Source organism: Rhinatrema bivittatum, chromosome 17 (assembly GCF_901001135.1).
Source record: "Rhinatrema bivittatum chromosome 17, aRhiBiv1.1, whole genome shotgun sequence".
NCBI classification, from domain to species: Eukaryota; Metazoa; Chordata; class Amphibia; order Gymnophiona; family Rhinatrematidae; genus Rhinatrema; species Rhinatrema bivittatum.
This window is the reverse complement of record NC_042631.1, coordinates 7,218,395-7,283,030: the sequence shown is the minus strand read 5'-3', so window position 1 is coordinate 7,283,030 and position 64,636 is coordinate 7,218,395. Positions and strand designations below refer to the sequence as shown.

Sequence of the window (64,636 nt, the reverse complement as noted above, 5' to 3'; positions counted from 1 at the left end):
GACTTGGAAAAACAGAGAGAATGCTAAGAGGACTCTTTGTCCGCCATGAGTGTGGACTTACAGTCCGTTCTCCAGGATGCACCCCCATAGTATAAAGGGGGGAGTGAGAGAGAGCTGCTACCTTGAGCCATTGGCATTAATGAAAGAGGTTACTCTACCAGCTCCAAGCACATAAAACAAGAACCAGTACAGAGGGTCTAAAAATCCATTGGTCAAGTGAACATGATAAATTTATGACACGCTTTAATACAAGGAACACCGTGTCGTGCATGAAATTACAGACTGGAGTACTGCCTCCTAGAAAGAATTTACCTGTTTCAGTTGATGGTCTTTACTCAGCAAACACTGGATTATAACAAACAATGAAATCTTAACTTGGTTGCAGCCGAGAAAGTAAAAATTAATTCCCTGTTACATTAGCCAATCCAGTGGCTTTGTGTGCGTGTGTGTTTCTTTATTTACAATTGTTAAGTTGCATTACCATGCCTGACAGGACAGGCGTCTCTTCCAAATGGTGCTCATTACTCTAGGGAGATGCCAGCTTTCCAACAAATATCTTAAAGTACGCACAGTACACTTAAATCCAATGGCAGAGTTCCAGATTGTTTTTTCCATCGTGCTTGTTCCTGTTTCTTTATGTAAATGGAGGTCTCTTGGCAATTTGTTGCTAGCAACCGATTAGCCAATTGTACCACAGGGTGGGCTGGCTTAGGAGCTGGAGCCCAGTGCTACCAACCTGGCACATGGTGATTCAGTTCTGCTCTTCTATGTAGGGGATGCGTGAGTCAGGCAGCCGTGCCACACTCTCTGACTCAGCCTGCAGGGAGTGTGCAGGCTGGGGGCAAGTCTCAAATTGTCCATGGCTACTTTTTTAGCCCTGAAGGATGCAATTGCTTTCTCCTTGAAACCTGTGCAGGTAGAGTTTTCATGGGAAATAACCCAGATGTAGATTGGGGAAGGTAATGGACCCTGTGAACACCTCTCCCCAGAGGTGGCTGAAAGTTCATGGGTTGTGGAACGCTCCATGTACTATTAGATGGCTTGAGGGAGGGCATTTTCAAACGGACCATTTACAAGGGTCAATCACTATTAATACTCATAAATGGCTTGGAAGATTGCCCTCTATATGCTGCTGTGTATGCTCATACAAATAATAAATATTACTACTACTATGGGCTGATCCTTCTTTCAAACAGACCAATTGCTGCATCTATGCATTGAGCTTACTGCTCAGGGTCAGGTTCCCTAACGCTTTCTTCTTCTTTCTTAACTTGTTTGTTGTTTATGATGATTGTTTTATTGTAATTTGCTAAGGATAGGATGCAGGATAAAGGGGCATGTAAGTAGCTTTCAAATAAATAAATAAATAGAATGTAGTAAATCCAGTCCTTTATTGAAAATACCTTTCTACTATAATGAGGAACTTGGAGTTAAGGTCAGTGAAACCATCACAGAACATGCAGACAATTCTGCAGCAGACTTGTTGACTTTAGCCCTATCTTCCAAATCTCCTTATATTAAGCATTTATTTATTATTTCTGACTTTTTGTCCTAAATTGAAAATTAATGCTGCAAGCTATGCCCAAGACGTACACAAGCCTAAGAACATATAGTAGCATGGAGATAGAATTGCATGCACATAAAATCAGGATAACATAATAAAAGTACACATAACATATAATAAAATACAATCTACACCATCAGGACTGCCATCTAATAAAACATAATAAATCACTAAGAACATGCCATGTTTCCAGGATACCCCATTATTTCAGCCCTATAAATAACAAAATATAAATACCTAAAACAAATATTAGCCATCAGAAAGGTCACACACCAGAACACACATTATTGATTTCTGTTATTGAGAATGAACTAATGGCATTAGAAAGACTGTGCTGTCTGTTGCATGCTGCAGTGATCAGGTCACTGCAGTGCCACTGAGAAGGGTGCGTGTCACCATCAACCTGTAACCTGATTCCTTCCGCTCCTGACTCTGAACCTGAGCAGCAGACAGACACAGCTTTTCCTATTCTTCCCAATAATATGCCACAAAGTCACAGGTCAGCAGTTCCATACCAGGAGACGCAGAGGGATATAGTCAAATACCTTGAGATATCCAATTACAAAGTGACCAGTCATGGAATCCAACCCCTTTTCCTTCAAAATTTTGCAACAAAAATGCTCCCAAATGGGAGCTAGCTGAGAAATTTTGCTTTGGTGAGGATTCTAATGTTTTATTTCACATTGTAAGTGATTGCATTGCTGACTAATTCTCCAAATGCCGTGACTCTGTGAAAAATCCTTAAAGGATGGAAGCCTAAATATGTCATTAGAAGTTATCAGACACACCTCTAATAATGATTGATAGTAGGACTGTGTGCCAGCTTCACCCTTTGGCACAAGGAACAGATCAAACCAGCTAGACCAGTACAAAATGCTTGGTCCTACTCCTAACCATAGGTGAACATCAATGACTAGAGCACCAAATCACCATGCCCTTGTTGTTAATAATGCGGTAACTTCATCCAGAAGAAAGCTACAAACTGTGTACAATTGGGTGGAGCAGTGCCATTATTATCTCTAAGATAAGTGCTTTTGATATGACCTTTTATGAAAATTTGTTGCATGTGTAAGTGTTAGACCTAAATTTCCAAAATCAAGAAGAAAATGTAGTGGAAGCATAACTGATGAAAGGATAATAAGTGTTGCTGATGGGTCTGTGGTTTAATGCATGCTATGTTCTATGTCTGAGAAGAGGATGCCCCAACGATGACCCTTGTTTCAAGCTGTAATCTGTCGCCTTGTCTGCGATAGGGTGCAATATAAACATATATAATTAAATCCTAATTTTTTTAAAACTGCGTCAAAGCTTTGAGCACTATTTGCTCCAAAGGAAATGTCTAATGTTATTACAACATGTCACAGAGGAAACCTTGGTTGACATGGACAAAAAAATGTTAGTCATGAAGCCCAAAATTAAAATATTCTTTAGATACTCATCAGGCAATATGCAACCTACAAATATTTTATGTTTTGCAAGCGTTGATCAGGGTTTATTCTAACAAACAAAAACAGAGAACTTCAGTGGAAAAAGTCTTTTTTTTCCACTAATTATTCATTATAATAAATGCTTCTAAATGCCAGTGAAATATAAAAGCTGAAGCTGAAGGTCCCTTCCTATAAACAAAACTTCTATCCTGTTGGTTGATGACAGGAAGATTATGAAATCTATTTCTAAGTAAAATGTCCTTATATTACTTTCAATTTTTTAGATGAAGATGAGCTAATAAATGTAATGTATTTGGATTTTCAGAAGGCATTTGACAAAGTTCCTCAGCAGAGCCTCCTAAGAAAATTATAAAGTCATGAGACAGGAGGTAATCTCCTTTTGTGGACTGCAAACTGATTAAAAGACAGGAAACAGAGTAGGATTAAATGGTCAATTTTTTTCAATGGAAAGAGGTAATACAGAGCGATACAGAGGCATTATGACATTTTCCATTTTATTCACCATTCCCTTCCTAATAATTCCTAACATTGGGGGTCATTTTCAAAAGGGATCGGGGTGGGTTCTGGGGGCATCTGCTCCAGAAGGGGAGGAGTCAGGGTGGATGCTGCCCAGAACCCACCCCGATCCCTTTTGAAAATGACCCCCAATATTAGGAATTATTAGAAAGGGAATGGTGAATAAAACGGAAAATGTCATAATGCCTCTGTATCGCTCCATGGTGAGACCGCACCTTGAATACTGTGTACAATTCTGGTCGCCGCATCTCAAAAAAGATATAATTGTGATGGAGAAGGTACAGAGAAGGGCGACCAAAATGATAAAGGGGATGGAACTGCTCCCCTATGAGGAAAGGTTAGAAGAGGTTAGGATAGTTCAGCCTGGAGAAGAGATGACTCAGGTGGGTATGACAGAGGTTTATAAAATCTTCTTTTTTTTCATTTCCATATTCTGCTTTTTAGCACGTCAAAGTGGATTACTTGCAGGTATTTCCCTGTCCACACAGGGCTTACAATCTAAGGCCTAGATTCATCATTTCACTATAATTATAGCAAAATGATTTCCCACGATAGGAAAAGGGGCATGGACAGGCAAATGAGCAGCCAGCCAATCGCAGCGTACGGTAATGCACGTGGCATTATGTTATCAAATGCAGAGATATCGGCCGCGCTAGTCATTTTCGCCCCCGTAGCGCTCCGGGAGAAGCTGTAGCTATTTCCCACAAAATTGCCTGCATTAGTGTGTTCTAGTTTATCGCAGACAGTGCTGGCAGCACCTAATTTCCAAAACCCCTGCCCAAACTCCTCCTGCAATTTGTGATAGGCTGTTAGAGAGTGCATTGCGGCGTTATGGTAGGCAATAACAGCCTATGTTTGAAGCTAAGGCAACAGAAGCCCATGCTCGCAAGGAGTGGCAGTGGGCTATGACTCCTGGTCTCCCTGCTTCATAGCCCATTGCTCTACCCACTAGTCTACTTCTCCATTCTTAGAGAGTTAGAACGGGTCGATGTGAATCGGTTATTTACTCTTTCAGATAATAGAAGGACTAGGGGCCACTCAATGAAGTTAGCAAGTGGCACATGTAAAACAAATTGGAGAAAATTTGTTTTCACTCAATGATAAGCTCTGGAATTCATTGCCAAAGGATGTGGTAAAGGCAGTTAGCATAGCTGGGTTTAGCAATGTTTGGGACAAGTTCTTGGAGGTGAAGTCCATAAATTGCTATTAAGCAGGGAACATTCACTGCTTATTACTAGCATTAGTAGCATGGGATTTATTTAATGTTTGGGTACTTACCAGGTACTTGTAACCTATATTAACCACTGTTGGAAAGGGGATAGTGGCCTTGATGTACCCTTGATCTGATCCAGTATAGCAATGTCTTATGTTCTTAATGATAGAATTGAAATTTGTCACAAAAATCTATTTCTAAACATAAAATCATCAAAAAATACTGTATGTTAATGCCTGTGAGCCATATAAATCTGCATTTGTCTAATACTCAATTCATCCTGAATAAAAAAAAAAAAAAAGTAAAAGGGCGTAATTAATGATTAACTTTGATACCTTAATACCTATAACAGGTGTGACATCACTTGCAATCTGTCACTGACAAATCCCGAGGGGCAGGTTATAGCTGTCCTCCTGTCCCTCCTTCCCACCCCCTTTGAACATGACCTGACCCTGACTGCATATAAGGCTCCTTTACTGAGCCACGGAAAAATCTGCAAATGGCACTTTCTCTGATAGTGGCAATAATGTGCACCATTTTGCCATTTGGCACATGAATCACTATTTGTGAAATTTTGCACATTTCCACCCAGTCCACTATATGCAAACTTGTGTTAAAATTCAAAATTAAGGAGCTGCTTCTCTGCAGTAAGCAGCCGATTACCTATGAATTTATGAAGACTTGCATGTGAAAAAGGTGAGAAACTTTCCTGTGAAATGTTTGCTGTGGGGCTCACTGGCATAGGAGGCAAAACTGTGTGTGAAACTGCGGTTCCTGCCCCCAGGGGCGAAATAGCACTCAGGAAGAAATCATGGGACACATTGAGGAAAAGGGATTTTATATATATAGATATATATATATATATATATATATATATATATATATATATATATATATTTTTTTTTTTCTGCTTTTTAGCCCTTCAACGCATATTACAGTCAGGTATTTCCCTATCCCCAGAGGGTGCACAAACTAAAAGGATTATTTATTTACTAAGCAATTTCCCCATAGTCACAAAATGGGAGAAAAGCCTTAGTAAATCGCACCCCAAGTTTGCGCATAGCCAAGACCTGCTTTAAAAGACTGTCGTATCCCCAGCTAAAGGACTAGGGCAGGCTCCCCCCTCCGCCCCGAATTTGCCACCCTGGGCAGGTGCCCCGTGCCGCCTCTGCCTGGAGCCGGCCCTCCCCCTTCCTGCAGCTGCTCAGGCGCCAGGCAGCGCTGCTCTTTTCCCTTCTCTCCCCCCCCCCCCCCCTGCCGTGTGGGTGGGACTTGGCTGCAGCCTCCCTCCCTGCTCTGTCAGAATAAAAAGTCCGGCGAAGTTGCGCGCTCAGTGCCGTCTCTGTCTGCGCTCGCCCGGGGAGGGATGGCTCGCGGCTCCTGCGCTCTCGTCCTGGGACTCTGCCTGCTCCAGCTGGCCCGGGCACAGATGGGTGAGTTTCCCCCCGGACGGCTCCAGCCCTCGTTCCGTTCGGTGCATGAAAGGTGCTCGGGTTTGGAGAGCGTGGGCTGTGCCGGGCTGCAGTCGGAGAAACTTTGCTTTCGGTGCATTGGACTTAAACGTACTGCTTTGGCGGTAATCGGGTCGCGGTGCCCCAAAAGTTTAAAAAGTTACTTGCAGGATGGATTTATTGGCCGTGAGAGGGTATAGGAAGCGTTTGCTAACCGGCAGATAGGACCCCGGTGCTCGGTGGCTGACGGAGCTCTGGCTGTGCCTCTATGCCCCTCCCCCACCTCTCCAGTATAGAGCCTGACTGTATGTGATACCGTATATAGACGTATATGTGCATTCTCTAGCGTTTAGGGCTCGGAAACCTTTGATGGACTGCTGAATCTAGAGTAAACCTAACAAATGTGCTGAGGCGCCTGGCAGAGGGAAACTTGATCCCTTCCTTAAGGCAATCGATCACATCTGGAAAGAAGCCCCCAGCCTTTCTAGGGCAGCTGTTTTGTAGGAAAGGCCAAGCCCAGCTGCTTGGGTAGGAGCTCCCATGCAGACGCCTGCACCCTGGGCATGCACGGAGGTGCAAGGCAGCGCTCGCTCGCTCCAACAGAGCCAAAATGCCTAGAGGTGAGCTTAGGCGGGTTTCGGTTAAATCGCCCCAGCCTTCCACCCTCTTCTCAGTCAGTTCCTGGGAACCTTTCAGCTCAGCTGGCTCCTTCCACTGGAGGTGTGTGCCTGGGCTTGGCTGGCTCCTCCTGAAGAGGTGCTGCTGTTCCAGATTTGATTCCAGATGTGCCCTGATAATGCCATCCTAGCCCTGGCTAGATCAGGGCAGGCTAAGTAGGCTTACTTAGTTTTTATTTGCATAAGCGATTTTCAAGCAGCTCACTGGTTAGTATCTAAGTTACCAGCCTAGAAATTGGGATGGATAGATAAAGAGTGCAGAACACAGTTAGGGCCTCCCCTTAGATACAAAAAGGGGGAGAAAGGTTTAGTGTGTAGGCTCCTCAGGCTGTCCCTTCACAAATACTGGGGCCCCTGCCACACCGCTCAACCTTCACATTCCCAAGGTTAAGGAGTCTCTTGTCTTGTGCCCTCCCGCCTCAGCAGGACCTTTCTGTTACTCCCGTATCTGCCCCCTCCAGTCTCATAGCAGGACCCTGATCTAGATCTCACTATTGAAGCATTTAAATGTTTGTTTTAATATCCTACCCTTTCTCCCTTTCCTTCAGGCTATACATATTCCTCTCCCTCCTTAAATCTAAGTGGATGGCACCCCCAATACTCTCCCCTAATCTAATCCCCTGGCTTCTAGTGAACTGAAAGAATCGGACTCATTAGAAACCATCGCTGAATTCAAAATATTTCAGGCTCCCCCTTTATTTTCCAAACATTTCACTACCACTGAGGCCAGCTCCTGTTTTGCCCCGGTGCAGTCTTCTGGAAACCCGCCTTTCTTCAGCAAGTGATGGGTAGAGCTGACCGAATCTCTCCCAGCTTCCTGACTCCCAGCCCACTGCCTTGTCCAGTTTCAGTTTCGGTAATTCCAGCTGGATTCCCTTTTCCATAAATGGACTGGGACTGCTTCCTATCGCTTAATTCAGTGCTCCCCGAACCTTGTTTTCCAAATGACTCTGTTTTACCTGCTGCGCTCCCCTATCCTCCTCCTCCTGTAATCTCTTGTAACTGCTAAATGCTAATCTTTTTGCCTTTTCTATTTCAGAAAACTACTGGCTTCTTTTCCCTTTGTCCCTTTTCCTAGAGTAAAGGTCACTTACACCTACAATGGCTCCTTTTAGTTTAGAGTGTGGTAGTCTTCTCAGCAGGCATGCTTGAAACCCAGCGTGCTTGCAGTTTGAAATCCTGACAGGTAACAATTGATTTACAAAGGCTCAGGCTCTAGAAAAATCTTAAACCTTCTTGTGGACTCTGTTTGGCTTCCATTCATAGTTGGCTGTTGTTTGTTCTTTTGGAAACAAAAACAGTAGTTAATTAAGTCTTCCAAATTTTATCCCAACAATCCACAAAGGTGAAGAGAGCTCAGAACTGCCGTATTTGACTTTTGGTCTATATCAAGGACATTTTCCGCTTTTAGAATTACCCATGAAGAGTTTACTGTTCTTTAAATGGTACCGCCTGTGCCGTATCACCATTGCAAAATGTCTCTTGCTGTGTCCAGTAGGTTCACAAATTTCTATTCAGGCTGCCAGCAAAGTGGCACAAGGAGTGGATTTTTGGGACAAATTTGGATCCTGGTTTTACTTACGTAATGTATTTCTTTATTTCATCAAAATGGTTATTAGATGCCTTTCCAGTGGTTCCCCAAGGCAAGTTAGAAGAATCCATAGATAATTAAGTGCTAAAACTGATATAATTTTTCCATTTAGTTTGGTCCTTGTTCTCTATTTCATCCACATTATTCTTCCTCCTTTCACTCTCCCATCGTAATGAAGTTGGCAGTCCTGAAGTTAAGAGCCTCCACTTTTTGGTGGCTCACCCCTGCTTTTATTCTGATATTAAACCTCTTCTGTCTAGTTGGCACTTGAACACAAATGGCAGCAGCATCTTCCCAGTTTTTGAGTTTCAAATCAAGAATTGGCTCCCATGCCAGGGTTGTGCTACTATTTGCTAGAGGAATGTCCAAAAGGAATCCAGAATCTGTCTGCTCCTAACACTAGCTGCCTTTAGGATGCCCACTTGTCATCCAGAATATAGGGGTGGCCCTTGAGAGCCAAACAGGCCAGGTTTTCCTGGATATCCACCATGAGAATGCATGGAATAGATTTGGGTGCACTGCCTCCATAATATGCAAATCTATGCCATGCATATTCATGGTGGGATATCCTGAAAAACCTGGCCTGTTTGTGGCTCTCAGGGACTGATGTTGGCTACCCCTGTCTTAGGTGCTATCCTATGGCTCATTTGCACTAAATCTCTATGCAGCTTTTCTTCCAGTGCATCACAACAATATGTGAGAAGTTTCCTGTTTCTAGAGTAACCTGCGGGGCTGCCTCCCTTCTCTCTACGTGCTCTATTTCTGCTTTTGTTGTCTTTCCTGTAGGGTGTCACTCCTACTCCTCCCTTCCGTCCTATGCTATTCTTTCTGCACAAAATCTAGCCTGGTACAGCTATATCGAAGACACAGGTTCTCATTGTACCTGTCTCTGTAATAGCAACAATATCCAGCACAGTATCGTCTATGAAGGACCACAACAACTACTACTACTACCACTTAATATTTCTCTAGAACTACACAACGTACGCAGCACTGTACAACACACTAAAAAGATAGTCCCTGCTCAATAGAGCTTCAGTCTAATAAGACAGACATACAGCACAAGAGACCAGGTGTGTCTTACCCAAACCTTAAGTATTCATATAAAGAGCCTTAAAATAATTGGTCAAAGTAAAACTTAAAGCATCCATACCGCAATACCTGACCTCTGCTTCAGGCAGGGACAAAAGCAGTATATTCCTCTAATCTAATTCTGTCTATAACTAGAAAACATTGCATCAGACGTTGTTAAATCCCCATTGGTATCGTGCAATATGTTTCCCATAAAGATAAGTGATATACAATTCCACAGCATTTTATTAGATACGCTATGATCTTTATTCAATACAGATTTTTTCCATAGGGTCAGAAAGCAGGGAGCGGGCAGGGAGTCCTATGCATTTTAGCCAGGTTGATGTCATTCTTGTTAACAGTTGTGATATCTTTTGCTATCTCTTTCCTGAAGATCTAGGAAAAAACATGTTTTACACAAGTTCCACTAGTGTACATTTTTAAAGTGTGCACATAGTCTATTAACTTTTCACTATTGATGATAAATCTAGGCCAGGAGCAAATATGAGACATTTGTGTTTTGCCGTTCCTTGTCCCACTGGCGTGCTCTCTGATTAACTGGTCACTATGTAAACGTGATTGCATGGGATACCCCTTTATACTGGTAGGATATCTCATAGATACAGTTATTCTGTGGAAGGAATAGGACTGTTGTAAGGAAGCTCATGTGTCACGAGCTTTGCAAGGTACATTACGCATGGACAAATGGTTACGTAGAAGGACTAATATCTGTAATCATAAGCATTTTATATAATTTAGAGGCAAGCAGGGCTTATGCATATCCAGACAGACAAAAGTCCTGTTTTCTGGCTATTGCAACATCACAGTAGAAGTTAGCATGTATCATCTTGTTCATTTACCAAGGAACTGTGATTTTGAAAAAAGATCAAGGTGGAGTTGTCAGTCTTTGATTGCATGTTAATGCAAAGCAGCTACATTTTTATTATTATTATTATTTTTTATTTTTTTTTAACAAATCATCAACTTCTGGTTTACAGCATATTTTCATCTTGCAATATGGACCATTAAATTTCAGATTAGCCCAACTATTCAAAATACAGCTTCTTCATAGCCATGGGCCCTGCTGATACTATCAAGAAGTAGCATATATTACGATGCAAGTAACTTGATGTAATAATTTGCTGCAGAAAGAATGTGTCTGTTTTAATAACCTTATAAAGCCCTAACATAGTGCAGGCCTTGCACATCAAAGGTAACTCGGGGACAAGTTACAAGATCAAATTTAAGTTGATTTTAGTTTCCCTGCTCTCAGTGTCAATGGAACAGTTGTTATGACTCTCATCTAAAACCCCTGAAAAGAAAAGTTTAGCAACATTGATCATTACCAGAGTGAGGGTAGGGAAGGCAGGATGGGCTTGGTTATAAGATATATATTTTTTTCATATCAATTAAATTGCCCAATGGAAAACTTGAAAGAATCACCACAGAATGAATGTAGAAGGCCATTCCACTTGTCAGAATATTTGTGTAGGGGCGGGATATCCAGGTCTAGGAAGGCAGAAGACATTCTTTGCCCTGTGACGTAAGAAAGTTAATGGTTTTTACTGTGTCGTACCATTGCTGTCTGATGCACGTGCTCCCTTTGACAGCCCTCCTTACCCTGCGTTGTGGCAGAGAAGGGAACCCCACGTCGGTTTCAGCAGCTAGAAAGGTCCCACCTAAGGATATATCGGCTGCAACTCCAGTAGCAGCTGGCAAGACGTTCCCAACCCCACCCAAAACATGACTGAGAAACTGGGAAGTGTAGAGTCATTAAAAAAAAAAAACCAACCCAAGAACTAACAGATGCCAGCTGCAGCAGGATTGCATTTCATGAGGATATTTTGTCATCCTGAACTTTTCCACAGAAGCGCATATATCCCCTGATAGTGCCAACTTTTGGTAGAACCTTCTTTTATCAAATGGCCGCTTAAGCAAGGTGATGTGTGTGTCATTTTCATCTACATTAATGGATGGTTAAACACAGGCTGATATTCCAGAAAAGCTGAGTGCCTGTCAGGGTCCTAAATGTAAGCTTACTAATCATTTACCGAGGTTTAGGCTCCTAAATTGGATGACTAATGTTGAAAATCAGTGCTATGCTCCTAACTTTTTTTTTTTTTTTCTCTGCCCCGCCCAGCCCTTGTCAGTTTTCAAGATGCCCAATTCAGGGCCGAGCTCAAATCCATTTGAAAATTGGTCTCAGTATTAAATAAAATCCACAAACAGCAAAGCTTGAGCGAGAGCTACGTCCCAGGATTCCCCTCCGTTTTGTACTTTTGTACCTCATAAAGAGAGGACAGACGCAGAACTCGTAGAAGAGCAATAAACTGGGACGCTGGTCAATTAGACTGTGCACAGTTACATAGTAGCAGTAATTCTTTCATAGTGAACAATGTCGCGTTCCGATTCTTTTCCAATAGAATCACAGCCAGAAAAGGATTGGAGGTCAGAACAGAATATATCGAGATCCCTGAGCTCTGCTTCCGTTAACACTTAGCATCAGTCTGCCAAGTTTCTTGACATTTTTTGACCTTTTGAATGTGTTTGAAGGATAAAAAGCTGCATTTTGATCATTTTAAACCAACAATTATAGCAATGCTACTCAATATCTCGGGGGGGGGGGGGGGGGATTTGTAAAATTGGAAGATGTTCTCATGCAGAGAGAGAGAAAATAGTATAGGGGGTGCAGCCGGAAATATTTCATTGGGGTTTTTTTTTTAATTCAGATTCATTTTTTGTTTCATTAGTTTTTGGTTTTTCTTTTTCAGGACATTTTGTTTTTATTTACTATGCACTAAATTGAACTAGTGTATGCTAAATCTATTTAGTTGCACTATTTTGATGTGATGTGCACACTAAAGACTGAAAATGAACGCACATCTCTAGAAAAGAATAAGGGCCAGGACAGAGCCACAGGTTAGCAATGGGGGGGGGGGGTGCTGGGAGAGGTAAGGGGGACACACACTTTCTTACTCTCAGGAGCTGGGAGTGAGCAGCAGTGACTGGATCTCCCTGTTAGGATCACTTGGGTACTACTGGGTGACCTGGACTGGCCGTGGTTTGAGACAGGATGTTGGGCTCGATAGACTGTTGGTCTGACCCAGTATGGCACTTCTTATATTCTTATAATGAGGCTTCTTGGAAGTAGTGTAAGAGCTCAGCAAACTACCAATCAAATACTTGGCTGAAATACAATACTCTAATGTAGCGTGCAGACGCTGAATGAAAAAAAGACTGAAAGGAGCAGCATTCTTGGGTAAACTATATATTAAAGACCTTCCATACCGCAGCAATAAAATAGCCTGGATTTTAAGACTTTTTGGGCACACTGTTTCTAGGGTGGAAATAACATTCTTATCTTTAACCCTTAAAATATCATTAAAGCTCAGCAAATCTGCACTAGTTCAAATCCATATTAAACCATTTCTTCTCTGACTAATGTTTTATTATCGCCATGCCAACTTTGATTTGATCTGGGGGTTCAGAGCTGAGATGGCACATCACATCGCTGCAGGCCCACTCACCACTGCATGAGCTTTGAGCACTCTTAGCATAAGAGCAGGCTCCCCAAGTGAATGCCAGGGTCACTGACAAATAATCTCTGGCTCCTTGTTACACAGACAAACTTCTGCAGTTCTCGCCTTTAACGGCAGTGGAGGGGGAGAAAAAAAGGCTCCACCCACTTCAGGTCACTTACCCAAGTAAGACACTGCACACAAGATACTGGATGTGATTCCCAAAGCAGTCTCTTGGTGAAAGTGGAAATGAAAAATTTACAAAAGAGCAGGTCTCCTTGCACTTCTGTTCCTCCCATGTAAAGGACAGATTTCAAGATTTGGGATAATTACTTCAGAACGAAAATCATTCACTTTCTCCAACAAGACTTCTACTCCTTACCCCAACCCCTTTGGTAATTTCTATTAGAGTGCGACCTTCCACCCATCGCTGGAATATTCTGAAGTTTGATATAACAGGTTGCTCATTCAGTCTGTATCCAAGATGTAGGATTTTACAATGCAATGCAGTTTATTCCAAAGGCAGTCCTCACAGCCATTACAGATACCGCAGGACTGCTCAGCTTTTTTTTCTCTTCTTCTTTCCTGGCTTTGAGAGAGAGAGTTTTTTATAGACTAGATTTGTCCCAGAACTGTGACGTATCTCCTCCTCTTTTACTGGGACTGAACTTTTCTGTGATAGGACAAACTCCAGTTCCTTGAACTGTTTTCTCAACTCTTCATTCTGGAAGAGCAATTTCCTAGCCTCTAGGGTTTAGATTATCTTCTAAACCAGGAAGCTCCCATTCTTCTTGAGAACTCAGATTCTTTCTTTTACTCTCTCTCTCTCTCATTCTATAGAAATGAACTTCTGGTTTTCCTCTGTGTGAATCTTTTTACTTCCATTTTCGCTAAAGACAAAAAGCAGAACCATACCATCCTCTTCCAAGGCCATTTTGATTCTCATTCTGTTTCTGCTAAATGTGTCTGCACTCCCCCTACTGCCAGAACAACAAAACCCCATAGTCACTAAGATGAACATGTCAGCAATACACCACTCACCGTATCAGTGACCACAATATTATTTTTAGTAGGCAATAGCACCTTCCAGATGGTTGCACCTGCGGAGGGCAACATTCAGATAGATCTAACTGGTTAACTAAGGAGTTAGCCAGCTAGATCAGAGGGTGTTAAAATTGTCCCTAGCTAAATATAACCTCTTGAAAAATGGGCATTTTGAAAAGTGTGGTGAGGTCAGGAGAAACTAAAATAACCACATATATTAAAGTTTGAAATACACCCATGCATTTTCCAGTGGGTAGTCCATCTTCAACTATAGCAGGGGTAAGATGGTCACCATAGTGAATCTTCAAAGAGAACATAAGAACACAAGAAATTGCCATGCTGGGTCAGACCAAGGGTCCAACTACCAAGTACTGAAAAAGTGACCCATTTATTAATAATCTGCTTCAAAGCAGAATATGTTCAGGTACTGTAGGCGTTACCCTGACCCCAGTTTGTACCTGAGGGCAATGGAGGATGAAGGGACTTGCCCAAAATCACCAGCGTGGCACCAGTGAGATTAGAACTCCGGCTTCCCTGGATCGCATCCTGCTGTTCTAACCACTAGGGCTACTCCTGCACTCCATACTGCGTAACGATTTTACCAGGGGTTAATCAACTAATTCTAGAGCTATAAATAAATCGTCTTTATAGACATACATCATAATAAAGATTCTCTCTTTTCTCCCTTATTTTTTTTTAATCGTATCAACTAAGAGGTGATCAATGATTCATCTGGTTGCTGGATTGTTCCATCTCTAGTCAAAAAGTTGCCCTACTCTAATCAAACTCCTCCAGATGAAATTGTCTTAGGGAAGATTTATTTAAAAATATGTAAATATCCTATCTATAGTATAAATTTGGTATAAAACTCACTATGCCTATGATGCCTTCCAGTCTGCTGAAGTGACTGACCTTTTGCGTCATAGCTACTTTCAGTTTACGACGTCTCCATGCTTGACTTCTTCGGCTGGCCTGTCCCAAGTGATGCCCTCATATTTCCATCTTTCCCATCTGCCTTTTGAACTAACTAAACCCTTTTTTTTATCTAAACAATTTGTCTAAATTCCGTACAAGGACTTTGGTTAAAAGTGCTAAATAAACTCTCAGTAAAATGTTTTTAAAAAAAAATAAAACATAATGACATGGTTCATTTATAAACATCAAAAAAGGATCTGCAACTTGCATGGTCCTCTACAGTAGTTCCCTAAGTATTTTGTGGAGATTGCCCGAGACAGAGAGTGGCCTGTCACGGGAATCGTTTTATCTCCAGGGAAAACGTGGAAGTGAGGGGAACGTAAAAACAAAAGACTCTTCCAATGTTAAATTTCACGCAGGGAATGAGTCCTAGGCGTCATAGTATATGGAGAGAGAGACTAACGAGAAGCAATGCAGTTCCTGTAAAGCGCAGGGCTAGTTCGGTTCTAGGATGGATGCCCCACATGTACACTCTGAATGAGATTCTCCATTAGGGACCAGGTCACAGGGCACTTTGTTTTGCAGATTCTAAGGCCTGTATTACAATGAAGCTTTGATCCTAATGCCAATAAAGCGAAACTATGAAAAGTGTACATTTTTCTGGACCGGTCTGGTGGCTCAGTGCTAAACGCTGCACCCTGACATAGGGAAGACTCGTGTTTGATTATCCTGGGCTTGGGCTTCCATTCTTCGGGTCTGCCGGGGTGGGGGATGCTGCAGAGGCAGCGTTCATGGCCCCTAAGGGGGGGAGGGACACAGCCAGCGCTCAGTGCCAACAGGTAGCGGTCAGACTTGAAGTCCAAGCTAACTGGGCTCTGTAAGAAGCCATGGCCTGTGGCCCCCTGAGCAAGGACGGTCGCTGTAATGAGGGAATATAAAAGTAGGAGGGGTCTCGGGTGTTGCAGATGGAGTATCCTGGCACCATAGACCAGTGGAGGCCACTTCTGATTTTGGAAGGCCAAAGGTGGAGAATTAGGCCACAAGGAAAGTTCTATTTAAATAGTTACAAATTTGCTGTTACTAAAGCTAGAGCAGATGTTTGTGTTTCTTGTTACTGCTCCATGCTGCCTTCTCCCCTACGATAAGGTGCAGTAGGTACATTTGCCCCTCTAGAAGCTGATTTGCTATTGCATCTTAGCACACAGGTAAGGGGGGATCTGGAGCTGAAAATAAATGGAGCCAATATGTATGAGAGAGAGAGTGCTCTTTTTTTTTTTTTTTTTTAATTTTATTAAAAAACAAAACAAACCATTGCTAGCAGTATTTGGTAGACCTATATCCAGCAGCTGATGAGAGTTTCATTTGCAGATATTTATTTTGGCCTAAATGGTCTGCAGCTCTATTAAATATTGTGGTAGCATTAGGGAAACTCCTGCCTGGAGCTGACAAACCAGCACGTTGCGCACACAGGAAACAGAATAGGATGTACCCGCCATCTCTGATGATACCCAGTGCCATATCGGTCCACACGTCCTGCCCATTCTGAGACTGTAACTTGATTTATAGCATTACCACAATATTTTGATGTCTACAAGCATGAAATATGACCAGAATTACAGAAATAGGTCCTGCTCTAGATGTGTTTGGGGAACTCACCATTACCATTCATCTCCTGTGCCTCCCCTCTTGGAGGATGCAGATGGATAAAGCTTGAATGTTTGCCAGAGACAGAGCAAGACCAGGAGTGTTGGCAGCTGTGGTGATGGTGGTTTTTTGTGCTTTTTTTTTTTTTTATCCTTTGGTGCCTGTAGTGTACTTTCCCCTTACCACAGCTGATGGTTACTTGTGACACTGAAACAATATTCTGTTTCAGCGTCGGTGCTAAGTTACCCCTAGAATGCCTCCTGACGTTTACTGACTGGAGACAGGACCTTATGACTGGCAAGAAGTAACATTGACTGGCTAAAGCAGATGAATGTTGTTCACGCAAACATGCGTTGACGGCATTGACTGACTCTACTCTCGCCATCGCTGACTTTTGCATTCTGCTGACCCACGCTGTGTGTGGTTTCTGTTCGAGCAGAGCATGTTCAACAAATGAAATCAATCTTGGGGAAACTCTGTGGCCCATTTACTCTTCTCGGGGGCAAAACTGAGCTGTTAAATATGAATTGTACAAATACTATGACCCTTAAATATTGCCTTCCTCTAAAGAATTTTATGGGCCCACAGGACATTATTATTCTACATATTTATGCATTTTATTTTTACCTTTTGCATACGGTATTATTTACTGTTGAATATTTAATAGATTATTAGATGTCATTCAGTCATTTACACTAATTCACTAGTTTATCCATCAAAATGTCAAGTTTCTGAATATTGAACCACTTGTCCAGTCCAGATTTTAGTCAGATAAATCATTATCTGGCTAAAATGTAACCAGATTAAGAAGACTTACCTGGAGGAAGTAGGTTATCTATATTTAAACTATAACCAGCTAAGGTATCCTGTCTTGTGTGCTGGATGACTGGATAGCTAAGTTATCCACCATAATTTAAAAAAATAAAATAAATGGGGTCTGCAGACAATTCTCACCCTCCCCTTCCCCAGTTTTAATATATGGCCCTGTTGGGCCGTCACGCTCCTCTCCTAAATGTAAGAAGGTGTGGCAGGTCCGCTGGTCAGTCGTGCTCCCTTGTGACCCGCCCCTCCCAGCGCTGCTTCTGTCAGGCTGAGCTTTTTTCCTCCTTTCACTTGGGTGAAACTTATCTAATTTCTACTGGTTTGATTTGCATAACAGTTTTCTCACTTTCCCCTTTTTGTTTTTTGATTTGACAAGAAAAATGTGAGGCCTGCAAGCTAATTGTATTAGCCTGACAGAAAACTGCACCCTCAGAGCCCTGCAAATGGTGACCAGCGCTTTGTATGAATTACAAGTTTGTTTTATATCTGGGGCATCTCCCTCCTCCTCCTCCGGGCTTGGAGCTCATGCGATCTGCTACCATGGGCCTTCCAAGGCAGGGAGTTGGGACTTTTCCCCTCAGTTTCTCTCCCCTCCCTATTTGTTAGCTCGGTCATTGCAGTGACAGTCCTGGGCTGGGGGGCCATGCACAGGGCTCCTTCCAGGAGCCCGCAGTCGTGGGTCCCGAATCAAATCCAGGCACTGTGTCACCATTGCACAACAGCTACTGCGCCTTCCCCGGGGATGTGAGCGCTGCCTCTGCACAATCTCTTTGTGCAGCTGTGCACAGCATTGCCGCTAAGCCACCGGGCCAGTCACAAATAGTACTGTTTTACACAGCTAGCCAAAACTCCCCTGACTCCTGCAAGCTTCTGTGCTGAGTTCGGTGCCACGGATTGCATTGCACTCCGTGGCACCTTCTTAGTTCATGCTGTGCATGTGACTGGTGATATGGAGGGCCTCCATCCAGTGCGACTGCATTAACTTGCAGTGATGCTCTTTAACGTTCCTCAGTCTGTGCTTTAGCTGGATTGAAGGGGACCAGAGTAAAGAACTCCAAAAGTAACACAATCAAAGGGAAACTTAATTGGAGCTTTCCTGCTGTGCTCTCTGCTCCTTGGACAGTAGCACTCAGCGCAGGGAGACAGTTTCTCAGAGCGCCCTGTACTCCCACCGGGTTTTCCGAGGAGGATCAGGACATGGTCAGAGGTCGCCAGGAGGTGCAACACCTTGGGATGAAGACCCAAAGCTTCAGAGCATTGCTGTTCATTTTATAATGTATTTCTCCTTCTGGGGCTCTATTCATCTGTGGGAATTTTAGCCTACGAAGCTACCTGTTTGGGTTTTCATCATTTCAATCTGGCTGGCTGCTTGAGTTGGACAAAGTCGAAGTTCTCCTCTAAGCAGTCCAGCAAAGGAACTAAGGGGCCGGCCAGTTGTGAGCTGCATGAGGAATTTAGGAGCCTTACCGCCTCATGGACTGCTGTCTTGTACATCGTTTCGGCCATCGTGTTTCCCAGGTGAAACCTGTCCCTCCTATGGGTGCATCAGGTCAGCTTTGTGCCACAGAGGTAAGGATGCATCTAAATTAGGAAATTTCAATTTCCTGCCAGTTTTAAAAGAGAAACTTGCATGTGTACTCTCTCTGGTTCTGAGCAGGAAGACGTCTGGGGAGATGCGCAGTGAGGCCCAGCAATTACGCTTGCAAGTTTTGCTTATGAATCTCCGCACTGATGCAAAACTTTTTATTATTTTGACCTGGCAGCAACCTCCTGCTCCTGGTGTACTTCTAGCTCAGTCAGAACCGAGGCTGGGATCTGGCGATCCGAGCCTTCGCCTGCATCTGCCTATGGACCTCTCCCCTACTCAAGTCACTGCAGTGATCTGAGCAGGCTGGGGCAGTGCCCTAGGGCTCCTTTCAGAGCCCTCAATCCGGCCACCGGGTCTCACCCTTCCCTCCCCCCCCCCTCCCGCCGGGGGCTTTGCCTTAGCATCCCCTGAGGAGCAGAAGATCCAACTCCAGGACTTGAGTATTTAGCATCGTAGGCACGTTTTTCGGTATCGCTCGCCTTTCTCCCAACTCCTCCTCCAGCGGCGCGCCCTCCTTTGCTGATATTGGCCCTGGCACAGCGGCCCCGTGGCGCCAGGCTGACCCACAGAGATATATTAGGCAAACTAGGTGGGCTGCCCAAAGCACCAAAAGGTTTGATGGTGGCAAAATCCTGCCAGCACAATGCCCAGAGGGCCAATATCAGCAAAGGAGGGAGCGGGCTGGAGGTGAGTGGCTTTATCTTGTTTAGGAAAACCCTGTGATTTCCTGCAGGTTATTTAAACTTTTTTTTCCCGTTGAACTCTGTCAGTTCTCTGCATCGTCTCAAGTCCTCCTCATCTTCAAAAGACTTCACGGGCTCGCTTGCTCTTCCCCACCATCTTTCTCCCCTCTGTTCTTCCAAACCACCTTCTGACTGAAGGCCCTGGCAGGTCTTTGGCTTTTGTTTTCTACTTTTTATTTTACTGCCCGTGCCTCTTTAAACCCATAAACTGAGCAGATAGGACTTGCAAAATCCCATAGCAGCTGAACATAGACAATCTGGCAAGTTTTTATCCCTCTGTGGCCCTATGAAATGTCAAACACAAAACTGCGCCTTGCCCTCTTCAGAAATAGGAATGGGGCTGTGGTGCGCAGTTCTGAAAGATTCGGAGCTCTCCCCGTCTTCTTGGAAATCTGTTCCCTTGGGGTCTGATGTCTCCTCCTGGAGCTGGACGCAGGTTTGAGGATCCTTTTTGGAGGCAGAGCTACAAGGCGCTCCCTCTGTGGTTAATAAGACCTGCCTGCTGCGTGTTGAGATTTGTTCACTGGAAGTTTTCCACAATGCTGAAAGGGCTCTTCCTTCTTATTTCAGCATATCTGGAGGGGGACTCTTTTTGTAATCTATTTATATTATTTCTTTACCCCGCACTATCAGCAGCTGTATCAAGGCGTGTTCCTTCCTCCGCATCACTGTTCATCTTTCATTTGATTTATATTCTGCACTTCAAAATGGATTACATTCAGGTATTATCCCCAGAGAGCTTACAGTTTAAGGGGCCTCTGTGTCTATGGGAAAAATGCTTAGTAAATGACCCCCTTTAAGTTTGTACCTGAAGTAACAGAAGTGACTTGCCCAAGGTTTCAAGGAGCAGCAGTGGGATTTGACCCCTGACTTCCCTGGTTTGCAGCCTGCTGCTGTAACCACTAGGCCATGTTATTCCTGGGCTTGGTGCTCTCTTATGTTCTTGTGAGCAGGGACAGATTTCGGGAAAGGTAACACAGACTCGTGCCTTAGGCACCTGAAAACTGGAACTCCCTCTGCCGCTATCTGATTTCTGTAGGCAAAATCTCCCACCACTGGTTCTCTGCCTATGGGCACCACAATCTTAAATGCGGCTCTGCTTATCACTTTTATTTAATTTTCTTTAAAGGATTGTTCCCGTGTGCATACAACAGAGGACAGGAGGGAACAACTACTTTAGTCAGGTACAAGAACAGAGGTGGTTCTCAATTAGTAAAAAATTAAACAATATTGCACCAAAAAAACCATCTTACCATGAGAAGGGTTAAAGCACTGCAGATGGTCACATACCATGCTCCACCCAGTGACAATTAACTTTGTAAGACACAACTTCGTGAAAATGAAATACTTTATCCCACCACAGTTTTTAAAAATGTATTCCTAAGTAAGGTTATGTACGACAGTCAGCATGCAACAAGCCCATCCTGCCTCACCCTCCTGTCCCACAGGCCTATGTTTTCATTTATTTACCAATAGGAGACACTTCCTGTTGTCTTCGTGAAATCATTATGTAGTACGCACAAATATCTGCTGCTTATTTTTGTCGTTGAAATGGTATCTATTCTCCTCTCAAAGCACTGGGGTTGGTTGGTGGATATTTTCTACTAATAAACAAAGCTGCGGTTTGGCCTGATGCTCCAGTGAAATACTGGTTTGCCGTCACAGCTGTTTTATGTTCTGAACAGACTGAACTCTAGTGCGTTTTGAAAATAAAATAACATTTAATTTAGAGAGCGAAGGGGGAAAAAAAAAAGTCTAACCTATAATTAATGGCATGATATTCTCTTGGGATGTTTAGCATAGCAACTGTTCCCAAGCAGATGCTCATCCTCAGCCTCTCATTGGATCCCGTGTTCTTCAGCAGCTCGCCATTAATAAACCGCGGCCTAGTCTTTTATGCATAGACCTGGAAAATGATCCACAAAAGCATTACTCCTCAAGAAACAAACATTCGCTTGCAGACACCATGGAAATTATGAATGCACTTAACTGTCATAGATGTTTCCTACATTTTTCCATCACTGCTGTTTGTTAAACATGGTTGTATGGCCCAGGAACTCATTCCTGTGCTATCATGCAGCTCCCCACCTGACAAATCCTTAGTCATTACAGATCAGTAATGTCACAGTCCTTGGCATGGGAATACATTGTTTATAAATATCTGTAAGATGTGCGATGCTTTAGTAATTTACCTTAATAGGAAAGTAAATAAAATTTACTGTGCAGAACAATCGAATATTCACCATAATATTATTTTCAATGTTATGCTAAATTTGTTACTGCCGATTCATTCTATAGTGCAGAGTTTATTTATTTGAGTTTTATATACCGTCCGGTTTCGCCATCACAACGGTTTACAAAGTTTTGATGTTTAACCGAGGGTTCAGAAATTCACTTGCTTGTTAACATAGTTATCGTAGTCATTATAAACATATGTACAGGTTAAATTACGTGCTTTGTATTGGTTTGGCAATAGAAGTTGTAGCATAGTCATTGGGTGTTAGGTAGACTCTGGTGAACATCCAAGTTTTTAGTTCTTTTTTGAATGTTTTTAAATTTTGCTGTGTTCTCAGTTCAGTTGGGAGGGTGTTCCAGAGTTCGGGGCTTCCTAGGGATATGGCTCTTTTCCGCGTTCAGGTAAGTTGTTTGTGGCGAGCAGGTGGAATTTTTAGTAGACCTTTGTTAGCTGAACGGAGATTTCAGTTTGAGTGGAGTTTTATGGATGCACTTAGCCAGTTTGTTTTTCATATATTATTTTGTATAATATGGATAGTATTTTGTAGTCTATCCTGTATTTTATTGGGAGCCAGTGTAGTGAAATGAGTTGGAGTAATGTGATCGTATTTTTTCGTTCCTGTGAGTATTCTGGCGGCTGTATTTTGAAGTATTTGGAGAGGTCGGATGGTGGTGAGAGGTAAGTTGAATAGTAGGGAGTTGCAGTAGTCCAGGTTGGAGAGGATGAGTAGTTGGAGGACTGTTCTGAAGTCGTCAGGGGGAAGGACAGGTTTTAGATGTCGTAGGGTTAGGAGTTTGTGATATCCGTCTTTGTTTTTAGCAGAGATGTGGTTCTTGAAGGATAGTTCCTTGTCGATTATGACTCCTAGGTTGCAGGCATGGGTGACAGGGGAGATTGCAGTCTTTTGATTCATTATGTTGAGTGGTGGTGTGTGTGTGTGGTTGTTCTTTTTATCCAGCATAATTATTTCTGTTTTATCAATGTTTAGGATAAGTCTCATGTTGGTTAGTAGTTGCTTTATTTTGGTGAGGTAATTGGCTGGGTTTTTATTTTTGTTGGGTTTTTTTTGTGGGTGTCTTCCAGAGAGTTGTGTATTGGGATAAGTATTTGGATGTCATCAGCATAATTGAAGTGAGTCAGTTTAAGGTTTGAGGAAGTGGCATATCGTGAGAAGATAAATGTTGAAGAGTGTCGCCGATAGTGCGGAGCCTTGGGGAACTCCTGTGTCAAGGTTTATTTTCTTTCAGGCCTATCCAGTACCGAGCGGTAGGAAGAGCTGCGTTAGTGCCTACGGCACCCGCGGTTACCGCCCGCACAGTGCAGCTCACCTACCGCTCGATCCTGAAGCCTAATTATATGTAAATGTAAGCCGCGTCCGAAAAGCCTTAGGCCCGCGCAACCCAGGATACTGGATAGAGCGCCTATACAGGATCCTGGGTGCGCGGGCCTAAGGCTTCACGCCACGCTGGTATCTGTCATTTCAAATGTCATTTGAAATGACAGATACCAGGAAGCAACGGCGGCGACAGCGCAGAAGCAACGGCGAAACGACTTGTCAGTGTCCCCCCTCCTCCCGGAGCAGGGCGGACACTGACAACGGCGAAGCTTTCCCCCAGCCCGGACACCGGCAAAAAACTTTTCAGCGGCAAAACTTACTGTTTTGTAGCCAGCAGCCCTGAGCAGGAACACGATCTGCCTCCTGTAGCTCCTCCCGAAGACAAAGATGGCCGCCTGCACGGGGAAAGCGTACAATTGGCCGCTCAAGACGTGACATCGTGACGTCACGTCTTGAGCGGCCAATTGCGCGCTTTCCCCATGCAGGCGGCCATCTTGTCGGGAGGAGCTACGGAGCCAGGTCGTGTCACTGATGATGGCTGCAAAAAAGTAAGTTGTGCAGGCGTCCGAAAGCGACTTACTTTTGGGATCTTGACAGATCCCAAAAGTAAGTCGCTTTTGGAAAAAAAACCAAAATTGTCAATTTTGAAAAAAAAAAAATTGCTTTTCTTTTTTTTTTTAGCTTTACCGCTCAGTTTCGTCGTTCAGTTTCGCCGCGGGGGAGAAGAGACAAGCTTTTGGTTTTTTTTTTAGTTTGGCCGCTGTCATCTCTTCTCCTCCCTCCCGGAGCAGGGCGCGAAAAGCAGCCTTGCTCCGGGAGGAGGGAGAACAGACTGACAGCGGTCAGGTCGGGTCCGGGTTGGGGGTTGGGGGTCCGGGTCGGGTCCGGGATTCGCCGGGTCGGGTCCGGGCTTCGCCGGGTCGGGTTCGCTGCTCAGTTTCGCCGCTTGTCTCTTCTCCCCCCGCCCTCCGGGAGGGGGGAGAAGAGACAAGCGGCGAAACAACTTACTTGCACGGGGAAAGCGGTCTCCGGACATCGGAGGGGGGCTGCAACGTTTTTTTTCGCTTTTTTTTTTTTGGCTTCGGGAGCAGGGGAGAGGACTGGGGCTGCCACGGAGACCGGCACCCATGATCGCGGCCGGGGCAGGTGAGCGGGGGCTGGGGGAAAGCTTGCCACCTACCCTTACCCATGCCTCTACCGCCTGGGTCAGGGTAGGCGGTAAGTTTGCAGGTTAAACGCGCGACAAAATGGCAGGGAAAGGTAGCGTTAGTCGGGGCGCGGGTTACGGGATGCTAGGGGAATAGCTAATTGGCTCGTTTGCATGCAATATCGAGCTAATTCGCTCGTTTGCATGCAATATACATGCCGCGGGCGGAAGGGGTTACCCGGGGAATTTAGGCCGCGGTAGGAGTAGGTTAAAGGGGATTCGGGATCGCAGGAAGGGCTAACACGGCCGGAACGTGAGTTAGGAGCGGGGTAAACGCGGCCGCACTTTACAGGATAGGCCTGTTTGAGAGGGTGTCGTTGATTGACACCTGGTATGTCCTTTGTGATAGGATGAGAACCATTGAAGGGTTTTTTCAGTTACACCAATTTCGAATAGACGGTCAGTCAGTATTGAATGGTTTACCGTGTCGAAGGCTGCTGATGGGTCTAGTAGGACTAGAAGGTAGCTGTGGCTGTTGTCAAATCCTTTGAGCACGGTGTCGTTTAAAGATAGGAGTAGTGATTCCTGAAGCCAAATTGCGTGGGGAGTAGGATGTTCATTTCCAGGTGGTTACTGAGTTGGGAGTGGACGACTTTTTCAATAATTTTGGCAATGAAAGGTAGGTTTGATATGGGTCGGTAGTTTAGTGGGTTTTCTGGATCAAGGTTGGTCTTTTTCAGTATGGGTTTGATAATTGCTGATTTTAAGCAGTCTGGGTAGATTCCTTCTGTGAGGGATAGGCTCATGATGTTGGTTAGCGTTTTTGTTATTGTTGGTTCTAATAATTAATAATTATTGAGTTCTAATAATTGTTTCTATCCTAGAAAAATCTTGAGTCTTTGCAGGCAGTTCCCAGGCTATTGTCAGGCTAAACGGTGACCTGGGTGGCTGAAGGGTGCCAGGAGAGGTTTCCTCCAGGAGCTAGCTGGCTTTCCTCCAATGGAGCAGTTGTATGGGAATGGCCACTCTCATAATCAAATTACTGGTGTGATGAAGGCAGCATGATATGCTGACACCCACCACCCTGCCTCCCCAGGCAGGCACCCATCTTGCCTACCACTGCTGACAGCCCTGGGTGGTGGTGTCTTTTTTTTTATTGAACTGAATATGAGAATAATCCAGGGCTAACTTGCTGTCCATGAGCTTTCAAAATCAAATGGGTTCTGACTCAAGAACAGTATACTGTACAAAATGTTATCGGCCCAAGCACTAATCTCAGCATTATAGTACATTTTTGCATTCTTCAGATTGTGACAGTGAGTCATGGTAAAATATCATTGTAAAAGAAGTGGTTGCCCAGGTCCCTTTAAACATTTCTTTCAAAATCCAAGAAAACAACTCTGAAGGACAAATAATTGATTTAGCGATTTTTTTTTTTTTTTTTTTTTTTTTTTTTTTTCCCCCAAATTAAAAATGTTTTTCGTTTCCAAGGCCTCCCAGGTTTCCTTTTCCCTTCCTGCTCCCATTTTATCTATTTTCTCCCTAATAGAGCGAGTTACTTTGCAAGGCACACTTTATGCCCAGGTCATTCTGGTACCTCTCAGCAGAAACAGAGATTCTATCGTCATCGGTCGCACTAAATTGGCTTTTACTGAGAAACCATCTTAGAATGAACCACTTTCTTTGCTAAGAAAAACATTTGAATTATGACTCTCTTTTTTTTTCTTTTCTTAAACACATTTCCCTGACATATAGTCTGTTGGTTTCTCAGAAGAAAGCTCTTACAGCACAGGGTGGTGCAATATCTCCCTGCATCTATCTCCTATCTTTAACATCCATTGCATAGAACAGGCTCGTTAAGCTTGCATTTTGCTCCAAGACTGCGGGTAGCAGAGTGCGTTGTGGGAAGAGTTAAACCATGAGAATTGGGTTGAGTAAGTCATGGGCTGTTACAATGTCTGAAAAATGTTGTCTGATGCGGACCCTGAAAGTAGGTGATTGGGGGGGGGGGGTCCCGTTGGGGATCACATTCCCTCTGAACCTCACTTCACATAGGACATGGACAAACAGTAATAATGGCTTTTCCCTCTTCCCAGTCCGTGCAGCTGGTTCCACGTGCTTCTAAGGGAGTGGAACACAAGCGGGCTGCGTTTAATAATTATTATTATTTACCTAGTGCTAATGCTGCTGACGAAAGACCGAATTGCTTCGCTCAGCGCACACACAGGATGTTGAAACTTAATTCTTGCTGTCAGGTCTCTTCATCTACACTCTGGAACAGGGCCATAAACAGCTTTGATTATCTGGGGAACCAAGCTATGCAAATTAGCCATACTGTACAAATAAAGCTGACTAATATTCATGCTGGATAGCCTGGCAACCAGACCTCGTGATCTAGCACAGCACTAGAAGTCCCTTATCAACCCAAATGAAATGAAATGCAATGCCTTCCTTAAACTCAATTGCCATGATCTGAGAAATACATGATGGACTCTCACGATTTAAAACTTTCCAAATTTTTGGGCAGAAGAAATAGAATAATTGTAGAATATATATATTCATGTAACAAAGTGTGCAGAATTTTTGTGTAATACTGGCAAAGGCTTACTGTTCTGTCCTTAAGGAAAGTAAAGGCCACAACGGACTCACAAATCGGACGCAAAATACACAAACTATAGTTACTGTGAGCTGCAATTATGTTTCTATTGTATAATATGCAATAAATTAGAAAATATTGTTTGTGACGGTCACTTGTAAGACCTTTTTTCTTAGGGGTTCACTTTTCTGGTCAACAGTGCTGGTGACTGTTAGCTCTCTCAACAAAATGCATTCATTTTTGTTACGCTAAGGCAAGACCACTTTCGAAAAATAAACAAAACATGTTGGTGTTTGCTGAATTCCACTTTCGGCCAGAGCTAATGTTGAACAAAAGCAGGGATAGGCAGAATAAACAGAAGAGCGACTCTCGGATACTCCCTTCTTGAGTGACCCTTCAGTATCGTCTGTGTCCATTGCATTGGGAGGCAGGAAGACATCTCTTAAGGACAAGTGGAGAGCTGGTTTGGCCTGGTGTTAACCCTGCTTTCCTGGATAAGATCCTTAGAGGCGCACACTTCCCAACATGAATGCAACAGCGCCTGTTGTAGATGCTGTTGTGTCCTGTCTGTGCACACATTATCCGTGGCCAGATTTGCCAAAAATTTAGTAGCGTCTCTTACCGAGGTGCCAAGTTTCCATCAGTGGAAGGGCCACAGAAGTGCCAGGAGACTGAGGCCCGTAAGAAACTGGGACCCAAAACACCATGAAACATGGAGGCCTTTCATGTGTTACACTATAAGCATCAGGGCTTCTAAAATTCAGATATGATTTCACAAATCCCCCAAATATTGTACAGGTACACAACTTCTCTGATGTCTCCCATCATTTATTACAGATACAATATATTAAAAGTGCACAGATATTGTGCATAGCAATCAATTGTGCTTATTCAGTGTAAACTTTTTTTTTTCTCATGCCAGAGAACCTTTTTGAATGAGACCCAATGTCTCTCCCGTTCCATGCTCCCCATATCCTTTGTTCTTTTCACTGTCTACACTCTGGGGGGGATAGAAGTGAATTTTGGAAGACCAATCCCAGAAGTGAGTTTGCGAGTTTAAACTCCAGTGTCCAGTTTTACCCACTAATCCAGGATGTCCGTGCAATTGTAGGCTTTAGTACAGCTTAGAAATCTAGTTAGGTTGGTTTGTTCACCTCTTGCCTGTGCTAAAACCTGTTATTGTAAGTCCTGCTCTAAGGAAGAGCTGATGGCAGGGAGAGAGGAAGCTGATGATAAATTCTGAGGCCTACTTTGGCTATGACTAACAGATGAAAGGGTCTCTTGGAGCTTTTAGCCATCGTGGACTGTTAAAAATTACTATTTTTTTAAAAATCTGAAACTAAGTTGTTGATGGACAAATGCCAGGCTGCCCAGAAATAACTTACAAAGTCCTAATTGCACTGTTTTGAAAAAGTGCCCCTATAATAGTTGACTTGTTTGTTCATAACAAAAAGAACAAGTCTTGTGTATCGTTATCCTGAGCAAGTTCCATGATATAACGCTCCCAAATATGAAGAAGGGGATGGTGCCGTGGTCGTTACCTGCCACCCAGTCCCTGCTTTCCCCTTTCGGATGGGGGGGAGCGAGGGTCGGAGGAGAAGCTTCCTTCTGCCATATCCTGCTGGTGCCTCCTGGTTATTGCAGGCGACGTCATCAAACCCATGACGACTGCCAGTTTTCCAGGGATACTGGGACTGGCAGCCAACGTGCTCTCCCCGGTGCCCCATGGGATTGAGGAGAGGCTCCCCTGCCCACCTCGTTCCTACCAGGGAGGCTCACTGCTTGCTGGTGGCAATTTGCCCGGGGTGTGGGAGGGAGAATAGAAGGCACAGGTGATGGTCAGTCTGGCCTCTTACTCCCTCCTGGGAGTTGATCTGGGCCACTGAACATTGCACTCACCTTGCCTCCCACTGTTGGGACAGGTAGTATTAGTTGTACAGTTTTTGGCTGCAGGCCGGAGAGCCGACAGCCTTGCTAGCATGTGGTGGGCTGTCTGGATGGCCTGGAGCTTTGAATTCACTGCTACAAGCGGGCTGGAATTTGAGAGGGGGCAGTTCTCCCCCCCCCCCCCTGCCTGCCTGCTGAAAGAGGAGGGTAAGGAGCAGAAATACTGAAAGATGCCCCCCTCTGCCCTCGCGCACCTCAGATGACCTCGCAAGGTGAAAAGGTTCTTTTCCTGCCGTTTTGGTAAAAGGCGAGGAGCACACAGGAAAGCACCCATGTCGGCGAATAAACCTGCAGCTCACGTATGTTTTTCTTCCTGTTGCCCACACGCCATTCACCACATCCTTGGTTCGTACAGATAAGTTAAACCTCAAATTGAAAAAAAAAACAACAAAATAAGGAAAAACACTTCCCGATCTCCATGGCAACGGTGAGATGTGCTGTGGTTTTAACAAGACAGAGCTGTGAACATCTTCATAAAAGATACCAAGAGAGACGAGAGATTTTACTCAGTTTTCAGAAAGATGGAATTTGTCTCTAGAACTGGGCTCCCAGGCTTTTGCCTATCTGATTGCTTCCATATGTTTCTTAAATGGGACAGAAGTGAACATAGCAGAGATTGCTATATGGTGGTGGCTTGGCTCTATAATCAAATGTTTTCGATAAACCCTCAGCAATTTTATTGGCCTGGTGGGAGATGGTGGGGAAGATCTCCATCTGATCCTGGTTAAAGTCATACAGCTCTGCAGTGAAACGTCTAAAAAAGCAGTGAAGCGGAAAGTATTTAAAGGGACCCAATCCACTGACTCTGGCATGTCTCCTTGACACAAGCTGCAGAGGCTTGGAAGGTGGCAAGACAGGATTGGCTAGCTCTAGCCAGGGAAGACCTATAGACACGTGCAGCCTGCTTCCTTTCTGCCTGCCCTGATGCGTTGCAAGCCAAGTCTCTGGCAGGAGACGGCAGGGAAGGGAGAAGCCCGGGGTACAGTAAGAGACCGAAAGGAACAGACTGATTAAATGTCTTGAGGGCCATTTCGTGAATTGGAGATGTCGACGGAGTCTCGTGATGTGCGAGATTAGCAATGGTGTCTGGGGATATGGAATAACTGCCTCCTTCAGATAACCATGCTTCTTTTTTAGATATTGCGGATCGTGTGGCAACTAGTGAAGACCCGTCATGGCAAAGTTCCTGCAGCAGCTACTGTACCAAGCAGCTCACAGGTGGGGATAAAAGGTATATACATATGATATATGAGCTTGGTATGAGTCAAAGGTTGTGGTTGAAAAATGAACTTCAAATAATTCAGCCTGGAAAAAAAATTATAACTTGGCACATTTTAAGTATTCGGAAATAATACTACATAAAACTAGAGAAAGAGAGAATAGTTTGTAAAAATGAACAGAGACGTTCCATCACAGTAATGAATATCCAGTATCCCACATGATGTGCTATTTGTTGCTCAGGATGAAACCAGTATTTTGCACCTGCATAGCCAATGACTTCCTATTCTCTCTCTTTGGCTGAGATCCAAGTATAGGTATCAGGTATGAGCTGAAGATGTCCCCTTCTTGCCCTTTTTGGCTGAGATTGAGGGACTTGAGTGATTATGTGGGAATGGATGCCCTGCCACCCTACTCCTCTAGGGACAGGATTACATGATGACCATGGCCAAAGCAAGAGGATTAAACCCCTTGTTAGTGTCACACTTATTTTTTAATGCAGTCTAGGTATTATCATAAAGCTGTACATGATGGCAGAAAAAGATCAACGAGTCCATCCAGTCTTCCTAATTATTCCTTCCCAGCTTTCAGCCTCAGAGCTTGACTGCTCGTAAACTCTCAGCCCAAGAACGTTTTGTCATCTTCATCCCTTGAGGCAATTTTCCAAAGTACCTGAATAGAGGCATGCAAATGTTTTCCAGGCTGAATTACTTGAAGTTCATGTTTCAGTTACTACCTGTGACTCACATTGAATCCTGCGAGCTGCTGAAGGAAAGTTGCCATGATGGGTCTTCTCCAGTTGCATCAATTCTCAGAAGGAACGTGCAAGCCAACTTTACCTTCACTCTGGGGGAAAGAGAACCCACAGACGTTTGCACTGCCTTTTCTGTGAGCATTTTTGGAAGTGTTCTTTCTCGCCCCTGCCTTAGTCTCCCCCAGGAGTGCTTCTTCTGAATGCATGAAAAGCACCACCACCCCCGCCCCCCACATAGCTTTTTTTAGCAGGAAAAATTTCAGGCTTTTGAAAATTACATTTCTTGAGTCCTAAAATAGTTACAGCAGTGTGCGCACGTGTACGGCTTCCGTAAGGGCATCTCCAATCATGTCTCCTCCCATCTCACCAAAGAGAAACCCCCTAGGGTTCGTTGCATTGAAGGATGTGCATGGTTTTAAAGCAAAGGGTAATCCCAACTTAATGGATATTTTTGTTTCACCCCAAAACCAATGCACAATTCCCCCCGCCCTGAAAATGCCAAAAATGTTTGTGTTTATTAATTTTAGAAATTGTTTATGGCTCGGTTTGTTTCAATAAAACATTTTCCTTGTGCATCCCTAGCAAGCACGCTGAGGCCATTTAGCCTCACATAAAGGAGCCTGCTCTACATGCAGGCCCGTCTGAACTGTGCATGTGCGCATGTTAATGAAGGAAGCACGGAGGCAAATCACCTCGACACATTATATGAAAGGTGATGTAATCAAATTTAATGAACTAAACTAAATGAGGCTGTAGCATGCTGAAAAGCATGGTCTGCTCTTCTCCGAGGGCTCTTTAGCTGACACTCGCTCTAGGCTGTAGCGCTTACCTTGGAGTAGATGTTAATTTAGTTAGGCCTGCATGCAGTTTCAAGGCCTCAGCTAAAAGAGTGCTTTTGGGGTTACTGATGGGGGAGATGTGGCTGTTAGGACAGGAGATTCTATGGGAGATGAGACAGCAATACCTACTTGAGCATGTTTTAGACTTAAGGTTCAAACCAAAGCTGTGACAGTGCCAGCTGCTGTTCACACATCATTGCACACTGCTCAGTATATAAGGTACAGTATTGTCACTATTGCAAATAAAAGCCCATCCACAACTTCCAGTCGAACACCAGGCTTGTGCTAAAACACTGCACTGTAGATCCCCTGGGGTCTCAAATAGTGCAAACAGCCTGCAGCAGAGTCCTAAGTCCCTCACAGTGGGCACTGAGCCTCTTCGTACCCACCTCTGGGCCGTGCCGGAGTAGTGTGGATGTTGCAGAGGATGGTAACTGCTTTGGGGGAAGTGTTTATCAGTTGCTCGGTGTATGGTCTGCAGGTGCTCAGAGACTTCCATGTGCCATTGCTTGCTTGTTCATAGAAGGGGATGAGATGTTGGTGTCATTCTGGCCTACCGAGGCACTTTCTGATGCCATTCGTCATTCTCTTTTTGCAGACATCGGAAGAATGTGCTTTTGGTCTGTCTGTTTTTTTTTCCTCCCCGGAAGAGGCTTTTCTTTCACCTCCTCTCTTGAGGTTGGGGGGGTGCTTTTCCGCTTCTGTTCTCAGTACCGACAATCAGACTCGTGTGCTAGGCTTGCTTTTCCACAGGCTTGCAGCGAGGGGGCTGAGCCTTGAGGAAAAGAGGCCCTGTGCGTGCCCTGTTTTTGTAGCAGCCTCCTGGTATTTAACGCACAGAGATGCTGCAGTTTTTATGGACTAGTGTGCGTGTGGATAGCAGGAGATCACTGTGAAGACAGTTTCCTGGTGGGCCTGAGCTGAAACTGGGCATGCAATAATGTCCCACCCCCACGTAGCTTGCAAGCCCATGGTGTTTCTCTCTTGGAAATTCTGGCAGTGCGAACACCGTGGGTACTTTTGACCTCGTGTATTGAGTACTTGCTGGAAATCTTGCACAGAGGTTTGAACGTGAAATGACGGTCACTCTCCAGACCTAACTCCACCCACTGCTTTATGCAGGTAATGGGAACCTGTGCTGTGCTTTCACCTGCCTGGGGGAGGGGGAGACCATTTTGAATTTGCCTGCTTATTACAGAGGGAAGTGCGCATTTACCGGCATAAACACTTTGGAAGATTGGCCGCCTTGCAGCAGAGGCTGTTAAGTGGCCTTTTAGCAGCCACATGGGGAGGGCCGTGTACAAAGCCATTTACCTGGGACATTACCCCGGTTGGCCGTATGCCAGGTGACGTGTGGCATGCCCCTGTGACTTGTCTTGTCAGCCTGTGCCCCTCTGGTGCAGCCTCGCTGCTCTTGATAAATATGACCTTTGACCTGGAAGCATGCGCCATTTGAGAGCTCATACTGTCTGTAACACTGTTGCCAGCGATGTTCACCCAAATCCTTTCAGGGCTGTGAGGGGAGGAAGAGGCTGAATGCATAATTAACTGGTGCACTTCCAGTCAGATTTCAAGCACAGAATTTAAGCCCACGAAAAAAATGCCAATCTTCAAACAAAAGGTTCTCGCACAAGTTGTGTCTGATTATCAGGTTATGTGGCTTCATGTACACTTTCTTGTCTTGGCATGCTAGTTGTACACGTACATTTTTGAAAATGTAAGCTATGCACGTAAATTCATAATGCACCTTCTCCCCTATCTTCCTGTAACAAGATCCTTTTTTTTTTTTTTTTTTTAAATGTGGCCAAATATGTGCGTATTATGAATTTCTGTGCATAGGTTATAGAGGTTGAAAGTCCACTTAAGGGCATTCAGCCAATCTATATGCATAGCTCCCTCTCGTACGTGTATTCCTCCTGGCCAAGATTTTGCAAACTTACCTCTGGATGAATGCCTGACACCAGAATACTTAATTCTTACTTTTTGCACCAGTGATGGTAGGTCAGGGGTGTGTGGCATTAAATCAAGTCACCCTTGTCTCCTGTTCCTCACCATGCACAGGAAAGGAGCTGCTTCTCTCCAAATGGAATAAAATGCTTTGAAAAGAGCCCTCCAGTCTTTGTTTTAGCAAAACCAACTCTGCAAAGCTTAAAAGTGAAATGGAGATTAATTCTTTTGTTTATAGACTAAGAGATCCTGACAGTAGTACAATACTCATTCACACATTTTCTCAGCCGCTTCTGGCTTACCCCGTCTGATGTCAGAAAAACCTTTTGGGGGCAGGAGAGAGGGTCCAACTCCCTCTCACCCTACTCATGCTGCAGAGAAAAATGGTAGGGGTGTGCATGGGGAAATCTTTCATTCGTTTTATTTTTCTTTTACTATATTTGTTTCATTGTTCATTTCCTGTGTTTTAGCAAGCTAAAATCATTTAAAGTGCACAAAACTCATCTAGCACCTGCTAAAACACAGGAAAAAAATTGTTTGCTTTTTGGTCCTATTTCAGATTGGAAATTAAACAGTGAATGTTGGCGTTTTCCGAGTCATTTGAAATGGCTGCACATCATTAGAAAATGGAACCTTCTTATGTGACCTCAGAAATTTAGGGGCATATTCTAATGTACCCAAATACCCCCACGTGTGCTATTCCATTCAGTCTTGTACAGAATGTTTGCATTGTACTTTGAAACTTATCCAATGGAGGCCATTTATGTTCTGGACATCATTCCAAGAATGGCATGGTGATTTCCCTAACAATGTGCCTGTTCTCATGTATCCATCCTGATATGGAAACATCTATATTTCTACCAAAATAATAAGTTGTTTTATTAAGGTTTAGAAGACAATTTATTGTTTGTACCAATCAGAGCACGATTATTGCAGGGGGGCGCGATTTCGGCATTGCACCATTAACAAAACAGACCAATTTAGGCTTTTCTTTTCTCTTCATGGCAGGCTTGAACATAACCTGTAGGTACAGAGGGGTCTTCCATGTGGAAAAGAATAACAGATACAGTCTAACCCGAGAGGAAGGGGTGGAGATCTGCCATGCTCTCAACTGCAGCCTGGCTAACATGGAGCAGATGGAGCTGGCACATGACATCGGATTCGAAACGTGCAGGTAATTTGCTCAGAGGAAAAGATGGGAACAATTAGTAAGGCATCCTTTGGACTTGGTCACAAAACCCTGAAAGACGATTTTACAATTTACCAAGTTCATAAAAAAACAAAAAAAACCCCAAAACTCGCACAACCCAATGTATTTTATTTAATTATAGGGGCAAATAAGCTTAGAAATCTTTTCTTAACTTTCTGAGTGTGATGGTGAAAGAAGATTGATTTTTTTTTTTCTATAGCATGTGGCCAATGACATTAAGGCCACAAAAAAAGTTTTTTGATTTTCAAGCTAATTTGAAATTGCACTATAATAGCCTGCTTAATTATTTTCCCCATCTCTTCCCAATTCACCTCACCTTAAACACGTTTTTTACATTTTCTTTCCAATGTAGCTATCACTTGACTGAGATGCAAGTGGCAGACTTGCCAAACCAGAAAAGAATGTAGGGAATGAAAGAACCAAGAAAATCCCCACCTCATTAGCTCCATTCCAAAAAAAGGGTAATTGATTGAAAATATCAGTATGGATGTACTTTAGACCATGCTATCAACAAATAAATTGACAATCCAATAAATGCCATCCTTATTGTGGGAAGGAGCAATGGGCTGTGAGCCATATCCTGGTTCTCCCACTGGCACGCCTCCTGTAGCCTCCGGGACTCGGGGGGGCAGGGAATGTTGTGAACTACCTTAAGCTAACAATGACCTAGAAATGCAAAATGAAAAGTTTTGGGTTTTTTGCATGGGACCTCAAAAATCACATCTTCATACTACATAACGTCCCTTTTTTTGTGTCCATATTTATTTAGGCTCTTAACAAAAACCATTCCAACGTGTAAAAAAAAAAATTAAGGTGTACAAATTTCTTTCCTTGTGAAGTTCACTTTTGGAATAGTGTTTTTCTTAAGCACCTAAATCTGTCTGGATGCAGAAAAGGAGTTGGTGATTTGCTATGGTAGTATGAAGACCTGATTTCTGAAGTTTCATGCAGAATTGTTAACTTGCTTATTTGTTACTGTGATGGACTAAAGTATGTACATATATATATATATTTATTTATTTTGGGGGAGGGGGAGAATGATGTATATTTAGTTTTGGTGATGTTCTAAGGGAAGATTCCAGCGTTTCTGCCCAGGACTGAAAGAATTAAATTTGTCTTTGTAGTTTATACCAAGGACTAGGCAATTTTTCCCTTTTAATGGTTTTTATAGACCACTGGAGTGTGCAGTCAATGGAAACATGAGCCATATACATATATATGAAACGTCTGTGTGCTGTGCAATAGTCGCCAATGTCAGATCACTTAAAGCTGATAAAAGCACAGGATCATAATAGAATAGGATAGCAGTAGATGTGTGTGGTTTTCCAGTGACATGATGGGAGGTAGAATAAAACCCAGCATTTCCATGAATAAATAACATGTTAATAGCGCGTGGCAGCGTCATGAAATGATATCCCATGACCCTACTGTCAAGCTACAGATGCAACTGCTTAGGCTGACAGAACACCAGCATTTCATAGAGGCTAATCTGCTCCTAATCGCCTAAAAGCTCTCTCTGTGTTGTACGCCATCTGTCATGGATGAAAAGTAATACTGTGTATCCAGAAGTTGTGTGATTCTCTGACCTGTTTTCACCATGGCACTCCCTTCCCCCAGCCGGCAGAAGAAAAGAGAGCTTGGTGGAGTGCCAACCCTCTGTTGCATTTGCATTATCTGACTCAGTTTCCTAAGTTTACATTGCAGAGTGCGAAAAACACCTACAGTGCAATTAAGTTACTTTGGTTATTTGCTGGTGTGTAGTGCTCTTACTTTAGGGCTGGGCTACTACTTGGGTGTTGCCATTAGTGCATGAGAGCTGTAGCATGGTTTAGAGTATGAGATATGTCTTGCTTGTCTGTTCATTAGGTATATCTATGAAGACATCTTGATGCCAGAAAACTCTATATTCTTTCTTGCATTATGCAAGTTCAGCTGTCTCTTCAATAGTCTAGGACAAATCTTTTCTAAGTTAAACTCGGCTCACTGTTCGTTGAATCCATGTAATATCACTATATTGAAAAGCATCCATGAAGTTAGCAAGTAGCACATTTAAGACTAATCGGAGAAAATTTTTTTTCACTCAACGCACAATAAAGCTCTGGAATTTGTTGCCAGAGGATGTGGTTAGTGCAGTTAGTGTAGCTGGGTTCAAAAAAGGTTTGGATAAGTTCTTGGAGGAGAAGTCCATTAATGGCTATTAATCAATTATACTTAGGGAATAGCCACTGCTATTAATTGCATCAGTAGCATGGGTTCTTCTTAGTGTTTGGGTAAGTGCCAGGTTCTTGTGGCCTGGTTTTGGCCTCTGTTGGAAACAGGATGCTGGGCTTGATGGACCCTTGGTCTGACCCAGCGTGGCAATTTCTTATGTTCATCAAAGATACTCTATTACTGTCCCTACAAACACTAGTGAATCTATCTCTATCTGAGGGCTCTCTTCCTAACTCCCTGAAGAAAACAGTAATGAGACCCCTATTAAAAAAGAACAATTTAGACCCGGTAGATCTCAATAACTTCAGGCCTGTGTCTTCTTTGCCTTCTTTGGCGAAACTGATCAAAAATAGTGTTCTGATTTAACTGACGAATTTCATTGAGTCCAAAGAAATCCTAGATCCTCACCAGTTCAGATTTAGGAAAGCACTATGTGCCCAACTATTATACCTATCCCTCATTGACTCATTCAGAAGGGGTCTCCACACAGGCCATAGTTTCATTTTGGTATCGCTAGATATCACAGCTGCTTTCGATACCATCAATCATGCCATTTTATTACACCGCCTCTGTGAATATGGCTTCTCTGGAATGGTACTTCAGTGGTTTACTTCATTTGTGTCCCATTGGCAGCAGCACGTCCAGTTCAATAACAAGTCCTCTCATTGGGCCGATATAACAACTGGACTGCCCCAAGGATCAGCATTCTCAGCCATGTTATTAAATATGTATTTGTCACCTTTGTATAAAGTGCTGGCTGGATTGTGTGATGGTTACAAATTATATGCAGATGACATTCAGTTCTTCTGTCACGTGTGCCCTTCATGGTCAGACACAGTCGACTTGGTCAATCTATGCATATTTGACTGTGTTCTATTGTCAATTAAGCGCTAGCTATTCTGTAACAAGCTATCAATAAATTTATCAAAAACACAATGTTTGCTGGTTCAGCACCCCCTGTCTAAAAATTATCATGATACTATCGTGATCGACAAAATCGCTTTTTCCCTGAAGTGCAGCATTCATAACCTGGGTGTGCTAATCAACCATTCTTTTATTTTTTCGCCTGTTTGTAAAAAATAGAATCTGGGCAGGATTCTTCAAACTGCGAGTGCTGTGCGGTCTCTAACACCTGTTAGAAAAAGCCAACTTCCAAACAGTGGTACAGGCATCCATCTTACCCTTACTAGTCTACTGTAATTCTACTCTTTTTGGGTCTATCGGTTGCAACACTCAAACGTCTCCAACTGTTTTTCAATGCTGCGGCGCAACTGATTACCGGCACGAATAGAAGAGAGCACATCATGCCAGTGCTATTTGAGTTACATTGGCTCCCAATTGTGGAGCGAATTAAATTATAAGATAGCAACCAATGGGTTCAATCAGATCTCTTCTATTACGGATATATTGCCCGACCCGACAGCTTCGTTCGACACAACAAGGGCTGCTTGATGTGCCCTCACCACTTCATACCAGGCTAAGTGCCACCAGAGAGCATGCCTTCTCAGTAGCCACCCCAGTGATTTGGAACTCGTTTCCAGAAGCTTTATAGATGGCAGATAGCGCAAAGTTCTTATTAAAAACATGGCTTTTCAGACAAGCCTTTTATTAAGTCCACAGATATTTTTTTGTCTTATTTTGTACTTTCTATGACTGTGACTATTGATTTAATGTAAATGATGTGATTGTGATTATGTACATCACCTAGGATATGGGCAATTAATAAATCCAAATAAAAGATAAGACTAAATATATAATATTTCATACTGGCATTTCATATTTATGACCACATGTCAGAGTTAGCCTGCAAATCAAACTGGTTGGCAATCTGTAATAAATATGTATGTGAGTGGTCTCCTCCTATGCATGCAAACCTAGTGCATTGTGGCAGTCCTGAAAACTCGACTGGATAGGTGTGCCTCCAGGAGAGGCCTGGGAAACAATCATATGTTATATGTATTTCATGCAGATTTACTTATTAAACCATTTACATATGACATTATCTAAAACTCTAAGCAGTTTAACAACATAACATACTGACCCAAAGATTTCCTAAATAGGAATGTCTTTAACTCTCCTCTTCAAAGTTCTTCAGACAGGACATGAAGCTAGCAAAATGTTCCACAAAGTTGGTCCTGCCACAGTGATCTACTTTCCTGAGCTGAACTTGATGGACTTGAAGGAATGTCCAATAGATGCTGTCCTACAGAGTGGAGAGTCCTTTGTGACCTGTAGATTGTTTTTATGAGGAGCTCAACACACAGATAACTTCTGAATGCCTTATAGATCAAAGTTTAGAATATCATAAGAAGTCCTCTCTTCAACCGGCAACCAATAAAGGGCTACAGGAATGGGCGCAATATGATCAAAACAAGAGATAGCAGGGAGGGTATGGGCTGCGGAATTTTGTATGACTTGTGATGCATGCAGACTTGAAGAGAGACCTAGGTAAATAGTTTGAAATTCAGTCCGTTTTAGCTTCAAATGCACTTAAGGAAGCTGAGGTTAAAACTCAGAGCGGATGCTGTTAGAAACTCATTTGCAGAGAAAGTAAGCGAAGTAATTTTGCTCCACCCATAATTTTGGTTCGGAGCTGCAAAAGCCATTTCTATGATTTCATCCTGCTTCATTTGAATTATGACGACTACTGCTGCTTGCTTCTGTAGCTCTATTGGATGGACGCAACATGGGCAGCCATGCATACAGCATGATTTCCACAGTTATCCAACGGGAGGCTCGTTAACCATCAACGTTTCCTCCCAGTTTAGGTTTAGGGATGGCAATCTTCAAACTGCAGGCGCATTCTACCCATAGGCTTTCTACCACTTCTGAAAGGGGAAGGTCCTGCTCACATACTCTCCCTGCTAAACTGGACCCACAGGTGACTGGCACCTGCGTTTTCTGTGAGCCCTCTTTTCTTTTTTATTGAAAAATAATGGGCGTAGCATCGGAAATGCAACCTCTGAACATAAACATTGCCCGGGCATGCCCGTTTTACCGTGGGCAAAAGTACACATGTTGTGCAATATCCTTTAGCCACTTTGAGGGAAGTCCATTTTCAGACAGTTTCCACAGGTAAAGCGCATCTTACCCATCTGAATGGCTTCCAGTAGGTCTATAAAATATCAGGTTGAACCATAGAGCATTGCTACATGGTAATGCACAAGGAGGTATTAGAAAATTCCAATACAATAAATGAGTCCACAATGATTGCAAGAAATTCAACGGCATGGACGCTATGGATTGCGGCTTTCATTTCATATTCCTTAAACAATGCTGTTATCATGACTTCTCTATAATAATAATGTTGGAAATGTCCTAATAAGTCTTTTTTTTTTTTTTTTGCATGCATATTGCATCCCTAGTGTTTCTACAGACCTGATGCAGAATCAAGCAGGTTTATATTTACTATAACAATAATCTGTATAGGATACTTGGGGGCTTCTCCAGCAATTCTGCTTCATCACATGAAGTTGAAGATGATGGGGCACCTACTAAAGTCATGCATGATCACTGAACTATGATTTTATCTTCCGCAAATGTCAAACCATTTGTTCTTTGAGGGATCTCCCTGCATGAGAAGAATCAAATCAATGTGCTGTGCTGTCCACCAGCCCTAGGGAAGCACAGCAATGACAAGAGCTTGCCTGATCCTGTGCATCAGGAGCCATTTCATGTCACCACAACCACTGGCCGGTTTCTATACAAGCAAAGTGAAAGGAAGGTGACTGTCAAGTCATGAGAGTTTACAGAGTCTGTAATGTCCATTACTTGCAGCTTGCATGAATTAGTGTGTTTACTATGTTCATCTATTTAGATGCGTGGAAGTAAAGGCTGATTTTAAGAAATATATAGGCTCTAAGTGAGGCTGCCCTATTTTTCTTGAAAAAATAGATATTCACCTACCCCATAGAGAGCTGAGACACTTCCTATGGAAGGGAGGGAGACTTAGAATACCTTTGACACAATTAATGTGTGTCAAAGGTATTCTAAGGGGGGGGGGGAATGAGATTAGCTGATATTAGTCTTTACAATTATGGCACTAATCTTCGACAGCTGGCAGACTGGATCATGGATAACTCTTATTATTGTAACTTGAAATTTGAAACGGTTGTAGTTTCCCTCTACATCTATACTATGTTCTTCATGCTGGAACATTTCAATTGTCAGATTCTTTGAACGGGCATGTTTTGGTTTCTCTAGCAAGAAAAATTTGGCAGTGGCTAACATCCCTTTCTGGCAAATCACATAGTGATCATATTTCCCCCATCCTCTATTCATTGCATTGGTTACCCATTGAATTCAGAATAAAATATAAAATTCTTAAAATTATTCACAACTTTTATATAATGACTCTTCCACCTTCCTACGCTCCCAATTCCGCATATACAAACCAAATAGACGTTTACGCTCCGCACAAAATAATTTGCTACAAGTACCCACCATCAAAATTGCTCATTTAGACATCACAAGAAGATGCGCTTTTTCGGTTGCCAGCCCTCAACTTTGGAATGCTATTCCTGAAAATCTGAGACCTCTTGCCAGCTTGAAAGAGTTTTAAAAAAGAGTCTAAAAACTTTCCCCTTTTGATCCATGTTCTGTTACCTAAACTCCCCTTCCTACCCTAACTGAACCCCTTTCCTCTGTCTTCATTTTTGTTTATTTTCACGACTTTTTCCCCTCTTTGTCTCGCTGGCATTGTCAATATTTTCTTATTTTAATTTGCTGTTAACTTATTTTTTAACTTGTATATGTGTTTGAAATTTTTTTTATTATGTATGTTCTTAATTTTGTAAACCGCTTTGACCACGTATAAAAACAGTATATAAATACTTTTCAATAAAATGAATAAATAACTGGCAATGTTAATTTTCTGCCAGGCATGGAGAGGAAGATATTTGCCCATTGCTCTCTTTTTTTTTTTTTAATCAAAATAATTTTTATTAATAACAAAGGAACAGTGTCCCCCAATAAACAGTTACATGAATCATGCCATTAGAGGCAGTAAGCACATAACACCAGAATTCAAGGTAGCTTGTACCGTCATCAATTTTTGAAGAGTAACCTACTCCCACCTCTTCACTACCCACCCTGACTCTATCCCACCATCCCATTAACCAACAGCTCATCCACACCTACCAGAATCATTCCACAATCAGACCACAAACAGCCACCCTACCTACCCTACTCACCCCCTTCCCTACCCCACCTACCCAGAGGACCATTCAGACGTATAACCAGTATTGAGAAGTCCATCCTGTAACTCTTGTGGGAAAAGGTCAAAACAGGCTTCCCGACATGCAGTTTAAATTTTATCTTTCTTCCACTTGCCGACTAAGAAGTCCAGTCTTTCCAGCTGTAGAAGGGATGCCATGCTACCAAACCAGGCTGCAAGTGTTGGCACCGCTTTAGGGTCTGTCCAATCCGTCAATATAGTTCTGAACGCCAGCAAGACAGCCATTCTCTCAAATTTTGTTTTTGAGCCGATCCCGGGAAGAGCTCTAGGTAAAGAGCTAGTCAAGAGCATCTGCCCCGTATTACATATAACAGTAGTTGTCCTTTTAGCAACAATATCCAGGACGGACATACAAAAGGACTTTAACTCACATGCAAAAAGGCGGTGAAAGAGCGTGCCTTCCGTTTTTACCACACTTAAGACATAAAGGTGAGAGAGCGAGCTTCATCCGGAACAGACTAACATCATCGTAGTATAAACTGTGCAGCATTTTGAACTGTACCTCCCTGAGACTAAAATCAGGCAATTGTTTATATATGGCTGTAAAGTGCGCTGCCATCTGTTGAGCTGAAATTGGAGAGTCCAAAGTGGAGGACCATCGGGCAGCCAGTCAGTCGAGATTGTTAGCTGGTTGCATCTTAAGTCCCAGTTTTTTCCAACCGGTGATAGTATTGGCAAGATACGCTACATCAAACACTTTTATTAGCAAAGTCCATTTCAGCCACCAGCTCTGCCGTCGACCACGAAAACGATCTTGCATAATGTCGTGCCTGTAGATAGGCATAAAACTGGCGCGTTGGCAATTGAAAAGTGCGAGCAAGAGTGGCAAAGTCCAATAACACATGAGATTCCGGATCATTTATTTATTTATTTTTCGTTTTTATATACCGAGGTTCCTGTATGAAATACAAATCACTCCGGTTTACATAAAACTGTAACTTAGTCAAAGGCTGTGCATAAAACTGAACATTAGCCAGAGGCCGTACATAGAACAGTAGAATATGTTAAATATGTTAAATACTTAAATATAACAAGAGAGAATGAGTACGGTGCATATAACCAGTGAGAATGAATACGGTGCATATAACAAGTGAATGAAAAAGGGAACATGTAACAAGTGCCTGAATACATGAGGCTGTGTAATGAATATGGAACATAATAACCAGTGAAAGAATACTGAACGTTTCATACATTTCATACATATGAAATAGATGAGTTCTCCTAAAATGAAGAAGGAGCCATTAGATATCTGGATGCCTTATACAACTTCTTGAACAATTACTTACTAGCTTTTAGTATAATATTTGATGGTCTGTTATCTCAATTTTTATTATTGGGAGTGGGGGCAGGGATGTATTATATTGGGGTGGTTTCTGTTACTATTCATTCTTTGTGTTCATTGTATAAGCGTGATGAACTCGGAGCCACAAATACCATGCATTGCGCATTTATTTGTCTTGTGAAAATTCAGGAAATAGATTTACACATTTAAAAAAGAAATATGAGCTGTAACCTTTGTGTTGGATTAACTTGATACATTTCTTGTCTAGCTTTTGGGAGCTAACATTCCTTCCTTGGGTAAAAACAAAAAAAAAAAAGAAAACCTGATGTTTTGACTTTGAGGAATGGAGTGTTAGATCCCAAAAGCTAGACAAGAAATGTATTGTTGGTCCAATAAAAAGGTGTCTCCTTCTAGAACGTTTTGGTTTATTGTATCTGATGACGAGGACTCTGCCCTCAAAAGCTCAGGCCACAATAAATTCATTCATCTAGAAGGTGCCACCTGACTCTTGTCAATTTTTTTGCTACAGCAGACTAACACAGCTATCCTTCTGAAGATTTTTGTTTTGACCTTTTATGTATAACCTTTACTTGCAGGAAATCTGTTCTGTGCTGAATCATGAGCTAAGTCGGGTGCCTATGTTAATGGTTTATTTCCTATCTTTTGCAGGTATGGATGGATAGAAGACAACATCGTAGTCCCACGCATCCACCCCAATGCAATTTGCGCGGCAAACAATACAGGCGTTTACATTCTGATCTCAAACATTACTGATCGATACGATGTCTATTGCTTCAACGCCTCAGGTATTTACTTATAGGAATGGATTTGGTTTCCATGTCTCTATCTAAGACAAGCAACAGAATGTGTGAAAGGATTAAATAATGTCCACAAAATTCATAAAGCAGTCATAACCACTTCATTTAAGAAGATTAAAAATGTGTCAGCGTAAAGCCCAAAGGTTTGACAAGAGTAGAAGGTCTCCTGACATGGGCCGTGTTTCATAGGAACTGCGTCATAGGGAACCCAAACTTAGGAGTGCTCTAGACAGTTAAAGATTAAGCAAGCATCATTTCAAATCATTCAAACTGGGCATACACTGTTAATGTGGAAATAAACTTGCTTCAAGCACTGATGCACCATTCTATCATTCAAATCGGGCTTGCACTGCTGAGTTGGCACAGGCAGAAAATAAGATGATACAGGAAGCTGAATTGTTGAGTTCAGTACGTTGGGGTTGTAGAGTATTTCTAGCAGATGCTCAAGGCACAGTAGGAGAGAGAGAGAAGTAGCTACAATAAAGATGTACAAGTACACAGGGTGTTTTCCAAAAACGATAAAGGTCTGTATTTCAAGAACACGTCACAGGCGAGAATGTTTTAACCAACAGCAAATGGCAGGCAATATTCCAGCGGATTCAATCATAGCATGGCCCCCAACATAGTACTATGTTTTCCTATCAGCTTCAACGGGAGGGATAGAGAATCACAGTAAGCCTTGCCCAAAGAGTTGGTATAGATTTAATCAGCAAAAGGTCTACATGAACAGGCGGCCATTCGGAGTAGCCGATGCTTTTGATGTTGGCGCTCCTCCCATTACCGGATGTGTTCCCTTTAATGCTGAGAATGCTGATCTCTCCAAAGTAGTTGCCATCTCCGAGCCAAGCATACTCTCTCACCCCATCTGTCTGGACGGCCAGCTTCCCTTCCGTGATGTTAATTTCCAGCTAATGTCACATGTCTAGTCTATGAGATTTCGCACTCAGTTTCAAAGTCGTTTACACGTACAAACAGGTTGGTTTCATGCACGTCACTGGCTTGTTATAAAATAGCCTGGGCCTCTGTGCACATAACCCAGTTTACCACCTACTTTTATGCACGCTGGGGAGAGGCATTGCAGGATGAAGTCAGGGACTTGCGTGCATGCATTTTGATTTTAAAAAGGGCACGCATAAATTACAGTGCAAAAAATCACTCCCTCAATAGAGCTGGTGTGACTTTGTGAGATATTTTATGTTCATACTGGGAAACTTACCCAGGACGTTTCAAAGCAAACTTATGTGCATACATTTGCTTTGAAAATTTGGGGTAAAAGATATGCACAGACTTTACCCTTCCTAGGGAAATGAAGCACTTGGAAGTTGTCCAATCCGTGCACTTACCTCATTAACTTGTATACACACTTGTTGGTATGAACTTTCTAAATTCAAACAGATCCATACGCTAACCAAATTGCATAAAATGAGCAAGAAATCTGCTTGAGTTTCCATCTATTTTTCCACCTTTCATAAGGGAGTCTAAGGACCCGGGTTACTAAATTTTTTTTCCCCATAAACACAGAATGCGGGAGCGGGGGGACCTTTAGTACATATTAGAACAAAACAAAGCGGGCTAACCTGTATCTCACTAAACCATAAGAGCCTCTCTCACTCCAGTAGACAAATATTACAAATATAGCGCCAGTGGCTGCAAAGAAGGTTTGCAAAATGCCTACAACTCCAAGTTTTTAGAGGGTAATTTTCAATAAGTATTTATATTACTTAATTTAAAAATGAAACAGTACCCCAGCTAAATAAAGGTAGATAATTCAGAAGCCTCTGTTCTAAATGAGCTAAAAATCTAAAAGGAACAGACAAAAACAAACAAACAACCAGTTAATTTGCGTAATGAACGGTAGTAGTCACTGATTCAGTTCCAGATTCTGCATCAGTGTCCTCTATCCTTCATGAATGCATTTTTTTTTTTAACAGATGCCTGTTAAATCTCTCATGATTCATGCCAGTAATTGCACCTTAGAGACGTTCTCACTTGGATCTGATAAATTCAGGGTCGTTTGTTTGTGACTGCACCTTTTTGGCCTCTATCTTCTCTCGTCTAGAATTTTCCCACCATCAAATTATGATACTATTTTGAGTTCTGTTTTTTTCATCAGTGTGTCGCACGTCCTGAGTAAAAGTCGTTAAGGGCATTTGCTGTTATAGTAATGATCCTTATCCATTCGGACGTTTTGTTCACAGAATACTAGCACTCGGTAACATTTAGCATTTGCAGAGTGCAATCCGATTACATACCGCTGTTCCCATAAATCCCCTGGTTTCCAGGGCTCTACTTGAATAAAGCTCACTGGGTTCATCCTCCTTAGATGTGTAGAAGTCAAGGCCTGCAGAGAGGCCACAGGTGAGAGCTTTTTATTGGGCCGACGGTCCATTTCTGACCAGCTCCGTGCAGGATCCCGCGGCAGCCTGTGCCAGGTCAGGCACTGAATGATAGCAGGGCAGTTTTGAAACGAAGCGCGTTGTCCTAACCACTTACCTTTTAATAAGTGCCAGCCCAGCAAGCAACATCATGAATACTCTCTCTCTACAGTTGTAAAGTGTGTCTTCCTTCAGCTTGTTTGAACTGTCAGCCCAAAGAAACTGGGGACTCCATAAAAACTTAGTGGGGTCAGGATAGATTCGGCTGAAACTGTGCAGGAAATTGTTTCTTTTGGGTGGCAATTTTGAGCTAATTTTTAAAGGGAGATTTCCCCCAGAGTTTCCCTTTCACAAAGATGGATTGGTGGGTACTTTGTACCTATTCTCAAATCCTTGTCCCTTTTCTCCTGCAGGTAATGGTACATCGTGCTGTGAATAGTGCACAGACCCTTTTTTTTTTTTTTTTTGCATGGGCAAAGTTTTAGAAATTACCCTGGACATCAACAGTGGGGGAAAAACCTGACTATTGTCTGCAATAGAGATGCATACATTATCTCTGGATAATTCTTATGTTAATCCAAAAAAAAAGCAACTCCAGACATTTTCCCCAAGGCTGACATGGAGCCCTCACTGTGTATAATGCAGGTTGCCCAGAGACTGAATAGTTTGAAGCCAGTAAGGCTCATAAGAACTCGCTGGTTCACGCCCATATTACCAAGTTAGCTGCACTAAATATTTTTTCTTTTCATGCAGAAACTAGGGAGAAAGTGTGTGAGAAAATCATCCTTCCGCCATCGCTCATCTTCGAGCCAGATGAAACAAGTGATCAGACAGAGCAAGGTAAGGCTTCTCTACGTGAGCAGTCTACAATCGCACTGCCACTGTGCCTGGTGGGGAAGCCCCAGAGCAGGAGAAGAAGCCTTCAGTTTGCAGCTCTAAGCTGGAGAAGTGAAGGACATTGTTTGTACTTGGTGATCTTAAAGTTAAAGTTTCTCTGTTCCTCATTCTTCTCCAAAGAAGCCCTTCGGAGCACAGCTTGCTTTTTTTTCCTGCTTTTCTGCGTTGCCAGTAATAAGAGCGTTTTTCTAACATCTCGCTGCTTTGGAGAGTTTTCCTCCGCACCTTGCGAATCAGAGGTTTAAAAACAGACAGGACATGATGGAGATGCAGAATAGCTAGCATGCCCTCACACTGTTTTTACTGTCCTTGGTTTTTCTGTGAGATGTTTTACTGTTAATGTTGAAATTTTCCTTTGGATAATGTGCCCAAGTACCAGTGTTTATATTATAGTAGACACCAACAGCTTTGAAGGCAAGGAAAATACCTTGAGTTGATCAGGTAAAAAGAATCTATAGTCTATACAAATCGGTCCAAGATGCAAGTTTAATGAGCTGGTTATAATTTGTAAAAGGGAATTAATTTAATAAGCAGATTGTATGTATGATAACATTTTCTTGCAAACTTTAAAGTCCATCCAGCTAAGGGTGTTATGAAGTACTATTCCCGGCCCATATCATTATATAAGCTGCTGATATGGTTCATCTCTCAGTGAAGCACTCTGTCTGCAGTGCTACAGATTGTTTTCCAGATAGGGATCTTGGAAACTTGTGGTTCTATATATCTGAGTCAACCATTAAGGTAATGGAGCAGCTTCCCTAGCCGGGCTTGTAGGAGAACCCAGTCACTCATATCGCCCTTCCTCTTATATTTTTCTAAACAATATCAACCCCATGTATTGTACAGCAGTTGTCAGTAAGATATCAGAGTCCTTTAATGTATTGATTGGGATTAAATGGCCATTTATTATATCTGAAAAGACATCTATATCACATGTGTGCCAGAAAGATTATATTTATTAAAACACATTTTTTATTTTGTCAGCAGGTCCTCAGCCTATAGATCCTTTCGGATCGGGCACTGGAACGGAAGCGACGCATCAGGATGGATCCACACCCTCCACACCAGAAGCCGGGACAGATAGCAAGCAAATTCATGGTTTCCAACCTTCTGATACGGTAACAGAAAGCCCTGATGGGCACGTTCATTATGAAATGGACTCCACGTCAGAGGGACCTCCTACCACAGAATCGGACATGGTCCATCCTGATGGATTAGATCACAAAGATTTTGGTGACACTTCGACTGTGACTGTTTCTTCTGGCATTACTACTGATGAAGATACTCTCACTGACGAGGAGGAGGAGGAGCAGCGTCCAGGCCCCCCTCTGATGGACCACACCACTGAGAGTACGTACACGAGCTACGAGGACACAACCGCAGAAGAGGACGCAGCTGTCGTTCCTCCTGAACACGGAGCCCATCCCGATGAAACTCAGAATCCTACAGAAACCGGTAAGGAAGATCCATGCCTGGAGGTGGACAATTACTTTCCCTCTGAAAGCATTTAGTACCTCCCGTAAGTCACGCTGAGACAATTTTGTGAAACTTCCTCTTTTAGTCCATGTGGCCAAGCTGCCATTGTGCTATAAAAAAAAACCCCTCCTACTTCTCCAACTGCTCTTTCATTTTCCTAAAAGGTGCAGTGAATCTGGAGGCTTCATTCCAGTGGGGCACAGGGAGCTGGCATCTTCTTCTGTGGATAGATAAAAAGCAAAATAAAACACAGAAGGGGAGAAGCCAAGAGATGTAGGCCAGGCGTGTGAAATTCTAAAGGGATTTTCCCGATGTGTTTGTGCCTGGCCCAAAAGTGTTGTCCGGAGCATTTCCATTGATAAGGGCCTTGTCAAAGCCACCTGCTCCAATTCTTCGGTAAGAAATCACAAACCCAGTCGCATTTCTGGCCAAACTGGCAACATTACATGTATTAATGAGACCATTCCCCCTCTCCCTGGATTTCTTATTTGTACCCCACCCAGGAAATCCTCCTGTGTGTGTCTGTCAACTAAAAGATAGAGGTAAGGGGGGGGTAGGTAGGGCTGGGGGGTGGGTTAGGGAGGGGAAGGTGGGGGGGGGGGGCAGAAGGAAAGTTCCCTCCGAGACAAAGTTTAGCCGGATAAAGCAAGCGGAGATGGTGTCTGGGGGTGTGGCCTTAGTATTCGGTTCTACCTGGCTATTATTAGGCAGGTGAGTGGTGTGAAAAATAGCCGTCCTGAAATTACCCAGCAGAACGCTTGACTGGATATATTCAGGTAAACTTTCCTGCTTCCCAACCCCCTGAATATCTATCTCTAAGATACCAGAATAGCCTAGGTATCCGGAATTTTATTTATTTATTTATTTCTTTTGTATACCGACATTCGATCGAGATATCACATCGGTTTCCAGAAAACAGGTTGAATAGAGCCGGAACTGCCCTATTTTACATTGTAACAAGAGAACAGTTGATTAAACAATAAATATAAGGAACATTGTAACATATGAATAAAATTAAAATTAAATATTAGATGTGGGTATATAGAAATGGCATATAGCCTATATACAATATGTACAATATGACTTGGTTATGAGTAGGGTGGGGGACAGGGAAGAGGGAGGTTACGAGAAGGGTGGGGGACAGGGAAAAGGGAGGATAGAGAAGGGGGGAGGGGTTATGCGTTCATGCAGAGTAGAAGTTATGCGGTAAGGCTTTCAAGAGCGTTTATTATAGGATGTTGGGGTTCAGGAGGGAATGCTTTCAAGAACAGCCATGTTTTGAGCTGTTTTTTAAAGACTTGCGGTGAGGGTTCGTTTCTGATCAGTTCCGTTGTGATACTGATGCTTTAAGGGGCAACCTTTAGCAAAACGTAGCAAGAGAGACCTCATTCCTGATGTGCATTTAATGGGTGACCTTACGGCACTAGAGGGAATTAGGAAGGGTTCGTTTTACATATAAGAACAGCAGCAAGCACTCGCGGGAGAACAGGCCTGTGACTCTAGCAAAAGATGTTGTTGTGTTTCTTGCTTCAGCTTGTAGTTCATTGCTAAGCCTCAGTCCTCGTGTATCGCTCCATTGATTTGTTACCCAAGAGCAATGGAGAGAGGCGAGGAAGAATTGAGCCGTCTTTAAATTACCAGACAGTGCCGAAGTATTAAACGGGGAGCCTTTCAGTTCTAAGGCCAGTGTCTGTAACTTGGTGCCACTTATTGTTTAGAGAGGATCACTTTCAGCAGCCCGTGAATCAGACTTCTTTGGAAATTTTCCTGGGCTGTGCTGGAGCAAGCGCAGACCTGCGTGCAGGAACTTACACTCGCTCCACGCAGGTGAGCGTTCTGCATGTACCTGTCGCCTGCGTGCTTTTGAAAATCAAAGGTTTGCACACCCCCAGAGTGCGGGGAAAAATACACGCGCTATTAATCTTACACTCATCCTCCCCCCGGATCATTTACAAAGCGGATTTACGTGTATAAACTGGGGTTTATGTGCACAGATCCTTGTAAACATTACCCCCAAATGTAAAGCAAGATACATCGCATAGTCTGGATTGCCCTTGGTGCTGTAAAGCTTGCTCAGAAGGATCATTCCTGAGCACTGGGAGTGTGAAAAACACAGCAAAAACCTCATTTCATTTCTAGAAAACAAAACCAAAAAATGCTTCAGGGTCTGTTTTCCTTTCATTTCAGAAATTAAAAAAGAACCGCGGATTGTGCAAAAATTAGAAACCTTCTCACACCCCCCACCCATCTGTGGGGTCTGCAAAGTCAAAATGAGGCCGGAGCAACCCGCAGTCCTTCCTGCCCTGCGCTGGCCTCAGAGCCAGACCCGGTGGGGCAGGAGCAAATGGGGACGACCCCTGCCGCCTTTCAACTCTGGAGATCCCACAGAAGGGAGATTTCAGTTTTTAAATATCAGCAATACTGGGGGGTTTGAGGGGAAGGGTCCTTGTCTCTTTGTTCTCTTTTTCTCCCTTTTCACTTTGGTCTTCATTTCGAGGGAGATATTCAAAAGCCATTTAGACGGATAACTCAACGGATAACTTATCTATCTAAATGGCAAACTTGGCACATTCAGTCACTTATCCGGCTATAATTTAGATGGATAATAAAGGGGGGGCGTTCCAAGGAGGGGCAAATATATCTGGCTAACCTAGCCGAATTTTGGGTACATCCAGCTGGATAACGTTAGACCTGATTCAGAGCGGGTGAGTAAGACCCTCGCTCCTGGCAGGAGATCTTTTTTGGCCTTCGGGGGGGGGGGGGGGGGGGATTGGAGAGTCTGGGGTGAGACAATTTCTGTTGTGACCGGGGGGGATGGGGGAAATGAAGGCCAGGACTACTGATGCCAACTCTTGGAATGAAACCAGGAAAGGTTGTGGTGGGGGGAGAAGGTTTGGTTTTGTTCCGAGCCTGCTGGGCCTGACAGGGCCGTGGGAGGGAAAGGCTCACACTCAGGCCACAGGCCCTTAGAAGTTTTTATTTTTTGAGCGACACTGACAGCTACTTAACTTTCTACTTAACCAGATATCTTCAAAGATCTGGATATCTGGTCATACAAGGCTGGATAACCTGAAAACCTAACCGGCTGAATATACAGAACAAGGTATCCCGCTAACGTTAGCCGGATAACTTTTCCATTAAATGGCCTACTGGATATTGGCCTCGCTATGTCCAATAAAAGAAAAAAATCAATATAAATATTAAACAAAATAAATTGGAAAAAACCCAAACACTTTTTCTGTGCACAAGCTAAGGAGTACATCTCTCTAGTGCGAGGTAATATGGGAGTCTGCAAAGGAGCCATGTTGTTAATTAAACTTTAGTTGGGTTTTGTTTATTGCTAAATATTGCAATTTTCCTCATTCTTTGAACAAATAATGTAAAAACATCTGCCTGCTGACTTAAGCAACATCTGGACTTCTCAGATATATATCATCCTGGTAGTAAAGGCTTTTTAGGGCTTTTAACAACATTTATTTTAGGGGTGTCTGAAAAATAGCAACATCCCATTGCTGACTCCAGAAGAGCGACAACATACAAAATCCTTTACAAACTCGTTATTAGTACAGAATTCTGTGTGCTTATTAATATGTATCTTCCTTGTAGAAGTACAGATCATATCCCAACTCTGCCAGACATAGCATTAAGCTAGGAATTTCCTGTGAGGTAGCATAAAACACATCAATCAATGGGGTCCCTGTTGACCTCAGAAGTAAAACCATCTGGTGGACTTGTGAACTGTTTGTTTCCTAGACTCTGCTTTTGGAAAAATCTGCTTCTTGATTTTCTCCATGCCTTCAAATGATATTTTAAAAGAAATGGTGGAGCCAGATTGGTGATATTGACTACAAGCAAGCATACATAGAATATGTGACTTGCTATTCCTAACCTTTGGAGGGCCCTATACTTGGGCCTCCTTCTTGGATATAAGGTATACGATGCATGTGAGTTCAGACATAGACGTGAAGACTGCATAATCCCACCTATTCTTTGGCCTTTGAGCATAGTCCTTGTTTCAGTTCCTATTGGTTCAGTCGGTCTGGTATGTACCTAGCCAGAATTATTACTCTGAGAGCCAAGACTCCACAGATAATTTGGCAAAAAGACAAATAGGGCCTTAGTCATATAGAGGTTGATATTCAGCACCACTCAGTCGGTTGCGTTTGGACTTAATTTCAATATTTGGGCATGCTGAGTGGCTGCTGCTTTGCTGGCTATTTATCCAACTAAATGAATTAGCCAGCTAAGCAAGGGGAGGAACAAAGGCATTCTGGGGCAGGGCTACTTATCTGGCTAACTTAGCTACATAAGTACCGATATTCGGTCTTATTTGTTTTTCTATACCGACATTCAATATGGAATATCACATTGGTTTACAGTGTAACTCATTGTCTGGCTTAGTTAGTAGATAAGTCTGACAGCTATTTCATTGTCCTATGGATTAGCCAGATAAACTTTTATATGGCTACCTGTAAGATACCCGAGAATATTTAGTTGGAGAGAGGATGAATGAATATTGGCCTCATAACTTTCTACCATTTAACGTCTATGAGAGAAGATTGGAGGTAACGAGAAGGCAGGATTCTTGTACGCTGGGCCCAAGATTTGGAACTTCTTACCTAAAGAGCTGGGTGCAAGAATTTTCTGGCATTTAGAAAAGTGATGATGATGATTTACCTGTTTACGATGGCTTTTGAGTAAATAGTTTCTTCTACGTTCTGCTGCTTGGGCTTCTTGCACTTTAAGTGTGAAGTGAAATTCTTTCCAGATGTTGTGCTGTGCACCTTTTAGCTCTAGGTGGCTAGATCCACCTTCTTTTAATTGTGCTGTCTGATTGCATTATTGCTCATTTATATGTTGTAGGTTTGTTTCTTGTATTAAATAGAGGCTATGTACAGTAACTTGTTTACTCTGTGCTTCTTTTTTTATGTATTTTGATTTAATATTGTAATCTGCTTTGAGCATCATCTAGATGAGGAAGCAGACTATAAAGAATAAATGGAGGAAACCTTACTTGATTTGCGCTGAGGAGAACAGTGATTAAAGTTTTTTTTTTATCCTGGAATAAAGTAACATTTTGAACTGTGCACAGCATAATTTTTCTGTTAGAATTCCAGTAATTTCTTTCCACCTGTGTCATAGTTTTGGTCCCCTAATGAGTCATTTTTTGGCTCCGCTTTCTTTAAGTCTTTCCGAAGTTTCTCCACTCCTTCCTCACCCTGTCCCCTCTGATGTAGGATCTCACTAGCAGCTGCTCGACTATTAGAGTCATTTTCACTTTTGCTGTGCTAAGGTCATTTATGAGCGATTGGAAGGATTCTGCTTCCTACGGAATCCTAAGATAAAAATTCAAGTCTTGCATTGTATATTTATCAGGTTATGACTAAGTTGCAAGTGTGAATATTACCAGTGGCTTTTGATCTGTGCTAAACATATTTATTTCCTCTCTAATTCAGCGTAAACTTGAGTAAACCTTGCAATTTGGCTTAGGCAGCTTTCTAGTCCCGAGCAACTTCTGCACCTATAGACTTTTCTTTGACGTGATGTCTTTGTCCCCTAGATGATTCCAATGTGAAAGGAAATAACGGAAAGAGAAGCGGTGGACTTAGTGGCAGTCCAGAAACAACAGATGCCCCTGGAGCCAAAAGAGCCTCCAGAGTTCCAGGTTGGTCTTATGGAAAACATTTTTGATTGTGTTGACCATATGGTCAGAACTCAGGAATGTTCACAGTGCAAATTGGAACCCTCTAGTGACCGAGGCAATCTTCACATGATCTATGTGCAGTTCTTCATTACCTTTTCACCCACCTCCACCACCATCATTCCTGTCCCTTTTTATGTATCCAGTTAGTGCGTAATAAATGTTATAAATCTGAGAAATAGTTCCCAGGAGCTAACATCATTACATGGAAAAAAAAATCCTGATCAGAACCTTGCGCATAACTGGAGTATTGACCAGTTACAGTGACGGAGAGAGAGGATTTGTGCTGGTCGTCTCTATTTTGTAAATAGGAAGGCAAGATTAACATGAGCTAACAACAATGCAGAAATAATAGTAGCAATCAGACTGGGTTAATACAGCAAAAGGTCTTTCATCCCAGTGAGCCACGGGAGCCCAACAATTCTGAAATAGACGTGCAGCCACCTCTAGGTTAAGTGGCTTGTTAGGAAATAGTCCTCACTTAACAAGGGAGTATGGTTATGCAGTGCTTTTCTGCTCAAGGGGGAGGGATAATAGAAGATCAAGTTGCTGGGCCAACATAAAAAAAAATATATATGGATAACTCGTCTGGCTTAAATTAGCCAGATGAGTTATCAGGGATATTCAGCAGGATAAACTTCCCGTTGAATAAAGTTATCCAGCTACATGCAGTTGTATAATTTTGAATATCATTGGTTAGGTTTCATAGTTGTCCAGGAATAAGACTTTACCTAAGCCAGTTATATTCAAAGCATATAACCAGTTACGTACCGCCACAGTACTAAAAAGAGTCAGTGGGCCTTCAGGCCTGATTCCGTACACCCCCTCCCCCCCAAGAAAACATTTGACATAACTGAGGACTAGCACCCGATGCTCTCCCTAGCCCTCCTAACCTGCTAAATTAAAAAAAAAAAAAAGTGACTATAGCACCCTGAGCCTGTCCCCCATTCCATGTTTTTTCCCAAATCACTGAGCCCTCCCCCCCCTCTGAAACCCCAGCTGGGATTGTGGTATTGTTTTACCCATTCCTGGCCACTTCCAGTGTTGCTCTCACAACGCTGGAAGCATATGATGATCATGCGTTTGAATTATAAATAATAGACATATTCAGTAATCTCTGCTTTTATCATTAAAAATGGCCAGAGTAGTTTTGTCTTAACCCAAGGGGGCAGTGGTAAGAACAGGGCTGAGAGTTTGGGTAAAAGACAGTGGGGGTGGTACAGGAACATAATGCACATCTACCAAAAAGGGAAGACGACAAAACTGACTTGGATAAGGGGCAATAATCCTGCAGGTGGTCAAGCTTGTATGTTGGCAGCTGCGATGGATCCTTAACTTAAGCAGCATGCACAGGAACAATAGACTGGGTGAGCCAAATAATCCTTATCCTCTGTAACGATTGTGAGAAGCATACACAATGGATGCTTCTCTGTTGGATGTATAGTCATGAGCAATGCTAACATTGAATGATCCGTAGTCCTCGCTAAATATTGCTGTTTTGTGCTTCTTTGCCCACAGACTGGTTGATCATAACGGTGTCTCTTATTTCACTGGCATTAATCCTTGCGGTCTGTATAGCTGTCAATAGCAGGAGAAGGTAAGCAAACCGTTTTGTTTGCTCTTCTGCCTGACGATGCAATTTACGAATGCAGATGTTTAAAAAAAATGTAAATGCAAGTGCTGCGTTTTTACACAAACTAAATCACCGTACACCCATCCAGGTATCACAATATCCATAGCATATGCATACTTATACAATTTCTGGTTTTTATTCCAACATGGACATTTCACAGCTGCAAGCATACTGGTAAATCTTGCCAAACTTGACAAATCCCTGTTGGCCATACTGTTTTAAAAAATGTTCCTACATGCAGTTAAGTGCATGAAGACACCTTTTAAGTACATGGTTGGAGCATCCACAAGTTTAGTGCAGAATTTCCAAAGCTGGTATCATTTCCTTGCAAACAAAACTATATTTATTTATTTATTTTACAACTTTTATATACCGGTATTAGTGGGGACATCATACTGGTTCACAAATGAACAAAAGGACTGAAATTACATGATAACTGGGGGGGCGATAACTTAAGAGCAGCATTGAAGGAAAGGTTAAATACAACAAAAAGGAACTCAAAGAAGAACTTAAAATACAGCGTCATAATATGGCAGTGCAAGGTGGGTGGGGAGTTGGGGATACTATTCTGGGTCAGTTGAATGCTGTAGTTGTAACTGACCCTTTGTACACTTCCTTTTAACATCTTAGTGGCTTGAGTATCATTCTCTGTACTGGCTGGGTAAAATGGAAAATGACAAAACTATTGCAAACAGACTTGTTAGTCGGATCCTGCTGTTTGCGAATTATTTTGGATCTAATTTGCTTCCTTAATTTTTTTTTTTTAAAGCAACAGAATAGTTTGTTCTAAGATGCACATATTCAGGATGGTTGAAAAATTCCTCTGTAGCCCTCTCTATGTACACAGCATAGCCACACTGTATACATAAGTTCAGAAATAGAAGACCTCCGATAATGCTCCTAGAGAACTATTTAAACTAAAACGTCTACCATAAGGTGACTCATAGAGACAGCTCATATCTCTGGTGTTTTATACAGGGGCAGAGCTGGCAATGCTGTGGTTGGTCAGGCTACTTGTCAGTTTCTCAACTGTTTAGAACTAGCCCCGCCTCCTCCACCATCACCATAGAAACAGACAAACATGGCAGCCGATGAAATGCAACCAGTGTTTGACTGGAAGGGTAGGGGAGGGCAGGGGAAAGCATCTGTAAACTGTTAAGCTGCTTTTGCTGACTGGAAACATATCCTGAGCTGGAATTTCAGTATGTGCAAACTTTCTCATGGCGACAGTTAGCTGAAATAGATTTCACTGCCATCCCAGCCAAATCATAAACATTTTAATCACGGATTATGTCCTACCGGATTTATTAAACTTGAATTTATTAAAATGCATTGTTCTCCTCATCACAATAACAAAAGTTCAAGGCGGGTTACAAAGCAAAAACGTAGGGGTCTCTGATAGGCGAGCAGATCGTAGTGAGGGGACCTCCAGTAACCCATGATGAGTTGATCTTAAAGCCTGCAGAGGATCATAAAATCTCAGGAGAGCAGAGATCCCCCGAAGACAAATTAAGTAGTTTATAAATCAAGGTCACAGCCTGTGCACTGGAAGCCAATGCAATAAAGAATGGCAGTGAGAATGCTCTCTCCTGCCAGCGGGCATGCACCAGCTGCAGTGCCATCCAGTGCAAGCAGAAGTCCAAGGCTGACAAAATCAGAGACAGCAGTACTGTACAAAAATCACAAGGGGAGAGCCAAGGCTTCAAGCTCGCTGTTCCATTATTGACTTCTCTGTAGGTGCAGCTCCCAATGCACAACAGATGTTTATGTGCAGGGAGGAAGTGCAGATTTGAATGCATTTTTTTCCCCTTTTTGTTAATAGTAGATTTACGGATCAGTGTGAAGCTTCCATGCATAAGTGCTGCACACTCAGTTACCCAATAAAATTCATAAATATAATATAACCTAGCAGAATAGAATAGAACTGACTCCCTGTTTTCTCAGTGGAGTTAGAAAGCATGATTAAGACCTTATGTATCATAATAGGGGTTCATGAATCTCCTGTAGGATCTAAGAAACAGTAAACTTCAAGCACTGTTTTGAAAAAAAATGTTTGCATCCTGAAAACTGGAGAAGTACTGAGATGCCAGTAGCAGGTGTGTAACCGTCCTGTAACTGAAGCAGCGGGTGAGTATTCAGTGCAGGAGCTGCTATCTGCCTCAGGCGAAGACCAGACTTCCTCCTACGCTGTTTCTTCAGCATCAGCTGCTCCGGTGTAGCGCTTGTGGCATGGGGTAGGAAGTGGGGAGGCAAGATCAGAATCATTGCAAACAGAAAGGAAGGGCAGGCCAGTGGCTGAGCAGGTGACGAATGTTTTACAAGTGAGTTAATGATGAGTAACCGGACAGCTTCAAGCAGCAGCCTCGCCAGTGGAGCCAAATGGTTGAGAACTCCTTCACAAGAAACTGTTGCACTTACAGCACATTGCTGGCGACTGGAAGCCCATGAAACGACGGCAGCCAGCACTGAAAGCACTTTCACCAGATCACATGCTGGATGGGCCCAGTCGTAACCGGGGATTTGCATTCGTTGGAGATGAAACGAGAAACTTTAATACAATTTCCTCTCTCCTTTCATTTTCAAAATAAAACAGAATGTTGAGGGGTTTTTTTGTACTAAAACCTGGCACTCCACTTCGAAACCCCAAACCCAGGCCGCCCCTCCCTCCCAGGGCAGGAGAGTCCGCGGTCGCTCGGCGCCAGCAGATCAAGACCAGCCCGGTTATCCACTTCTTGGGTACAAGAATAGGGCAGCAGGTTGGCTCATGCCAGCGCCGTCATCTCGTACAGAAGGAAGGGATAGCGGAGCCGGCCTCAGTCTCCCAGCGCCCTTTACAGTTGTGTAACAGCGGTGGGGCGGGAGGCAGTGCAGCTTACGCCTGCCCCCTAAATAATAAGTCTTGGGGTAAGAAGATCCGGGGAGCCGGCAGGGGGTTGCAGCAGGGATCACCCAACATTTTTTTTTCTCTTCTGTTTCCTTTTTCAGTTTCACTTTTTGTTGTCTTTTTTTTTTTTCTTTGTGTTTAAAATAAATGAAACGAAATGGAAGAAACGAAAAAAAAAAAAACCCCTAAAATAAATGTAAACCAAATCAAAACAAAACAAAGTGTGCACGCCCCAAATTGAACCCTTTCCGTGGCGTGCTCGCTGTGTACCAGGCGTTCTTCCCTGGCCGTCCATTTTCTTCATTGAAGATATAAAATCCCAATTTGTGACCATTTTACAGCTTTAATCTGGCCATAAATATTTTTCCTCTCTTTGTTTCAACTGTTGCTCGGCCTTTTCTCTTCTTTCCTATAGCAAATTATTCCAAGGCTCTTAGCATGAATTGCAGAGCTTAAAAAATAAACTGTTCTTTCTGATCCATTTTCCTTTCATTCTTAAAACTGAGCAAATCAGCACCAACCCATAATCCAGATTAACGGCTGACCAGGAGTTCAAAGAAAAATGCAATTTAGCTGCTGTTTACGTGATAAAGGGATTGAAACTTAAATAGCTGGTCTGAAAATGCTCTAGGGTAGACCAACAGGAAGCTGTTCTTGTCATTCCTTTCATTCAATACTATTTAACCTGTTTATATAGTCCCCTACTTGCTGAATAACATTGTCATTCCTGCTCATGCAAGCCCTATTCATTCTGCAAAACCCTCCCTTTTTTTTAAACAGGTGTGGGCATAAGAAAAAGTTGGTGATAAATGGCAACAAAGGACCGGTGGAGGATGGGAGGATGGAAGAACTGAATGGAGAACCCAGCAAGTCTCAGGAAATGGTCCACTTGGTGCACCAAGAGCACACGAGTGATGCAAAAGACCCGAGTGATAGATTAATGAGCACTGAGCAAGCACGAAATCAGCAACAAAAGGACATGAAAATTGGGGTGTAAAACTTTTTTTTTCCAACTTGTGGAGAGAGAGTGGGAGCGGTGGGATACCATGATCCTGATATGGAACTGGGACTGGAACTTAAAGATGCAATGTGCTACTGATGTTTTCTAGCATAACTTTTTTTTTTTTTTTTTTATTGTCTTTGTCGGTTTGGATCAGGTAAAAGTAACACGACGACGTTCTTCCGATTATAACCTCCCTCCTCACTCGCTGCCCACCACAGTGGCCTGAATTTAATTGCTCTCCATTTACTGGTTCCCACCTGCAGGCTTCCTGCCACCCAAGGTGTTATTTAGGGTTTGTTAAAATGTTTGATCTGCTTCAGCAGCAAAAGCCTCTGATAAGAGCAGAGGTGCCGGGTGCCTTTCTTAAGACCTGTGTGCGTGCGGGAGATCAGTGCTAGAAGCATTCAGCTGCCTGTATGTCCTGCACACAGAAAAAGGTAATAAAGAATTTGGGGAATATATTCAGAAAGCAGCCAGCTGCCTGGCAGCCACTGGGCACTAGCAGGGCTTATGCGGGTCTTTTTTTAATAGAGGAATTGTGCCACACAAGATGTAAAGAATTTCCGAATGCTTTGGGGCTCCTATGATAGTAAGCAATGTGCTTTATTTAATACACGTCAATCCGTGTTCTTATGCTTTGTGTATATGTGTCGGGGGGGGGGGGGGGGGGGGGGGGGAGCTAGAACAGACATCGTGCACCTCTATTAACTCTTCAGTGACTCGCTCGGTTCCCATTTTCTGAGCACACCGTGAAAAATCAGCACTTACTTTTATATTGGTTTTGATTATTTCGCTATCTAGATTAGTGTACTTAGCTCTTCATATAGACTGGGATGATGGTAAAGAAGCGTCCCCCCCATCTCAGACTGTATCCAGAGCTGCGTTGCCTCGGTGGATTTCAGCTCCAGCGCTCCTGAGGTGAACTGTAAGAGTCTCTGGACCGCAAACCATTAGTTTGCTCGGAAAGTTTTTACCCTGCTGTCAGTTTCAGCTACTTTCCATGAAGTGTTTAAAAAGTTAAAAAATAAAATAAAAATTTTAAAAATAGCTGAACAAAAAAAAAAAAAAAATTGCACAGGCTTACAGCAATGGGCCAGGGTTTGCACTGGGTAGGGATAGTGAGAATGTCCTTACCCTTTTGCTATGTCCAAAGAAAGATCAGCCACACAAGCCAGAAGCAGCAGAGCAGCTGGGAAGAGTGCAGGAACTCAGGTACATATTCTCCTACATTATCTGTTTCTGCCCAAGAATGATTAAAGGGGTAGAGCCCATCTATCCTGTTGTTTTCCTTAATTACTGTTGATTGAAACAGTCTTAATTTAAATAGCAAGTTCCCTTCATGTACATTCACCTCTAACATCTACTGCTCATGTTACCTCCTTGCCAGACGAAAAAACTTCCTTAAGAATTTCCAGTGGCCACAACCCAAAGGCAATGTTCTCCATGGTTAATACCGCTTTTAAGAACTGTCTTCTGGGAAGTCTGTTTATCACTAAGGTCCTTCCAGGCTTTAGTATGGATGTTATTCTTTTCTCCGTAGGCAAAGCGCAGAATCGTTTCCTATGCCCTTGCAAAGGACCGGTTATACATGAGATGTAATAGGAAATATGTACTCTAGCCCCATTTGCAGCTCATACAAATGACTTAATATTCAGTTACCAATGCAATTTTGGTGGCCAGCAGAAACTATCGATGCCCCAGAAACTAACTGGGTTGATGCTAACATGTTGGTGATGGCTGGGTATGGTCAAGCAAGGCCACAGAAACAGAAGCAGCTGGATTTTTGGGCAACAGCCTGGCTAGTTTTGGTAGCTGTTTAAATTACTACAAAGCTTGAGTAGTAAGTCGTGGAGGTTGGATTACGTATGGGAACCTGCATGCTTATCGACCCGAAAGGGAAAATGACAAAACCAGTTAAGGAGAGAGATCCTACAAGCGGTCAAGTGTCTCTGTGAGCTAGCTGGAGATGAAAAGCAGATTGGATGGGGCAATTGGTCTTTATCTACGATCATCTCCTGCCAAACCGTCAGGACCCCCAAGAGGCTCAGCCATGTGGGTGAGCTTGGGCCCTTTGCTTTCATGGCTCTAATGAGTTTCCTATGCAGGTCCCAGGTCCCAGCCTGTGCTGCGTTACGGAGCAGTCTCTTCACATTCTTCTGCTATTTAATTAACTCTCATATGAAATGCTTGTCCAGGATACTTTATAGTAGTTAGTGTAAGTTCAACAGCAGTGAGGTCGTGCAATATTAGCACTTTTATTACCAGGCTGTTCTTCACCTCTTGGACTGTCAGTTCATTGCTTGTTTGAGGCCATCTAATTATCAGTTTCTAATTAAGACTTCTACATTCCTCAGACTGTTGCTATAACTTCTTCAGTTTTTCAGTGCGTTAAGACCTTGTGTTATTGAAGATTCTATTTTGTCCTACCCCAAACCTTTTTGAAATTCAGATTTTCAGAGAAATCTTGTTTCGAAGGGCTTGGTTCTCCAGCCATAGGATTTATAATTATGGATAGTCGATTGTGCTGAATTTTTATACGCTGCAACCTTCATGTTTTTAAGAATAAAAATCCCTTTCTTCCCACAAGCGACCAAATCTTTATGTAAACCGTAAGGCTGGCGAAGTAATTGGAAAGCTCCTTTTGTGCAAGGCAGGCAGGGAGCACTCTTAGGACACCAGGAACAAGAAAAGAGCGTCCTGCTGCCTGGAGCAGGTTGTGCAAGATAACAGGACCCAGCAATTACATCAAGGTAATTTCAGACTGAGTCACTGCTAATGTGTCCCTCCCTCACATGCTGCACACACATGTCTGACTTCATGGGAAGGAATACAGTGTACGTGATCCTAAAGGGGTTTCCAAATTGTTCGTGGGGAAAAAAAACAGCGTTTTTACAAATCGTATTCTTCTAAAACAGGGACAGTTGGCGTTCCTGGTATTTGCATTCTCTCTCTCTCTCTGCTATGCAGTGGAGATTTTTCAGGTGTTTTCCTGGTGATCCACACACTACTCAGGCTCTCAACAGTCAAACCCTACTGGGGAAAAATGGGGAGCACAGGGGGCTGCTGCAGCCGTTGGTTGGAGATTTTTAAAGTCACAAGTTTTTTTTGTTTTTTGGGGTTTTGTTTGGGTTTTTTTTACTGACATTCCACTTTCTAGAGTCATGATTCATTCTTTATTTAAAAACTTGTATATTGGCAACTTCCAACAAAAATTTCAGTTCATTCTTTGTTTTTTTTGGCAATGTGCATAAGCGCCTTCCCTCCTCCCCCTGCCCGACCCGTCTGCTCCCTTAGCATGAACGCCAGGGGCCTTGTTATCACAAATCAGCCCTCACACCCAACGGGCAAACCCATTTCACTTGGTAGCCTTATGCTTCTCTAGCTGTAAAGAAATGGCTTCCTTTCCCATTGGCATCGTTTTGACGTCTTTCATTCCTGGTAAATCTTTCTTTTTCCTCTGTTAACCAAACAAAAAAAAAACCAGAAAAAAAATCATTCTGACCACCACAGCGCTACAACAGCTTAATCTTCCCTCTTCAGTGGGGGGGGAGGGGGGGGGTTATGTACTTTTCAACTTGGATAGAGCGGAAATGTTGCCATTTGGACTAATGACTCTGTTTCTATCCAAACGTTTCAATGCATCTGAAACAGGAAAAGCAAAGCGGCCATGTGCTACACTTCTTAGCAGGTAGAACCCCCATAGCGAGGTCTGAATCCAGATCAGAGACCTGGTGCGCCCAGCAAGAGAACTTGCGTAATCAGTGCTCATTCAGCGTGCAGGCAGCAGAAGGTACAAATATACTGCTAGGCAAATGAGCTGAATGAACTAGTGCTGCCTGTTTCATGTGTGCACACAGTGAATGAAGAATTGAAGATGACTAAACCATGAATCATTCTTTGGTTTCCTGCTCTGCCTTAAAGCAGCTATGATGGCCATTCCTTGGCATGCTTGTTCCTGCAGCACATCTGCATGATTTATGGAGAGCGTGCCCTGGGTACTTCTTCATGCTCTCTCTCCATTTGTTCTTGGGGATAAACAATCCTACCCACACTATTACGCTCTGCATAAAGTCACATTTCAGTAT

The 64,636-nt window shown here is 42.9% G+C and overlaps 1 protein-coding gene across 2 annotated transcripts; it reads left to right on the top strand.

Moving 5' to 3' along the window:
* Nucleotides 1-6,053: 6,053 nt before the first annotated feature.
* On the top strand, nucleotides 6,054-61,219 carry CD44 (CD44 molecule (Indian blood group)). 2 transcript variants are annotated; one of them, XM_029582294.1, is made up of 8 exons: nucleotides 6,054-6,174; nucleotides 34,834-34,999; nucleotides 44,434-44,570; nucleotides 47,711-47,797; nucleotides 48,842-49,309; nucleotides 54,891-54,995; nucleotides 56,550-56,628; nucleotides 60,329-61,219. In XM_029582294.1, the coding sequence occupies exons 1-8, from the start codon at nucleotides 6,108-6,110 to the stop codon at nucleotides 60,543-60,545; spliced, it is 1,326 nt and encodes a 441-aa protein (XP_029438154.1). In that variant the 5' UTR covers nucleotides 6,054-6,107; the 3' UTR covers nucleotides 60,546-61,219. The 2 variants fall into 2 exon arrangements, with proteins under 2 accessions (XP_029438154.1, XP_029438153.1); XM_029582293.1 differs by having other exon boundaries at nucleotides 48,839-49,309.
* Nucleotides 61,220-64,636: the final 3,417 nt, after the last annotated feature.

What these genes read in the sequence shown, in the direction of transcription:
- CD44 (XM_029582293.1), top strand. Translation starts at nt 6,108, where the DNA reads ATGGCTCGCGGCTCCTGCGCTCTCGTCCTGGGACTCTGCCTGCTCCAG. An exon ending in CTATTGCTTCAACGCCTCAG is followed by an intron (nt 44,571 to 47,710) that starts GTATTTACTTAT and finishes CTTTTCATGCAG; the next exon opens with AAACTAGGGAGAAAGTGTGT. An exon ending in GCTGTCAATAGCAGGAGAAG is followed by an intron (nt 56,629 to 60,328) that starts GTAAGCAAACCG and finishes TTTTTTAAACAG; the next exon opens with GTGTGGGCATAAGAAAAAGT.